Genomic DNA, 71,257 nt, shown 5'->3' with positions numbered 1-71,257 from the left:
GCGCCCCCCCATATCCAGAAGCCCCCCGCCTGTGCTCCCCCATACCCAGACCCCCCACCCTCCCTGCACCCCCACCCCATATCCAGACCCCCATCCTGCCTGTGCGCCCCCACCCCTAGTTCCAGACCCCCCACCCTGCCTGCGCCCCCTCCCCCCTTCCTCCCGTCCCCGTCGCGCCCCCCCCCACCCCGCCCCACAACACGGCAGGGTTTTCTGGCGCCTTTGTGGCCGCCCCGAAGTGCGCGGCGACAATGGCGGGGTGACGGGGTTAATTCGCGCGCGGAGGTGGGACGCGCGGGCGCCGGGCCGAACAATGCCTGCGGCGCGCCTTTGAGCGCGGCCATTGTGCGCTGTGTGAACGGGAAATCTGGTCCCCGCGCCCCAGATGCGGGCCGCTCCGGTTTAACCCCCTGTCGCCCTCTCCGCATCCTTGAACTCCGAGCTGCAGAGGGCCCGGGGCGGGGGAGGTCACGGCGCGCCCCCGCCCCGCCCCCGACGTGCTGTGCATCCTGGGGCGCGCCCGTATCCCTCTCTGAGCCTCGCCTCCGGGCCCAAAACCTCAGAGGGTGGCTCTCGCCGCCGGACCAGGAGCCGGGAACGGGGCGCAGGCGAGGCAGGGGGGGCAGGCCTTGAGCTCCCCCGGGCCTAGCAGCGGCCCAGGGGGTCTCCGGGTTCCCAGGGAGGCGGGCTCTGATCTCCACTCCGCCTCCACCCCGTGAGACAGCCCAGCTCGGCCAGAATTAGCTGTGCCACCTTGGGGGAGTCACCCCTGCTCTCTGCGCCTCCATTTCTTCTCCCGGGCCCTGGGGAGCGTTATACTACCCCCCTTACTTCCTTACACACACAAATACATATAATATATATGTGCATATGCATATATATATATGTGTGTGTGTGTGTGTGTGTGTGTAAAACATTTACTGAGCCTCATTATTCACTAGCATTGTTACTTGTTGTCCTAATGCCTGTCTGCTCACCTACGAAATGGGGACAGTGGTCCCTACCGCACAGAGTACCATGAATTCCCTGCCTCTTCTTCCGGAAGCCTCTATGCTGGGCATACAGGCACGGATCCCTTTCTTCTCTTTCCATGCCCCACGTTCCCCGGGGCCTCAAGGCCCCCGTGATGTATTCCATCCCCTTGGAGAAAGGACGCCTCAGGGTGACATGAGTCAGCCTGGGCTTCCCTCCTCCTGGACAGCGAGCTCCTGGATGGAGAAGTGGGGTCCCTGGTCGAGTATGGAGGCGCTGGTGAGAGAGGAAAGGTGCAGGAGACGGAAGGAGCCCTCTGGGGGGTCTCCTGCCTGGCGTGTTGGAGAGCATTTGGCGATTTGCTCACACTTGCCCCTGGTGTGAGGAACTGAGATGGTTTTTCTAGAATCACGGATAAGGAAGTTGAAGCTCAGAGGCGCTAATTTGGAAATGCTGAACCTCCTTTGGGGGTCACGAACCATGCTGAGATTCCACGGGCACCCCCCAGACCCTCTCACCAGAAAAAATGTCCATCCGTCTGCGTGCAGAACGTTTGACTTGCAACCTCAGGGGCCCCCAAGTCCTCCTCTGCACCCCAGAGGCCTGCTTCAGAATCTTCGTGGTAGCAAAACGGACCCAAAGCTGGGGTGCGAGGCTCAGCTTTGCCCTGTGCCCGTGGAGGGGACCACATCTGGGGTTCTCCTTTAGTAGATTTGTAAGTCAGGCCCTTGAGCTCTTGCGGGACTCGGGATTAGGGAGTTCAAAGCGCGTCCGCCTGGACCCCTCATCCGGGTTTGACGTTGGGTTGATACTGGCTCTGTGCTGGCCAAGCCTTCGCGTTTGAACTTGGCACCACGCGTGAGGCTGCCACAGGCGGCCCGCGGGCTGTGTTTGCAGAAAGTGGTCCAGGACGTCCCCGAGGGCCTTGAGCCCTGTCCTCAGTTCCATTTCTTCCTTCCCCTCCCCGCTGCCTCTGCTTCTGCACGCTGCCCTTTCTCCCTCACCTACCTTAAGTCCTCTGAAGAACCCCTCCACGAGAGAAAGTCAAAGCCAAGTCTCTGGGCTCCCTCTTTTCCACGCGGGGGGTAGATGGGCTCTGAAAAGCTCGGACCTTCTGGGACCCCGGGAGCAGCCTTACCCAGCGGGTGCCTACGGGGCCCTGCGTGCCGGGACGGGCACAGATGGAGTGGCTCTGGGCTGGGGGCAAGGGGCAGATGTAGCCACCCCTGGAGCCTCAGCTGCCTTGTTATCTCTTCATTGTCTCCCTGTCGCCCCAGCCCACCCCCTCCCTGGCCGCCCTTCTGTCATCTCTCCGTGGCACCCCTCGGCCAAGCAGCCCAACCTCAAACTCCAGAGGGAGCTCCGGAGAGGGTCCCCCACCCCACCCCACCACCCCCTCCCGCCAGGTTTCACTGCTCTGGGGGCAAGCAGGAGGGTGGGGGCCGTGGGGTGGCGGGGAGGGAGGGAAGGCGGCTGGAGAGGCCGGGGATGGGGGTGTCAGAGTCTATAAATCACGCCCCGCTGCGCTCCTGTTTAACACACACGTCTCCGACGAGTTGTCAGTGAAACCGTTAATTAATTAGCTAATCCCGCAATGAAGTAGATTCTAAATGGTTCTCCCCCTCCCAGCCTCCCATTTAGATAATTGCTGTTGAGGGATCTTTTGTGAGAGTCATTTTTTTTTTCCAACAGGGATGGCCCCCTGCAACACTGAGGGAGAGGGATTTAAAGAAAGGGTCAGTGTGCCACCCCCCCCCCCCCCCCCCCCCCCGCCAAGCTACTAGTAGGGAGGGACCCTTCTCTTAGCCCAAGCAAAAGCCGGAAAAGGGGGCTGGTTATTGGGGACAGGACCGGGGGCAGGCAGGGGAAACTGAGCTTTGGCGTTGGAGGGTTGTTTTTCCTCCTATGATGCTTTGTGGGTCTATGGGACCCTTCCCGGGGCAGGGTCCCAGGGCAGGTAATCGTATTAATAACGAGATCGATGAGGATTGTCACCATGGAGGAAATACTAACCAGGAGCCAGGCACCCAGCTACACACTTTACATGCACGATCTGGCTCATCCTCTGCGAGTTTCCTCTGTGAACACGTGGGATTGTAGACACACCCGAGACACGGAAGTTCCAAATGGGGAAGTGACTTGCCCAAGGTCACAGAGCTGCTGAGCAGCAGAGCCTGGGAGGTCTGGCCTCAGAGCGCCCACTCTTAAAGATTATGGGATTTTCTGGAAGTCCGTCCCTTTTCCAGAAGGGATTCCGAGGTCTTTCAAAAAGCCACGTGGGGGCACCTGGGTGGCTCAGTTGGTTAAGCGGCCGACTCCTGATTTAGGCTCAGGTCACGATCTCACGGTGCAGGGGACTGAGCCTCGAGTCAGGCTTCACGCGGACAGTGCGGAACCTGCCTGGGATTCTCTCTCTCCCTCTCTCCCTGCCCCTCCCGACTCTCCCCGCCCCCTCTCTCTCAAAATGAACTTTAAAAAAGAAATACATCAATAAATAAGCAATGTGATTAGTTTTACATCACACAGGAATTGTTAAAAAAAAAAAAAAGAATCTGATGAATGAATGAATGAATGAATGAATGAAGCCCAAATCTTGTGACTTACGATTCGGGATTCAGTAACATGGCTGACCCCCTGTTGACGCTGGATGGAGGAAGCACACTCCCGTCCTAGAGTGTAAACAGGTAGCTTTACCTTCGTGCCTGCCCCCTGTCACCGTCTCCATCCATGTGGTTCCAGTGAGGCTGGCCCCACCCGCCCCGCAGCTCCAGGACAGGGGCACTCCCAGCGGGGCAGTGAGACTATATTTTCCACCACAAGCCCCGTCCTCAGCCATATTGGAGTAGCCAGAGATAGACATATGACCCCATCACTGTCAGGATTGTCAGGAAAGACGCGTCCACCCTTCCTGGGGGTACTCCCTTCATGGGATGTCAGTTCTCAGTTGCCGGAAGCCATTTCACCACCAGGCGCGGAGCCACACAGAGTCACCGCCACCTCTGACGACATTCTTTGAGCCCCTTGATCCAGCTATGCCTGAAGCCTGCTACACCTGGGTTCGGCAGCCGCTGCTGGTCACTTATCCGCTGGGTATCCATTTTTCCTGTCTTCCTTATCAACAGGATCCTGATTCTTTTTTTTTTTTTTTTTTTTGAGGCAGCCATACGCACAGCTAGCGGAAATACTCGTCCAGACTTTTTGCAGCTTTAAGTGGCCCAGTGACCCAGTTTCAGGCGACGAGATGAGTGGCAGTCCTTGGGGGACATGTCATTCCCAAAGAAACAGGCAACGCCCTGGGAGAAGGCCCTCCCCCCCTCCCCACTTTTTCCTGTCTGGATGGCAAACGCAGTGTTCCTCATCGGATTTCTGGTCACCTGTGAAAAATAAACCCCTCGCTTGCTTAAGTTCTTGCACTTACATTTCTGTTACATCCAACCAAACACAGTCCTCACTGGCAGACTGCACTGTAGCTGAAAAACCCCTCCCGGGGCTATAAGGGGTGCGAGCAGAAACCAGAAGGATTGGGGGAGGCGGCTTCGCCTTCTCTCCTTGCCCTCAGGTGATCAACCACTTTGTTCTCTCATCTCTATTTCCTGGCAAAGATAGCAATCTGGAAGGGCCATAAATTGTCAGTAGATGGGGAAGAAAATTGGCCTTTAACAAGGACCAGTTCCAGGCAAACTCTCAAAATAGGGAAGGTGGGAGAAGCCGCGAGGAACCGGCTCTCTGTCTCCACCAGGGGCAAGGGCCTGCCAGCTAAGCCACCTTCAGCACGCGGCTCTCGGGATCCTGTGCCCCATTCTCTCAAGGACCAGTCCTCTACCAGATGTTGGCCGCATCATTTAATCAGTCACTGCCTCCATGCCCGTGGGGGCACACGAGCCCGGGAGTGCCGAGCCTCGATGCTTCGGAGGGGCCTCTGACGGCCCGGCGTCAGGGTGGCAGAGATACTCTCTAGAGCCGATGACCCTCAAGCTCTTTCAGAGGCCAGAGCCTGGCCCGAATGCAGAACTGTACTGGCCAGTCCCAGGAGGCTGGGGTGGAACCGGCCGTCCTGGGAACCAAGTGCCAGGAAAGTGAGCCGTCGTCTTCAGAGATGTCTTTCCAGCTGCATATTCTGCAAGAGGCCTGAGCTCGGGTCTTAGAACCTCAAATTGGCTCGAGAGAGACTCAGGACCACGCTATTTTAGAATTGTAATAGCACCTTAGGATTGCAGGACTCTATACTATTAGAACAAAAGAATCTAAAACTCTAGCTTTAGAGGAACTTAAGAGCTGTAGAGTTTTGGAGTTGGAGAAATCTTTAAAAAGTGAGCCCCATAAGGTCTTATAGTCTGCCATTTGTCAAGTCTTAGGACCATAAAGTTCTAGAAAATTTAATGAGTAGAGTCTTAGAACTACAAATTTCTAGAATATCAAGCTAGTTAACTTTATAAATACTAGCTTCATGGTGCCTTATATCCTTGAAGCTTTAGAATTGGATAAGATGGGGGGAAGCACAGAGTTTCAGAACGTTGAAATAGACCCTTAGGACAAAATCTCTGACGTGAGAATTGTTGAATTTTTAAATCTTCGGATGACAGGCATTTAGGACCGTAAGCCATCAGAGTCACCAGGATGTGGCCTTCCTCCTGGCTAACCTTGTACGAGGGGTATCGCTCACTTCTCCAGTAACCACGACAGGAGCTCCCAACCCACCCGTCGTGACACTGAGGCCTGGCACAGAACGGGCGCTCGATACACGGAAGCAAATGAAATGTTGTCTTTTGCGTAGAATCATTAACACTCAGGATGACGAATGCAGTGTGTGGAGACCCAGCCACAGCCCGGGAGAAAACGTTTGCGGAAGACACCTCCGATGAAGGACCGTGAGCCAACGTGTGCCAAGAGCTCGGAACTCCACAGGAAGAAAACAAGCAAGGGAATTTCGAAAAACGGGCCAAAGACCTTAACAGACACTCCGCAAAGCAGACATACAGCTGGCGAATAAGGACGCGAAAAGACGCCCGGCACCCTAGGTCATCGGGGAGGTGCGAATCCGAACAACGAGCTGGGACGACGACACGCCTCCCAGAACGGCTAAAATCCAAAACACCGGTGATGCCAACGGCTGGCGAGAAAGCAGAGCGACGGAAATTGTCATCCACCGCCGGCGGGGGCGCGAAATGGCACGGCCGCCTCGGAAGTCGGTTCAGCGGTTGCGACAAAGAGAAGCGTCGCCTCGTGTCCGCACAAAAGCTGCACGAGAATGTTTCGGGCGGCTTGGCTCATAATGGCGAAAACTTGGAGGCCACCGACGTGTCCTTCAACAGGTGAACGGACGAACAGCGGCCCAGCTACGCGATGGAATGGTATTCCGCGACCAAAAGAAATGAGCCGCCAACCCACAGGAAGACGCGGAGGAGACTTACTTAAATGCATAAGCCGGCCTGAGAAGGATTATATGCTATCGGATTCCATTGACATGACACTCTGGAAGAGGCAAAACCATAGGGACAGCCGATCAGTGGTTGCCGGTGCTCAGGGCTTGGGTGCGGGTTAAATACATGTCAGCACAGGAAATGTTTTTAGGGCAACGAGACTATTGTTGGAGGATGTACGACTCTGTCATTTGTCAAAACCTTCAGAACTTTACAACACAAAGAACGAACCTTTTTTTAAAAAAACTCATTTAAGAAACTGAGGACCCCAGGGTGCCTGGGTGGCTCAGTGGGTTGAGCGTCCGACTTTGGCTCAGGTCACGATCTCACGGTCCATGAGTTCGAGCCCCGCGTCGGGCTCTGTGCTCACAGCTCGGAGCCTGGAGCCTGTTTCAGATTCTGTCTCCCTCTCTCTCTGCCCCTCCCCCGCTCGTGCCCTGTCTCTCTCTCTCTCTCTCTCCCTCTCAAAAATAAACAGATGTTAAAAAAAAATTAAAAAAGAAACTGAGGACCCCAGGGTGGAATGCAGAATGTGACAAGAATAGTCTCACCATGTTATAAATGCACGGAACAAAGTCACCGTAGGAGATCGGGGGTGGGAGGAGGGGCTGACCTCAGAGACTCTGGAAATGAATGGAGTCTTGTAAGACGAAGGGCGACAGGAAGTGCACGTAAGCACGGTTCTCTCGTTGATAAAACTGTTCCCCACGGGAATACAGGCTAACAGTTCTGAAGCCACGATACGCGTTTACGGGAGCTGCACCTTTCGGTACATGGATGGCGGGTGGTGGGAACCGGGCTTCTCACCGCTGGGAGTGAGAGGTTTCAGATAAGGAAGAGGAGGCAAGAGTGATAAGCGTCGTGATCTAAGGAAATTTAAAGTATGGACTTAATTCATGATAAAGGATTGGCGGGGCTTCTGGGTGGCTCAGTTAAGCCTCTGACAGGGCGCCTGAGTGGCTCAGTCGGTTGAGCGTCCGACTTCGGCTCAGGTCATGATCTCACGGTCTGTGAGTTCGAGCCCCACATCGGGCTCTGTGCGGACGACGCGGAAGCTGCTTGGAATCCTCTCTCTCTGTCTCTGTCTCTCTCTCTCTGCCCCTCCCCCACCCGTGCTCGGGCTCTCTCTCAAAACGAATAAGTAAAACTTTAAAACCAAATAATAAGGGGGCGCCCGGGTGGCTCAGTTGGTTAAGCGTTTGACTGCATCTCAGGTCGAAGTCTCGCGACCTGCGAGTTCGAGCCCCACGTCAGGCTCCGTGCCCATTGATCGGAGCCTGTTTCGGATTCCGTGCCTGCCGCTCTGTCTGACTCTGTCCCATCCATTGCCTGTGCAAAGAAAGTAAATAAAGGTTAAAAAAAAAAAAAAAAAAACAAATAATAAGGCATCAGTATGGGCTCATGAATTGTGACGATGTATCGTCCTCACGCATGATGTTAGTCACAGGAGAAACGGAACAGGGGGTCTTTGGGAACTACCTTTGCAATTTTCCTGTAAATTTAAGCCTCTTCTAAAATCATAAGTTTATTTTCTAAAAGAGACAGAGAGAGAGAGAGAGAGAGGGAGGGAGACCCAGAATCCGAAGCAGGCTCCAGGCTCCGAGCCGTCAGCACAGCGCCCGACGCGGGGCTCGAACCCACGGACCGCGAGATCATGACCTGAGCCGAAGTCGGACACTCAGCCGACTGAGCCACCCGGGCGCCCCAATGGGTCTGTTTATTATCTTGCTCGTGGCGACGGCTTTACAAGTGTGTGATATAGCAAAACTTATTATGCTGTGCATTTTAAATATATGCAATTGATTGTATTTCAATTACACTTCGCTAAAGTTGTTTTGTGGGTTTTTTCTTTAAGTGAAGGTCTCTAAAGAGACATGTTAAAGGAATAATGGTATTTATGGCCTGAGTCTGAGGCGGAACAGACGGGGGGCCCCCACCCGGACAGTGAGGCTGGGAACCAGCGCCCCCCCCCCCCCCCCCCGCCCACTTCCTTCAGGGAACCAACCCCCTGCTCACAGGACCTCTGGTGGTTAATTCCTCTTTCCCCCCCGGGGGAGTCCTGGGAAACCAGGCCTCATTAGTTGAGGGCCCCGCCTCATGGAACTTCGTGTTTGTTAAAGATTAATGGGGTGTCTCCGGTGTGAGAACTGAGGGGTCTTCTGGCCTCGCTTCTTCCAAATCAACCCCCTGCCATGACTCATCATCAGTCACGGGGGAGACGGCCACCGCCTGGGAGCCGAGGGAAGGGGGTCGGTAAGAACTAATGGACCTTCCCTACAAGCCTCACGCACGATTCCCTCCAAAGGCCACCAGCTTGGAGTCTTGGTTCTTTTTTAACCCACCGAGAACTCAACCACCCGAAGGGTGAGTTTCCCTTCAAAGCAGTCACTCGGGAGGCCACACGCGGCCCCCAGGGCCCTGTGCCATATTGCGGGGCGGTGGGGACCACTTCTCCATTGGAGTCATCCTCCGAGAGCAGAATTTTCCTTGTCGCGTCTCCGTCTCCCGCGTAGGTAGCAGGACCTCCTCTGCCCGACGGACTCCATTTCTGGAAGCAGCCACAGGTCAGCGGCGGTCAGGATGGCCGCGCCCATTCCTTCACACCTGATCACGTCTGTCATTCCTCGTTTCACGTCTCTGAGCTCCGTGACGGCGGGGGCCTTGCCCGGCGTCGTCACCCTCTGCATTCTCACCATCTAGCACAGCCTGGCATACAGTCGGTGCTCAGCAATTCTGTAGCAAATGAGTAAATAAACGGGTCATCTCTCTGCACTGTAGAAGAATATCCGATGGCAATTCCCTCCGTGTCCATTTTTGCCATCACCGTGGTTCACGCCCCAAAGTGTCTCCCCTGGACGCCTAAGACGGCCCCTCAGAGACCCCCTGCTTCCTGTTTTGCTTCCAACACCTGCACACGGCAGCCAGTGAGCTTTTATCTGATGTTTTTGAGAAAAAGAAAGAGCATGTGTGAGCAGGGGAAGAGAAGAGGGAGAGGGAGAGAGAGAGAATCCTAAGCAGGCTTCACGCTCAGTGTGGAGCCCAACACCAGGCTCGATCTCAAGAACCGTGAGATCGTGACCGCAGCTGAAATCAAGAGTCAGGCGCTCAACCAACTAAGCCACCCAGGCGCCCCAGTCAGTGAGCTTTTAAAACTGAAACCAGCTGGTAAAACTTCACTAACGCCAAACCAACCAATGGCCTCCATCAAGCTCAGGATAAAACCCACACTCGTCTCCCTGGCTCATGGGGGCGGGGGTGGGGGGTGGGCAGGGATGTGGCCGTGCACCGGCCACCATCCCTCCTGCCGGCTCCCTCCCCTGCAGCCAGTCTGAGCCCCACCCTGCTCCCCAACCTGTCCAGCTAATTGGTGCCTCAGGGTATCTGGCCTTCCTGTTGCCTCCACTGGGAGTTTCCTCCCCACTGACGTCCTGCTTCTAGCTCATTCCCAACTCAGGGCCTTCCTTGTCTCTGAAACCCTCCCCCGCTAGATCGGACACAAGGGTGGGTGCCTCAGGTGCAGATTTAGGGGGCTGCCGAGAAACTCAGGACCCGCGATAAATAAAATTTTGAAAAATCAAAATTAACACAGCAATCCATGACGATCCAAGGGCCCATCGACGGGCGATGGTTAAACGGAACGCGGTGTATCCAATTACAGGGAGTGTGACTTAGCCATAAGGATGGATGAAACACTGGCACCTGCTACCATGTGGATGAGCCTAGAACATTTTGCCAAGTGAGAGAAGCCAGCTCCAGAAAGCCCGCATGCTGAATTTGTGTGCTCTAGAACAGGCACGAGTCCACAGAGACAGAAAGGAAATTTGTGGCTGTGACTGTTTCCTGGCTATGGGATTTCTTTGGGGGGGGGGGGGGGGGGGAGGGGGAGGAAAACGTTCTGGAATTAGTGGCGATGGTTGCACAAGACTTCGAATGTACCGAAACCCACTGAATCTTACCGTTCAGAACGGTTAAAAGGGTGAGTCTTAGGTGATGGGAGTCCTGTGTCAATTTTTAAATTTTTTTTTTTTAACGTTTATTTATTTTTGAGACAGAGAGAGACAGAGCATGAACGGGGGAGGGTCAGAGAGAGAGGGAACTGTGTCAATTTTTAAAAATCTATGACAAACACAGTAACATTTTATCTTATTTTTGTAAATGGTTATTTTTTAGAGACAGAGCACAAGCAGGGGAGGAGCAGAAAGAGAGGGGGACACGGGATCTGAAGCAGGATCTCTGAGCTGTCAGCACAGAGAGCCCGACGCGGGGCTCGAACTCACGAACCACGAGATCACGACCTGAGCCGAAGTCGGACGCTCAACCGACTGAGCCACCCGGGCGCCCCTCACAGTAAGTAACATTTTAAACATAGGCTCTGGGGTGCCCGGGTGGCTCAGTCGGTTGAGCGTCCGACCTCGGCTCAGGTCATGATCTCTCGGTTCGTGGGTTTGAGCCCCGCGTCGGGCTCTCTGTGCTGACAGCTCAGAGCCTGGAGCCTGCTTCGGAGTCTGTGTGTGTGTGTGTGTGTGTGTGTGTCCCTCTCTCTGTCCCTCTCCTGCTTGCGCTCTCTCTCTCTCTCTCTCTCTCAAAAATAAATCAACATTTTTAAAAAAAATTTTTAATAATAAATCAATAAATAAACGCAGGATCCACATCAGCGCCTCGCTGAGCCACACTGAGCCTGAGGCAAAAAGAAAAACCAGGCATCCTGATCTGGGTCCCTTCACCTTCCTCAGGCCTGAGCTCAGACAGCCTCTCCTCAAGGGGGTCTTTCGCGAACACCCCTGCTAGGGGAGCCCCCTGTCAAGCCCTGTTTTCTTTTCTTCCTGTCCACTTATCTGCTGACTGCTTTATCAGATCAGCCCCAAGGGGCCAAGAATCTTTGCCGGTCGGGTTGGTCTTAGGCACTGCGGGGTCCCCAGCACCCAGCCCTGCCCGGCACACCGCGGGCCCTCAGAGAATACTTGAGCGAGTGGATGAGTGAATCTATGAATGAATGCCACTGCCCTCCCCGACATCCCAGGTCCCAGAGCAGGAGGGATCCCGGTTGCAGATGCTGCCACAGATCTTCTCGGGACCTACGTGGTGCTGGGAGGAGGGCTGTCGGTGGGGCCGGTGAGGAACACGCTTTGCTCTGGGGGCCCCAGCCCCGGCAAAGAAATGGGGGAATTAGCGGTGTTTGCTGAGCAAACATTGCCGGGTGGGGAGAAGCTGCCGGCAGGGTGTTTAACACACATCTCGTATTTGCTGGCAAATATCCCCAGCCTGCCAGGCCCCTCTGCTGGGGATGCTGGTGGGAAAAGAATGGGGGCAGGAGGGACGGAAGGGGTCCCCAGGGAGGCTCCTGCAGGGGCAGGGAGGGAGGGAGGAAAGGGGGCTCCACAAAGGCTCACCCTGGAGCCACGAGGACACCAGGGCCTGCCTTGAAGACCCACTGGAGAGAGAGCCGTCTCTCTTCACCTCTGCTCCAGCCAGGTCCACACGGCATCAGAGGGTGATACGGATGGGGTCCTTCGCAGCTCAACTTTATTGTCGTGCTGTGTGATGATGAACAGGTTACATGATGTCTCTGAGCCTCCACAGCATCACATACATAATCCAAAAGCTATTATTTCTCGAGTGGGTCCTACAAGGTCTAGCTTCCCCGTGCCTCAGTTTCCCCATCTGTAAAATAATGACCGTAAGCATGTTCCCCTAATTGGGTTTTTTTGTTTAATTTTTAAAAAGTTTCAAACTTACTGAAAAGTTGCAAGACTAATAAATCCATGGACGTTTACACAGTCGTTACATCCCCCAAATGTTAACATTTTAACATGTTTGCTTTCTCTGTATCCAGCCAGCCAGCCGTCGCCTGTCTACCTCTCTCTTCTCGGTTGAACCACTTAACATTTCACCCCTTAGTACTTCGGCACGGACTTTCCAAGAACACGGACCACAACCTAGCCGCCACATAATTATCAAATTCAAGACCTCTGGCACTGCCACAGTTCTGCGATCGGACACGCCTTGTACGTGTTTGTGCGAAATAACCGAGCTAATATTTGTAAGCACTTGGAACAGGGCTAGGCACACAGTAAGTGCTCAGTAAATAGCATCGATCTTTCAGTTGATGATGTTTTGTCGGTTGCAATCGTGGCTGCTGTCATTTTGAGCAGAGGGGTCGTTGCCGTCACCTCCTGTGACACAGGGCTGCCCAGAGACCCCTCCCCCTCAGGCCCCAGCTTTTTTGCTGTGCCCTGGGGCCTAGATCCCAGTCAGGGCTCCAGGGGGCTGAGGGCAGCATGCCAGGCCGGGCTGGCACATGGAGTCCCGACCAGGAGAGGGGATTTCAGGAGCCCACGATTTCGTTCTTCGGGGTCCGTGGGGCTTCCTATGCCTGAGGCACGAAGACATAGGAACAGAGAACTCCACAGTCCCACCGAAAACCCTGCTAAATCTACATCACAACCACCCCTGTCCCTGGGGCTCCTCCTCCTCCAGCCCCTTCCCCCGAAAGAAGGGCCCAGCCCAGGGCAGCAGGTGCCTAGAATTGCCCCCCCTGTACCCCTTCACCGTGGCCACCCCCACACATGCGCCCAGCTCCACCTTTGTGAATGCCCGGTGGCCACTTCCGTGAAGCCTCTGACCTACTTTCTTCCAGAACCTTTATTCATTCATCCATCCCGTCAACAAAACATTTCTCGAGCACCTACTGTGTGCCGCGCCCGGTGGCCGCCATTCAGATGCCAGACAGACCAGGCACCTGCCCCGATGAAGGGGACACTCTAATTGGGAGGGGCGGGGAGAGGAAAACCAATGATCAAACAGGACAGCAGTAAATCGTCACGGTCATAATAATCAGGATCGCTGCAAATACTTCCATAGTGCTCACTCGGTGCCGGGAGGTGCTCCAAGCCCTTTACCAGTCACATCTGCCTCAATCATCACTGCAACTCCCTGGGGTGGGGACTATTAGCCCCCCTTTACAGAGGAGTAACACAGGGCACAGAGAGGGTAAGGAACTCGCCCAAGGTCACACAGCAAAAAGCGGGGGCCTCACGGATAGCCCTGAGAGCTACAAAGGAAATTTAAAGGGCTCCGTGCTAGGGAGTGGCTGGGGATTGATGAGAAAAGGGCTCTTGGAGGACATGGCATTCGAGCATCGTGGCATCATGACCCACACGATGTCAGAACAGCCTTGCAGGCACAGGGAACCCTGCGGGGCAAAGGCTCCCAGGTTAGAGCATTCCAGGACCGGAAGGAAGGCACAGACAGGAAGGGGAACCAGCTTTCCGAATCCCCCTCCGGCCCCACCCGGCCCCTCCGGGCCCCAGCTTAGGGGACCAGCTCCAAGCCCAGCCTCCCTCCCCAGGGACCAGCCCCACAGCCATGCGGGACCTGGGTGTGAGTGACAGGCTGTGACTGTGGTGTGCATCCTTCGTCACCAACATGCTCCGGGGCTCTGCCCAGAGCCTAGTTCTCCACCCCGGAGGTGACCTCAGAGGAAGCAGGGCCAGCTGCAGAAGACAGCCTGTCCCCTGAGCCCCACGGGGCTCACACGGAGACAGCTAGTTTCCAGAGGACTCTGGACTCCCTTCTTTCCTGGGGAGACAGCCGATCAGTGGTTGCTAGGGGCTCGGGGCTTGGGTGCGGGTGAAATACGTGTCAGCACAGGAAATGTTTTTAGGGCGATGAAACAATGCTCAAGTCGATGTGGGGGCCTCAGCAGGCTCTCCCCAGCTCTTGGAAGGAAAGGAGAGAAGGAAGTTAGGGTAAAATCCCACAGAGCCCAGGCTCGTCAGTAAGCCTCTGACCCTGGAGAGGAAGAAGGCTCATGGGACATCCAGGTGGCGGCAGGGAGTGACCCAACAGCCAAGACATCCGGGTACCCGACCTGTTCCCTGAGCCTCAGTTTCCCTATCTGTCAATGTGAGGCCGGGCTGGGATCGCCCCAGGCCTGACCTTCTTGTGTTGGCCCCTGAGCTCAACAACTGGCTGAAGATTTCCTCCCACCATATCCTGTGCCACTTCCCGTTTGCAGGCTTGAGACTTTTCCAGAAAGTCTGGTTATTTGTGAGGCCGCAGGAGCAAGGCCCTCGTCCAGACTAATAAAAACAAAAAGCACATTCGGGGCACCTGGGTGGCTCAGTCGGTTGAGCATCCAACTTCAGCTCAAGTCATGATCTCGTAGTACGTGAGTTCGAGCCCCGAGCCCAGCTCTCTGCTGTCAGTGCAGAGCCCGGAGCCCGCTTCGGATCCTCTGTCCTTTCGCTCTCTGCCCCTCCCCCGCTCACGCTCCCTCCACCCCTCCCTCAAAAATAAATAAAACATTTGTTAAAAAAATCACATTCGTGGAGCAGCTGTGTGAAGCCTTCTGTTTGCACGCTTTTTTTTCATCCCCCCAACAACAGAAGGAAAACTTTCTCCCTCAACCCTTCCCTGACTCAACGAACGTTCGCGGAGCCCCTACGGTGTGCCGGGCCCGAGCTAGGCAGTGACCCCGTCCGTCCCTGCCCTCAAGGACTTTACAGGCCAGCGGGGAAGCGGACCCGCCAACAGAGAATCGTAACTAAATCTGACAAGTCGTGGGGGAAGGCAGAGCCGTGTGGGCTGTGGGTTCACAGACGGGGGCTCCAAGCAGGCTCCAGGGTGACCCCAGCGACAATGTGTCAGGGATCAGACACATTTAAATATGACCCCCCCCCCACTCTTTTGGGGCAGTTGTGAACATTCCCCAGGATAACACCTGTCACGTAGGAAGTACTCAGTTCGTGCTCTCACTGTCTGCAAAAAAGGAACTAAAACAGTACTTTTTTTCTCCCAGTGACTGGGCTTTATTCAGGGAGCACAGAATCGGGATGAAAGAAAAGAAGGCCTTCAGCACTGTCCCCTGCCCACCCCTAGATGCAATGTGGAGGAAAGCGACAGTATGGGTCCCGTGCTGGCAGAGCGGGGCGGGGCCTGTGCCAGCAGCCAGCAGGTCCCCCGGGGACAGGACTTGCCTTACCCACTGGGTCCTGACAGGCGCAGCCCCTCTGGGGCAGGGAAAGAGGCAGGACAGAGGTGGCCCCAGGCCGGCCCGGGGAGGGCCCCTTGGAGCTTTCTTCCAGGGTGCTCAGGGGGCTGTGGTCGCGGCTTCCTTCCCCAGACCGACCTGGCACTCAGGGATCAGACCTGCCTCACAGACAGCGAGAAGCCCATCGTGCATTATAATCTTTGTTCCTTTTTCCAATCCGCGTTAAGACTCTTCTTCTGTTTCTTCCTTTCTTTTTCCTCTCTGTCGCTCTTGGCCGATTACCTCACTCCCCCTGTCTCTCTACCAGCATTTTAATGATTGCTCGGGATGTGTTCTTGCAAAGTGCATAGCTGTTGGTGCAGGTGCGTCTGTCTCGCCCGTGAGAATATCGCGTGCTGCCCCCTTCTCCTCTGCCCTTCTCCCCCCACCCGGCGCTCTTTTTCTGGGTTCCCTCCGAGTTGCTCTGGGGGCATCTCACTGGTGGCTTCCCAGCACTAGGTAACACTCCACGGTGTTTGCTTAGCCTGGGTCTCCCCGCGACCACCGCCCCGCTCCCGGAGTCACAAAGTCTGAGACTAAGACTGGGGTACTTTTTGGTCATTGGCTGGACGATCCCAGGAAGAGGAGGGAGGATGTCAGGAAGGAGGTGAGGGGTGGAGGTCACTGCAATAGGCTACTGGACCTCAATTCTGCTAGGACCTCCTGAGTGTATAGAATGCCCCCCAGGACTGTCCGCTTGAATAATGGGGAGTGGGGACGCTGGAGTATTTCTCCCCAAGTCTCCACCGGGCTCCATGGCTGAGAGGTCCCCAGGGGATATGAAATGCGCCCATCTGGGAGAAGGACCAAACATGCCTATATCAGACAAGGCCAAGAAAGACAGCATATGCTGGAGGTGGGGTCTCTTGGTGTGGGATGACAATTGAAGGGGTGCAAAGGGGATGTGGGGTGGGGGCCCAGAGGCGCCTGCTAGAGTCTGTCTCCCACGTGGACCTGTGTGCAACTCCTCCCACCATAAACACTGCTGGGATGAATATCCTCCGGGGTGTCCCTTTCCGGACCTTCTGCGGGGTCTCCCTGGCCTCTATGCCCAGGAGTGGAATCCCTGCGTCGTGGGCTATTTGTACATTTAATTCGGCTAAGTCACGCCCAAGGTTGTCCGCAGGTGGGTCCCCCACATCCTCACCAACGCTCTATATCCCTCAGTTTTCTCTCGTGTGCCAGTGCAGCAGGTGATATGCACAAACTCTACAATCGAATTTTTATATTGCACTGTATCAATGAATTAAGCAACGATCTAGGCAGATTCAAGGGCAGAAATCTACAGGAGAGAGGAACCCAGTGCCCACCGTGCGCGGTGCGAGGCTTTCCAGAGGACCCCCAGAAGTAGAAAAGTGCAGGGACCCAGCAGGTGTGAATCGCCATCTTGCCCCCCATCTGCACTTGGGCTTGGCGGGGCGGGGGGGGGTGGGGGTGGTGGCCTCCACTTTGCCTGCAGAAGGAAGAAGGCCTGTGATCGAGCCCGTATCATTTGGGGTTTGCTGTTGAATGAGTCCATGGACACGTGATGAGGCCATAGGCTTGTGGTCTAAAACACACACACACACACACACACACACACACACGCACGCACGCACAGCTCCAGACAAGGGAGTGAAGACACCGTCACTTTCCTGATCTGAAAATCGTCTCTCGGTATTCCCTGGGAGGCTGTTTTTCAGGGAGAGGATGGAAAACTGCCTATTGATTCCCTTTGATCACGAACTGATAGATTTGCTGACCGACACCATGAAGCACAGGCAAGCACACGGGAGCCCGAGGGCTCCCGGCAAACAGAGCACCGTCTCCAGGCAGGAGGGCGCTCCAGCTGGCTCCCCCTCGTTCCCAGATTTGCGGGAATTTGGCAAGCCAGGTGCTGGACACAGCCACCATCAAATGGCCCTTTAAGTTAACTTACAATTACAGAAATGGTCTTACAAACAAAAGGTCAGGCGGACTCAAAACTCACGCTCCCTGGTTATTTTGTTACATTTTACTATCATGTAGGATCTTGGGGTTGTTTACCCGGATTGGATCTGTGTGGGGGACATACCCGACTCCAGTGGGAGTCTTTCCCCCGTGGAAATTGACAGGCTCTACAAATCAGGGGGAGAATTTTTCTTTTTTTCTGTTTGAGAGCGGGTCTTGAAGCGTTCACCAGCACAGGGCTGCCTAAAACCCACATGGTGGCTAGAGACACAGGGTCCTTGCTGTGTGCGTGCCTGGCAGCAGGAAGCGCAAAGATTCCTTGCTTTCTCTGGGGACGTGGGCAGGGCATGATACACCTCACTCAGGTGCCATGTCAACCAGGGGAGAGAAGCGATCCCTCCCGGCTCCCAGGCCATCTATCCATCCGTCTTCCTCCTCCCCCGGCGCGGCCTCTGGGCAAAGAAAGGCCAGACATTATCCCGGCTGAATGTCCTCTCCTATAACCACATCTAACTGCCCTGTCTCGCTGGCCGCAGTCAGCAGCACAAGAATGAGGCGGCGTGTTTCCGTCCTGAGAATGACTCCCGATAATTGGGACTCCTACTCGCTATTTCTCTGCCCCCCTATTTTGCCCGAAAAATGCCTGGCGGTAATTGCCCATCCTGTGGCATGGAAAGGGAGCCTGTCCTTCTGCCGCTTGGACTCCCAATTGGGCTATTACGCCCGGCCCACTTTCTCTTAAATGGCCCTGTGTCGCTATGTTCGACATTTCGAAGAGGGACTCATCTTTCTCACCTCTCAGACAGAAAGAAGAGAAGAGAGGAAAGCCCACGTTCTCTCTCTAGCAGGGGAGGCGGTGAGATCACTTCTCAGCCAGGCCCCCGGTTTTCTTCTCCTCAGTGAAAAGCCCAGCTTCCTCGTTGTCCCCATTTCATGGATGTGGAAACCAAGGCTGGTAACCGATGGCACGGCTCAATCCCATGATAAAGGTGGGAGGCGAGGCAGAACCATGTTCGGATATTAACGGGCACTTAGACACTCTGACCCTGAAGCCCTTCCCACGTTATAAAACAAAACAAAACAACAAGTCAAAAACGAAATGCCCCTGGAGCTGGTTTTGCTGCAAAAAAAATTTTTTTTAAGTTTATTTATTTATTTATGGGGTGCCTGGGTGGCTCAACAGGTTAAGAGTCCAACCTCGGCTCAGGTCATGATCTCAAGGTGCATGAGTTCGAGCCCCCCCGTCGGGCTCTCTGCTGTCACACAGAGCCTGCTTCGGATCCTCTGTCCCCCTCTCTCTCTCTGCTTCTCCCCGCTCATTTTCTCTCTCTCAAAAATAAACTTTTTTTTAAAAAAAAGAACATTGTAAGACAATTTTTAAATAAAGCTTATTTATTTTTGAAAGAGAAAGAGGGCGTGCCAGAGCGAGGCAGAGAGGGAGAGAATCCCAAGCAGGCTCCACGCAGAACCCAGTGTGGGGCTCAAACTCAGGAACCGTGAGATCACAGTCCTGAGCCGAAATCAAGAGTTGGCTGCTCAACCCACCGAGCCACCTGGGCGCCCCTTGCTGTGAAAATTCTCGAAAGGATTTTTCACATGTTCCTTTTGCAGTTTGGCTGTAAGGAACTCACCCAATTGACAGCTGGCTAGGATTGCCCGGGGCCATCCTCCTCGAGTTTGGGAATACCTTGCCACGTGAGAAAAATCTGGACTAAAACCGAAGGGGATGTTTGAAAACAGAACTACGTGGTCACAACAATTTTTGAAAGAGAAAGACAAAACTTGGGCGGGTGGTTAGTCTTGCTGGGAGGAAAGGGACTGGAATCAGGAAGGGAGCACCAGGTCAGTGAGCATTGCCAGTATTGTTCCAGACCTGGGGCGGTCCTCAGGTGTTCATTATATTACTGCAAAGGAGGGAAGCACGGGGGCGGGTAGGAGAGGCAGGTCATGCACAGAAAGAACTAGAAAGCCTGGCCCCCTCACAAAACGATCTTCATATGCGATGAAATTTCTTAGGAACGTCCAACTGAGCCATTAAGTACAGCTGACTTAAGCTCCATTGTGGGGACTTGAAATTCTGCTTTGATTCAATTTTGAATTGGGTGTTTCCTTTCCTTATCTTGCAGCCCGCCCTTTTCCTCCGGTCTCCAACATTTTTCGGGAAAGCTCCAAAGCTCCAGCAAGGGCCCAGGGTCTGCCTCCGCCGGGATGCCCGGCCGGGATCCGCTGGGGTGCCCTGGAGAGTTGACGCAGAGCTGGAGGCAGAGGTTCGGTGCCCTCTCCCCGTCTCCCGGCAGCCTCCGGCTGCTTTCAGAAATGCTGACCAAGCCCATACCAGACCTCAGATGTCTCCATTGCCCCTGTCACGCTCACACAGACACGCGCTCGCACACGCTCTCTCCTTCCAGACACACGTGCCGGCACCCACGCCTGGCCTTTCCATCCGAGGAGGCCCAGGGTGCAGTCCGAAGCAGGGGGGGGGGGGGGTGGGGGTGGGGGGGGGGGCGGCTCCCCGGGCCTGGTTTCGGGGGTGGGGGTGGAGGAGTGGGGTCTAGTCCCAGAGGAGTCCCCCTCTTCCCCTCCTCCTTCTCTCCCCCCCCTCCCGCTCCCCCCCCCCTCCCCCTCCCCTCCCCCCCCCCCCCCCTCCCCCTCCCCCAGGGTCCCTGCAGGCCTCACTTGATGGTGAAAGAAATAGTTGGCTAGGATGTTAGGTCTTTGTTGGGGCGGACGAGGACGCAACATGAAAGGTCTGAGAAAGTGGAATGGGGTGTGTGGGGTGGGGGGTGTGCAGCGAGGGGAAGAGGACGGATTCTCCGTATCTAAAAGGGAATTAAAGTGCTTTTACTGGAGTGAAGAAATCAGCTGAAGAATGGCCGGGGAACAAAAGTAGAAAACCTGCGGACAAGCCCCGCTGAATAGGGCCCGATCCCCTTAAGTTTGTAAGCCCCCCTCCCCGCCCCTTAAGCCTTCCTTCCTTGCTTCTGCCGAGAACAAACGCCGAAGGAGGAGAACACGGCGGGGGGAGGGGAGGGGGGGGCAAAACCAGGGGAGAAAAACCCTAAAATAAAAGGTAATCCCTCGGGCACTTTGCCCTCCTAGTGCCTACCAGGGATCTGATTAAAGGTCCCAGATGAAGCCATTCGGCTATTCACATGCAAGGAGCAGGATTTACAAGAAAAGAGAGAGGAAAGAATAGGCGGAGAGGAGAAAAGGGGAATTATTTGTGTCCCTTAATGCTTGTTAAGTACTCCTCTTTGCTGCACACCAGACAAGACAAGGCTCAGAACTCGCAGAGAAATCTTGTGCAACCCACCCCCCTGCCCCTGCGGCCTCCCTTGAGCCTCCCTTGAGCCTGAGGCCAGACTGCGCTACACACGTAAGTACACACACGCACACGCACGCACGCGCACGCACGCACACGTACACGTCGCCGTGAGCGCAGCCGCCAGGCCAAGACAGCCTGGCTAAAAGAAGGGCAATTAACCTCCTGTCCCTCGCTGACAGTGATCTAATCAAACCAGCCCTCCCTGACTCCTGCTCTGTGCCCCAGAGCCAGGACGCCGCCTGGGACGGGGTGGGAAAATGAGAACCGGGGGTGAGGAGACACGAGTCCCGAGGGGCAGTTGAGGCTTCCTAGTGAGACTCAAGAAGCTGGTTGAGGTTCCTGCCCTCACCCCTCCTTCTCCCCACAACCCCTGGTCTCCCCAGAGTTGCTCAGAGATCCCGCCCAGGACCTTTGCTCGTACCTGGAGTGCCATTTCCTCCCCTCGTGGCGGAGCCACCTTGCAGCTCAGGCTGGGGGAACTATCCCTAACTGACCCACCCTGTTTCCAGAACGCCTCACGTTTCTTTGTCCTTGGCTCTCAAAAGACCTTGTGACCAGGTAATGAATGACACATTTATTTCTCGGTGCGTTTGATCAACATCCGTCTCCCCTACTAGAGTATCAGCCATGTGAAGGTAAGAACTGTGGCCGCTTCTGCCCCCTGCGTGGGACCCCAGGGCCTGGTCCGGGTCTCGGCCCTGAGAAACTGCTCTTAGGTTCTCGCTGAATGACTGACGGACGGACTGAATGAACGAATGGGTGAACAGGGAAGAGGCCAAGCACAGGCCTGACTTCTCCACCAGGCACCGTAGACACAGTCCTCGGGGCCCACACAACTTTTCACGTTAATTTTTTTTACATCAAAAGGAAAAACGAATGTAATCATATTGTGCGTGTGATACAAAATCCAGCCCGGGTTATATGCCTTTATACCAACATAGTCAGAAGATGTAGTTTTAATTTTTTTTTTTTTTTTAAATGGATGAAAGTTCATAACGCAGCTCTGGGCCACAGGAGACCAATGAAGCAAAGGCAAGGGCACTGGAACTCTGGGGTCCTCTTTCCACCGTGGTGGAGGGCGTGGACGGTTCAAGGTCACATGGGTATCTTCCACTCATGTATTTATTCAACAAACATTAGGTGCCCACCGTGTGCCAGGCACTGTCCTGGGCTCTGGGGACACAGCAGTGAGCAAATGGGATGAGTATCTATGCCCTGCCGGAGCTCATAGTCTGGTGACAGGGGCGGGTATTGGACAGATGAGCACAAAGAAAGATGTAGTCACAGGCCGGGGTAAGTGCACCGAAGGTTCTGTGACCCAAAGGAAGCCCAGGGATTTGCCAGAAGGAGACAGAGAAAACTGTTCAGGGTGGAGGAAAACGGATGTAGGAAGGGCTTCGGATTGGAAGGAATGGGATCCACAGATGGGGCTGGGAGCCACCTGAGAGAGAGGTTGAGGGACAGGGACAAGGACAGGGGCTGGAGCATGAAGTCGGGCCACAAGTTGGCCAGGCCACCTTCTGAGTGCCTGAAGGACCCTCCCTCGCTGGGCCAGCAAAGGTAGGCAAGGAGACCCCCATCGTCTTCGACTTCCTCTCTCGGCCAAGGAAGGCCACCCAGATGATCACATCTCTGAGAAAAATTGGCATCTTTGAAAGAAATGTGCCAAAGAAATAGGGTTGGCTCTGGCTAATTCCTAGAAGATGCGTACGTGTTATTATTGCTGGGTCAGTGACCGTTCTCCGTGTTCAAGTGGGTTTGTGTGTCTGTGTTATGTTACGAATTCTTTTTGGGTGAAAACAATATGGTTCCCATTAATGATTTATTTCAGGGAGCATGGCACCATTTTTTTCGGAACCCAGTCAAGACAGAGCCACTAAAAATCAGGATTCCATTTTAGAGCCACTCAATTTATGACAAAGGCAAGTTTATATGGTAATAAAATAGATGAGGGGGCAGAAGAGAGAGAGAGAGAAAGGTGGGAGGGTGGGAAATCGGGGGGTACAAGAGGCACTTCACAGTGTTTCAGGATGTCAGTCCTGGCAGTGTTTTTTTTGTTTTTGTTTTTGTTTTAAATATTTATTTGGGGGAGTTGGGCAAGGGCAGAGAGCGAGGAGAGAGAGAATCCCAAACAGGCTCTGAGCTGTCAGTGCAGAGCCCGACACGGGGCTCAGTCTCATGAACCCTGATCCTGAACTGAGCCAAGATCAAGAGTTGGGCGCTCTGGACGCCTGGGGGGCTCAGTCGGTTGAGCATCCGACTTCGGCTCAGGTCATGATCTCACAGTTCGTGAGTTCGAGCCCCACGTCGGGCTCTGTGCTGACAGCTCAGAGCCTGGAGCCTGTTTCGGATTCTGTGTCTCCCTCTCTCTGACCCTCCCCCGTTCATGCTCTGTCTCTCTCTGTCTCAAAAATAAATAAACGTGAAAAAAAAAATTTTAAATGGCTGACACAGGGGTGCCTGGGTGGCTCAGTCGGTTGGGCGTCTGACTTCGGCTCAGGTCATGATCTCACGGTCCGTGAGTTCGAGCCCCACGTCGGGCTCTGTGCTGACAGCTCGGAGCCTGGAGCCTGCTTCGGATTCTCTGTCTCCCTCTCTCTACGCCTTCCTCTGCTCCTGCTCTCTCTCTCTTCTCTAAAAAATATATAATAAACATTAAAAAAAATTACGAAGAGCCGGGCGCTCAACCAGCTGAGCCTCCCAGGCGCCCCTGGCACCAGTTTTCAACATATTATATTTCTTATTACAAAACCAATGGTCATTATAGAAAACGAGACTATCCAGGGGAATGGGGGAGGGGAGGAAGTCTCTAGAAAGCTTTCTAAATCACACTACCCAGAGAAGCCAGGTATATTTCCTTCCGTCTTTTCTTCCATGCAGACATATCCAGGTTTTACCTTATTCTTATAAAATCTTGGACCCTGCTTTCATCACTTCATATAAAAAAAGCCTTTATGTCAAACTTATTTTGTCTTATTTCAAAACTCTTCTTAAATTATATTTTTGAATTTGTAGTGAAGTATTTTACTGATTCTAAGTACAGAAAAGCACCAAAAAATTTACTTCCGATCCCGTTCACTAGAGTGAATCATTAGTGACCATGTATTGTAATGCTTATGTTTTGCCTGTGTGTGTATATACATTTTTATAAATCCTTATTCATATGTAAAGTGCTGTATCTTTTTCTCTTTTGCATTCAGTGGCTGTAAAGCAGTCCATCCTAACCAGACCTCCGCTGAAAACTGTTTAGATCATTCCTGGTGTTTTAAATATCATGAATAATAAAATGAAAGTCTTCCTATGTATGGTATTGTCTGCATTTCAAATTATTTCCTTGGGGTCGATTCCTAAACAATAACAAAGCAGTCCACACCCCAAGACTCCCCTTGGCAGGGGCGGCCGGGTGGCTCAGTCGGCGAAGCGTCCGACTTCGGCTCAGATCATGATCTCGCGGTTCGTGGGTTCGAGCCCCGAGTTGGGCTCTGTGCTGACGGCTCGGAGCCTGGAGCCTGCTTCGGATTCTGTGTCTCCCTCTCTCTCTCTCTCTGCCCCTCCCCTACTCATGCTCTGTCTCTGTCTCTCAAAAATAATTTTAAAAGTTGAAAAAAAAAATTCTCCAACTATCAAAATACCAGAAGAACTGGTCTGAGTGTCCTCCTACTGGGTTTCTTAATCCTCAAACAGCTTTTATTTCTTGTACTTTTCCATATTTCTAATGATTAAAGCCGCATCTTCTTTTAAGTGCTTTTTCCTTTTTTTCCATTTCTTTTCATTTCTGCTTCCCTATTAGAAATAGTAAGTCTCATTTACTTATATTTTCTATGTGTTCGCTCATTTGTCACTATTGTACATTTATTGCAGAGTCCGTACTTAGCTTAGCACACTCATGGTAAGTGTGCTCATGAATTCTAATACATACACACCCACATCACCACCACCGGATGCAGATGTAAAATCTTCCAGTTCCCATAAGGCCTCCTGCGCTTCTTGGCTGTCGATACCTCTGCACCCAGAGGCACCCCGGTTGATATGGCCACTGTTCTGACTTCTGTTTCCATCTAGTTGTTTGGTCTATTTTTTTTTAACTTTAAAAAAATGCTTATTTATTTTTTGAGAGAGCGTGCAAGCTGGGGAGGGGCAGAGAGAGAGGGAGACACAGAATCCGAAGCAGGCTCCAGGCTCTGAGCCATCAGCACAGAGCCCGATGCAGAGCTCGAACCCACGAACCACGAGGTCATGACCTGAGCCGAAGTCGGATGCTCAACCGACTGAGCCGCCCAGGCGCCCCTGGTCTATTCTTGAACTTCATGCGAGTGGGCTCACGCAGTACATACTCATTTGAGTTTCTGGCTTCCTTCCCCCCGCCCCTCCCCACCCCCACCCCCTAGAATAATGTCTGCAAGATTCTTTAATGGTCTGGTTATGCATATAAATGCAGTTACTCTCTTCAAACTTATTCAAACCTGAATCCTTTGCCTTGACCCAGCATCCAATGGGTTTACCTCTATACCTTCTCCTGGCCTCCCCTGACACCCCACCCACCCCCCCAGGCTAAGCGGCCATCATTGCTCACCTGGATGGTTGCAGGTGCTTCCTCTCTGGTCGGACCACCTCCACTCTGCCCTCCCACCCTCACTCTCTTTTCCACAAGGCAGCCAGATCAACCTCTCAAACACAAATCCAATCAAGCCATCCCCTGGCCTGCAGATTTTCGTTGGCTCCCCACCCCCCCCCACCACATCCTGGCCCCAAGTCCCCGTGAATCCGGCCCCTGCTCTCTCAATCCCATCACACCCACTTTTCTGTGTCCTCTGCGAGTCACCCAGTGAACTCCTTCTACTCATCACAGCTGCCACGTTACCTGGCAAAGCCTTCCAGAACACACACACACACACGTGCATACACACCCCAGCCCTCACCAGTATTCTGTTTCCCAATTTACCACCTCTGTATATTCCCCGCCTACGTTTATCAGAGTCCATAATTACATACCTGTGTGTATATTTTATTAAATCTGTCTTCCCCCGCTCCATCGTAAACTCCTAAAGGCAGAGTCTGGCTTTTTTGGTCCCAGCCACATTCCAGAGCATCCCGTAGGCCTTTGGGCACCAAATATTTTGCTCAAAAAACACTCCCTTTCCCCCCAAACCTGGTGCTTAACCCCTCTCTCGTTCTGTAGTCCCAGCTGAGCCTCTCACTGACGGTGCCGTGCCGCCTTTCTGGTCTCTGTGTCTGCCTCCACGGGAGCATGACGGCCCCGTGCGTGTGACAGGTGACGCCTTGTCACCTGCAGGCAAGTCATGAGACTTCTCTCTCTCTCGGTCTCATTTTCCTCACCTGGAAAATGGGGCCCAAATCCTTACTTTGGCTTACTCGGGAAAAAAATAAGTCGGATCACAAGGCAGAGAAGAAAAGTAACAAAACAGGCCACGAGCCTTAGGAGTCTAGCAGACGTGAGTTCAAATCTCAGCCCCGTCCCTTAACAGCTGTGTGATCTGGGCCAGGTGAACTCCTCTCTCTGAGCCCCTCTGTTCACTTGTCTGTAAAACAGAGGAAGAGTGCCAGAAGTAGCAACGATATATACGTAGCAAAGACTTGATAAACCAGTGACTGTGAGTGTTAAAATATAATTTAAGGAGGAAACGTAGTCTCAGGAAGGGCCATCTGAGCTTGGGTATCTGTGATAAAAATATCAGGAGCTGTGTTTTATCGAGCATGACCTCGATACACAACACGCTTCGTGTTTGTATACTGGGCACTTTGTACACATCCTCCTAGGCACGTGCTTGGGTTAAATCCATTAATATTTAATGAGAACTGACCAGGTGCCAGGCACCGCTGCGGGTTCTGAGGAGACGGCAGTGAACAAGACACACGAGGCCCTCTGTCGTTGTGAGTTCGCAACCAGTCATCCCCACGCTCAGGATTCCCACCGTGTTGACTTCAGGTCACCGCAGCCACCCCCAGGTCAATCAAAGCACACACCTCCGTGCAACACACAGCACCTTGGGCTTTGAAATGCATGTTTTGGGGATCAGAGGATGGGGACAGGGATTGATATCCAAGACCCCTCAACTCTACTGCCCTGTAAGGTCTTCTGTAAAGAGGAAGGAAAAATGAAACAGGAGTCTGGAAGAGACAATCAGGCGCATGAAACGGAGGTAGGTGCCCTCCCCACAAACCAAGGACACACACACACACACACACACACACACACACACACACACCTACCTCAATTATACCTCAGGAAGCAGAGCTAATGGAAGCTAGATTGATTCAAAGATAACAATTAGGGAACAATTTTAATCCCCGCTGTGATTGAGACACACAGTTTATTTTTAATTTGTATCCATAATAAAAAATAATAATTAAAAGGGCCGGCAAATTGCAGCTTTTGCCGCAAAATTAGATTGACAATGCCCACCTTCACCCCTGCAGGAACGAGGCCGGCTCTCCCGCCTCCCCTCCCTTCTGCGGGCACATTCCCAGCATGACTTGCTCCAGCGTGGAAGCCACGGACCCCGTTTTAAATATAGAGATTCGTTAATTACAGGAGGTGGGACGTGAACTTTCTTTAGCATCTACTATGTGCCAGGAGCGATGCCAAATACATTACACGGATTATTTCACTTAACCCTCACAGCATCCTGCGAACGGGGAACCCCGGTTTCCTCTCCTTTCACTGGGGAAGATTTGCAGAGACCCCCAGCCACTTGCTGGAGGTCACACAGGTCACACAGGACAAGGCTGGGTCTGATCCAAAATCCGCTTGGCCAGACTCACCGCTCCCGTGCCCTTCCTGGGGGTGGGTGTCACGCGCTTGCCTTCCTCCACCAAGGCGCTGCCTCACCCACGACAGAATTTGTTCCCATAGTCCAACTCCAAGCGTGGAATCTGACATCAAAGGGCCGACTCTGAGTCTCTGGCCGGTGCCCTGATACGGGGCGGGGCGAGTGAGTCAAGTATCATGAAATAATTTAGGGGAGAAGAAAGGGAGGAAGAAGACGGGGAAGAGGAGCAAGGAGGAGAAAGATGAACAGAAGGAAGAGAAAGAAGAAGAAAAAAAGAATTGGGAAGAGAAGGGAGATGGGGAGGGGCGGAGGGGAGAGGAAGGGGAAAGGGAAAGGGAGCGCGAGGGAGGAGGTAAGGGGAAGGGGAGAGAGACGGAGGGGAGAAAGAAGGGGTGAGGGAGGGGAGAAGGAAGCCCCTCTTCTTTGGCACACTCCCCTAATCCTGCAAGTCCTGCATGCCTGGCTCAGAGGCTCCCTCCTCCACGAAGTCCTCCATAACCTTACTCCCTAACTGAAAATAGCTCCTGTCCCCGATTTCCCATGCAGTTGGTGTCTTACTTCCGGCCACATCTGTCTTGTGGTTATTCGTGCACCTGTCCACCCCCCCCCCCCCCACACACACACACACTAGTCTGGGAGCTCCCGAAAGCTACAGACCCATCTGTACACCCTCCTGGGGTGCCCAGCACTCTTGGGGCCCTTTTCTTTCTTCCGCCCACCTTCCTCCTTAGCCCCATCTCCCCTCTGATCAAACTGCTTTCTTGGAAGGGACCGGAGATGGCAGTGAACTACTTAACAACCGCGGCAGAGAAATCTTGCCGATACCTCTGCAATTATAAAAATGGTTCCCAGGCGGGGAGCAGCGCTCCTAGCAGAGCTGTGAGAAGCCACGTGACGTCGTGGCACAGCTCTGTCACTTGCCAGCCCTGGGACCTCAGCCCATCCCGTACCCTTCCGCTGCCTCAACTTCTCCTCCGTCACAGGGCTGTCGAGAGTATTGAGCGAGATGATGCATTTCTGGCATTTAAGACAGAGCCTGGCACATAGCGAGCACTCAGTAAAAGGCAGGTCACTCCCATCGTTATTAGGAACAAGGGCTGTTAACTCGGTTTCCAGAACGAAAGCGGCGATCGTCTCTTCTCGAGTGTTTCCTGGGCCAAGTTCTGTGCGACGTTGCTTTCAACTTCGGAACCTGATTATTAGTAATCCGTTCGACAAATTTTCCCAGCCGGTCAGCCCCAGAGGGAGACTAGATCCCAGCCACCGTAACAGGACCAGGGTTCTTGTCCCGAGAGACAAGAAAGAGAAATGCCGGCTGGGATGACCCCAGGAGAGCCCCAGAAACCCTAGGACTTCCCCAAGAAGGGCTCCTTGTCCTGGCCTGTTGGGAGGTGTCCCGTTTGACCTCTCTCCTTGCTATTGGAGAATCCGAAGTCCCTCCCAGATCCTCAGAAGCAGACGGGGGTGGGGCCAGAGGGCCCACAGCATCCCTTAGAAAGCACCAACTTCATCAGGGCTCCTGCCAACTAATTAATTCAGACCCAAGGTACTGGCTGTAGCACCTTTCCAGGATTCCTCAAGTCCTGGTCCCAGATCCAAGCCCTGCCCCGGCCTCCATCAGCACGGAAGTGTCTGCTCTGAATTCCATCCCCCTTCCCGAGGCTCCCCGGGCAACGGAGGACATCAGCCACTGTGTGTTCCCCAGGACCCCAGCTTAGAAGGGGCACCAGATCGCTCCCAAAACAAGGCAAAAGTCTCCCCTTTCACACCAGCGTGAAGAAGTCTCCGGGTATAAACGAAGCAGACGTCCGCCTCCTACATCTGATTCTAGGAGCACAGGATTGAGGTTCACCAAGCTAACGTCCCTTTACTAGGAAGCCAAGGTCAAGTTTGGGAGGCAAAAGATCAGGCCGGTCTCGGGTCTGGTAGGAGGAGCCCAAGGAAGTGCAGGCGTTTGGTGGTTTGAGAGACCAGAGTGGAATCACTCAGCCCCTTGGGCAGGTGACTTCACATCTGCACGGAAGGGGCCTGGCCGATGCTTGGTTGGTACCTGCAAAGGTCAGTCCGCGTAGCCCCCCTCCTTTCCTCACACCCGCCCCTATAGACACCCTTCTTCCTCATCCAGTCGCCTAAAAACTAATGGCCTTGCTCTCCCTCGCAATCATCATCTTCGGGGAGGAGTCATTTCATTGATTACCACTGCAGTGGGTAGATTCATCTGAGCCATTAAATCGCCATTTTTGCAGGTCAAAAGCAGTCAAATACAGGCGATTTCATACCACAACAGTAAATGCCCTGAGACTTTTCACTCAGCCTTTCGAGAAACAAGATGTAGATCCGTATTTTTGCAAAGGCCGCCTCGGCCAATTATCGGATGAGGGGGAGCGGGAGAAGGACTCCCCACCCACGATACGATTTGCAGACCACATAACCCCAAGCCCCCCACCCCCACCCCGACGCCCACGTCCTCGAAGACAGAGGCTGGCTATTCAGCCATTTTTGAAGGAGAAAAAACATATTCTTCTCACACTTGGCAACAAATTGGCTTAAATAATCTGCGTCACCGTCCCTTGTCTCCTCTGCTAATCATGTTGGTAAATGGTTGGGGGTTTTTTTCTCCCCTGTGGCCGCTGCTGCTCGGGAGGAGGGGGATGATGGGAGCAGGGTGGGGGACGGAAGGAGGAGAATGTTTCGTGATAGATGACCGATTCAAGAATGCCTTTGATATTCTTGGTTAACTCCCTCGCAGACACGGAGAATTGGATTGGTCAGACAGCTCCCCCTGCGTGGCACAAACAAGAAACATTAATTAAAAATAATTGCTACCCCCTCCCCAGAATTAAGAGTGTGATGTTCAGATTCGTTTTAAGAAAGGTAATTTGATGCCAATAAATGACAATTATAAAAACTTCATTACAGTCAAGAGCAATCTATCTACCATTGTCCTAATTACACATTGTAGGAATAATGAATGCTAATGATTTAATGTACCATAATTACCACGATTGAAAAATAAAATATAATAATCGCCATCGTTATTGTTATCGATAATACAGATATTTTGGCACTGCCGATCTCCACTTGAGGCTGAGATAAAGTTTTGGGGGTTTTTTTTGCCCCCCAACTAGAAACACTCCCTTCTCCCCGCCCCACCCCCCGACATACCCCCATCCCCATACCCCCCATCATTATTAAGACAAGAAATCTACAGCTCACAATGGAAATGCTTTGCTTCTCCCGGAGGGTCAGAGTTGATGGGTTAAATCCAATCTCCTGTCCCGTGGCCAATAGATCACCTTTGGTTTCTTCCTGAGTATCTTTTGAGGTAGGAAGGAAGGAAAAAGCAATTATTCTCACGTGGAGCCAGGATTGCGTTTTGGCTGGTCACTCTCCATTTCTTTTATGAAAGCAGCCGTGGCTTCTGATTGCAAAGAGAAAATAGCCAAATTTTCCAGCCAGATACTCACAGTGTCGTGTTGTGGCCGGGATTATGGGCTCTGCAGCCAGGCTGCCCAGGGTACGAGTCCTGGCCCCACCACCCACCAACTGTGGGGACTTTAATTAAGCCTTTCAACATGTCTGCGCCTGGGTTTTCTCCTTAGAAAATGACACTTAAAATAGTTCCTACCTGAGGCTTTCGTGGCTCTACGTTTGTTAAGACATTTAAGACATTTCCCGTCTTTCTTTCCCGCCACTCTCCATCATGCACATCCCCACTAGTCAATTCGTCATTCTCTAAAGATGGTCCCCACACCCCTTTCTCCCCATCTTTGCTCCCCCAGGAGTTGCCTTCCCCGGCTCAGCCTGGGGAGGGTCCGCTGCCCTTGGACCCCCTGACTTTTGCCACACCTCTCGCGTGCCTGTCAATCTAATCTCTTGTCCTTTCCGCTCCGTGTCAAAACTCTCCATTTCTAATCTCGGCATTGCCTTCCCATCACCCCGAGATAACCAAGTACGTTCACGTACTTCTGTTTTGTCTCTCACATAGAATTTTAAACCTAACTCTCCCACTGTATATAGACTTGGGGAACAGCAAATGACCTCAGCGAGTAATTATCATCTGCTTGTGACATGCCAGAGGTTAAGCATTTTACTAGTGTTATTTTATCTAATCCTGGCAACATCCTCCACAGTACGTGTTATCGGCAGCTGTGTTGTGTAGATGAGAAAATTGAGGCTCACGGAGTCTAAGACTTTCCAAACACCACACAGCCCGTGTGTGGGCAAAGCCAGGGTTCAAGCGAGGCATCTGGGCTCTGGAGCCCACATCCCACTCCTTGCCTTTCAGTGGGTATTTTATCAAGGGGCGGGGGTTTCGACGTTTTTAAATTATTTTAATAAGGGACACAGCAATCCATCCTATTGCATATACCACCGTTTATTTTTATCCTGCGATTGGACATTTTGTTTGCATCTGATTTTTCACCCCAATAAACAATTCTTTGGGGTCCATCCTTGTCCATAAAGCCTTGCCCACATTCTGAATTTTTCCTTACGCGACCTTCGTGACCGGGTGCTGTGTGTCGTGACTTTTCCTTGTCGGTGGCTCAGTTTTGCTAAATTCCTGTAAATAGTGCCGAGTTGGGTTCCCGGCACAGAGCTAAGTCACTGGGAGTCAGAGGTGCCTTTTTGAATCTTACCTTTGAGCTGCCTTAGGGCAATTCTGGAGCAGCCTTTAATCTAGGGATAATTTATCACCACTTTTAAGGCTATACTCTTTCTGAGGCTCGTACCTCATGCCCTATTGTGGGGTCTTTTCACTCTGGCCAAAGGGAAGAGAACTATTCTCCCCCTACGTAAGACCCAGACATTGTTCTCTGCTCCGTTTAAGGGTTCTTCCTTCCCTTGGCCTCCAAAAGTTTCCTCTCTCACGTGCACAGACCTAAAGACCTGAGGGCAGGCCTCTGCAGGTTTCTGGAAGTTTCTCTCCATGAAGATCTCTCTTCTCAAGCACTCTGTCCCACAGATGCCAGCCATCTTGGAATCCCCGAACTCTGGTCTCTGCCTTGAGTTGGGCTGAAGAAACCACCCAATTCTTTGGCTTTGCCTTCCCCTGCGGCCCAGCAACTCTCATCAGGCTTATCTCGGTTGCTTTTTTCTCTTGGGGAGCAGAGACCGGGGCTGCCTAGTGCCCAACATCTGAAACTGTTGTTATATGTTATCTGGTTTGCCATTTGCTTAAGGCAGGACAGTCATTCTTGTCTCTAATGAGTCTCCCTTTCTTTTTTTTTTTTTTTCTTTTTTTAGTGTTTATTTTTGAGACACAGAGAGCGAGTGGGGGAGGGGCAGAGAGAGGGAGACACAGAATCCGAAGCAGGCTCCAGGCTCTGAGCTGTCAGCACAGAGCCCGACGCGGGGCTCGAACCCACAAGCCGCGAGATCATGACCTGAGCCGAAGTCAGACATTTAATTAACTGAGCCACCCCGGTGCCCCTCTAACGTGTCTCCCTTCCTTGAAACAGAAGCTTAGTTCCAGCATTTCTGAGAGTTTGGGTAAGAGTAATTATATATAGTGGGTGCCTTCTCCCTCAAACCACCCCTCCAAAACTTATCTTCCTCAACTAATATTTAAAAATTATTTATCACGGAGGGACTCTTGCGCTCTCCCTCTCTCTCTGCCCCTCCCCCACTCACACTTTTTCTCTCTCTCTCGAAGTACATAAACTTTAAAACAATACAAATAAAAATTATTTATCATGGAACATAAACATAGAGGAATTTAAAAAAAAAAAACACTCAAAAGAGGGGGCCAGGGCTAAGTTAGGCGAGGGGATATGACACAAAGGAGACAACCACAGTTGGGATGTAGGATTCAAGCAGGTCAACTTGTCTGCTCTGACGGGTCTTAAGATTGCTCAAAGCTTGAGGCTTTATGGTAAAGTTCATGTGCTGGCTTTTTTTTTTTTTTTTTAATGCATATTCTCAGGTCCTGCCTCAACCCTACGTAGGGATCAAATGCCAGGACTCAGGTCCCACGTAGAATCTGCCTTTTCTTCATGTTCTCCCCCAATGCCTCAGACGTACGATAAACCGAAAGAATATGGCCACCGGTAGGGTCACACGTTTGGCCCCAACTGGTGAGTTAGTGGCAGGACTGACCTTGGAAACAAGACCACTGACTTCCCATTCTGGTCTCCTTCCCACTGGTGGTTGCTGTCAGCCCTCCCTCCCTGAACATCGGAATCGCCTGGCAGCTTTGAAAAGGTTGATGCTCAGGACCCTCTCCTAGAAACTCAGATTGGATCTGTCCGCGATGGGACCTGGGCACCTGGACCTTCTCAACGTCATTCAGAAGATTCCAGGGTGAGCCTGGACTAAGGCCCGGGCTCTAACCCAGGCAGTGGCCAAGGCCTGAGACCCCAAAATGCTGAGGTCTCAGCCCAAGTGCAATCTCAACCCCTCTCATCCGGATCGTCTTTAAATTTTTTTTTTAACGCTTTATTTATTATTGAGAGACAGAGAGAGACAGAGTATGAACAGGGGAGGGGCAGAGAGAGGAGACACAGAATCCAAAGCAGGCTCCAGGCTCCGAGCTGTCAGCACAGAGCCCGACGTGGGGCTTGAACCCACAAACCGCGAGATCATGACCCGAGCCAAGTCAGATGCTTAACCGACTGAGCCACCCAGGTGCCCCACATCAGGATGGTCTTTAAAAGGCAATGAACAAAGAAACTCTGCTTCGGTGATGACAGTCCTTTTCCAACTTTAGTGAGCATAGAGATCTCCTGGGGAGCTTGTGAAGATACAGATTCCTTGGCCTGGACCCCAGAGATTCCGATTTGGTAAGTCTCAGGGTAGGCCCCGAAAATTCGCATTTCTTTTTTTTTTTTTTTAAGTTTATTTATTTATTTTGGGGGGGGGGAGGGGCAGAGAGAGAGAGAGAGAGAGGGAGAAAGAGAGGGAGAGAGGAGAACCCCAAGCAGGCTCCACACTGTCAGCGCAGAGCCTGATGGGGGGCTTGAACTCACGAGCCGTGAGACGGTCACCCAAGCCGAAATCAAGAGTCGCACGGACTGAGCCACCGAACCCTGTGCGTCCGGGAGGATCACCCACCACCATCACACTACCACCCTCGTCATCATCATCACCATCGTCGTCATCCTCATCAATAGGCACACACTGTTTTGTTCACCTCTGTGTCTGCAGAGACTTCTGGAACGCTTCATCCATAGTAGGTACTCAAAACCCACTCGTTAAGCGCATCAATGCACAATAGCTAACAGCCTGAGAGCACTCTGGGACTAAGCGCTTCCGCTTTCCTCCGTTAAGCCTCCCGGTCCAGACAAAGGGGCGCTACTTTCCTTTCCATGTGACCGACGACGGGGAAACCGAGGGTCTGAGAGGTGGAGGCGCTCCATCCAGCAAAGGCCTGGTTTGGAGATTTCAGGTCTGGCTGCCCAGCGCCCCGACCCTGCGCCTGGGACGGGTCTCGGGTCTCCCCCGGTTGGGGAGATGAGGCGGGGTGGGGGAGGCGAGGCCACTGGCGAAGCTCCTCGAAGGTGCCCCGCGAGGTTAAAACAGCCGGTGGGCGGGGCGCGGGGGCGCGGGGGGCGCGGGGGGCGCGGGGACCACCAGGGCGCGCGGGCGGGCGGCGTCCTAATTTATGGCACCGGGGGAGGGGATCCGGGAAGCGGCTTTGCGCGCGCCTCTCGGAGGCGGGTTGAGCTGCAGGTGAGGACAATGTAATTAAGAAATTAAAAGGTAATTTCCACAGACGCTGCCGCTCGCCAGGCCCGGCGACCGCCTAATTGATGGCGCGGCCGGCCGAGCCCACGCGACCGCGGTTCCCGAGCGCCCCGCGCCGCGTCCTCCCCGCGTGGGGGTGGCTTCCCGGGGCCGCGGGGACTTCCGGGGAGCCCGGTGCCCAGCGAGGGGCCCGGGGCCGTGACACTGGGACCTCTCGCCTCCGCTTTCCCCTGCCCTCCGACCTCTCTCCCTCCCCCTCCTTCCCCCACCAAAGGTAAGATAGGCTATTCCAAGCTGTCTCTTCATTCTTCTCCCCCCCCCCCCCCCCCCCCCCCCGCCTTAGGTCTCTCCGTGTCGTCTCTATCCCACTTCCAATTTCTCTATAAATTTCCCTCTTTCTCTCCCCCTCTCTAGTTTGCTCACCAAGTTTCTTTTCCTCTCTCTTCTCTCCCCCCCCCCCCCCCCCCAGGTTTCTGTCTCTCCATCTCTCCCACTTTCTTCAGTCCCAAAATTCTTACCGCTGGGCCCAGAAGAAAGAGTGCGTGGGTGACCTTTACACCCCAGAAGAGATTGCATTTAAGTTACTGCCACCCCCACCGTCTCCACCTCGCATCCCCGCGGGGGCCTCGGCGTGTGGGTTGGTCTTTAGAATATCCCAGCCTGAGTCCCGGAAGCCCACAGCGATGGCTGGGTTAGACCCACTTGGATCATCTTGCCGAGTCTGAACCCAGGAATATTGAGTGGGTGGGTGGGTAGGTGGGTGGATGAGTGACTTAGTGCCAAGGTTGTCAGTTGAATGTTTGGATGGATGGGTGATTGGTTGGACAAACAGATGGGTGGATAGTACAGGGGTGATTGGTAATTGGACGGATGTGTAGACGAATGGATAAATGGGTAGGTGAATGGATAGGAACGCATTGACAGAGAAGCGTATGGATGGACGGGCAGACAGAAGATGAATAGGCAGATTATGAATGGGTGGATAGTAGGTAGGGAGACGAATGGGTGACGGTATGTGTGGGTGGGCGGTTGGGTGGGTAGATGGATGGGTGGGCAGGTGGGTGAAAAGGTGAGTGGATAGATGAGTGGATGTATAGTAATGGTGGATAGGAAGATGGATAGTGGGGTGGATGGATGGGTGACCAGATAAATGGGGGAGCCAGGAACATAAGTGTGTCCCTAGTGGTAACATTTATTTGATGATAAAGTCAAAACATAAGCATTTATAGACAAAGCAGGAACCTGCCATCCCCAGAGATACCTTCCAGCCTTGGGGTCTCGAGGTATACCAAGTGTTTCCCCACACAGGGGCGCCAAGGCTGGGCTCATCCCAGTTGCGTTACCACTTTTTCCCGTTTCTTCCTTCTCTTCGTTCGCCAGATGGGCACACGCCTCACTGGGTCAAGGAAAAGGTGAAGTAACAGGGGTGAAGTCACGTTGTCAACTGGAACATCCCCCACCCGGGCACGGATATCAATACATGGGATCTGTCACCAGGCCAACCCCGTCTCTTGTGGACCAGCCAGACTGCAAGGTCCGGCAGCCACACTCTTTTCTTAAGCCGCGATCTGTCTTCCAGAAGGCCCCTCCTTCCCTCTCCACTTACCCAAATACCTGTTTGTCACGGTCCAATTCTCTCTCACACACCTGCGCCTCCAGAAAGCCTCCCCAGTTGTGCCTCCCTCCATCATAAGGGGCCTCGAATGACAGGCTAAGAAACGTTGACTTTAATCAGGCAGGTAAGCTGGAGCTGTGGCAAGGTGTTTAATCCTCCACCTGCCTCCTGGTAACATGTCCAATCTAGGATTCTAGTGACCTGTTTCTCGGTGGTTCCCTCTCTCTTCCAACGCCATCATGGACTCCCCGAGATGGAGAAATGCCTTTCGTTCATCTCAGGTTTTCAGTCCCTAGTGGAGAAGCTGGCACAGAGTAGGTTCTCGGTAAACATATCCTGAGTTGGCCAAAGGAGGAGGTTGATAAAACGTAACCACAATGGCAATATAGGTTTGCCTGCTGATTTTTCTGCAGTGTCTTCCCCCATTTCTCAGGGGAGGAAACCAAGACTAATAGAGATTGCCCAACTGTCCCCCCCCCCAGAAACGTCGCTGCCTCCCCCCACCCCATTCTGAGTCAAGCTGTGAGGAATGTGACCATCCGTGAATACAGAACCAAAAGGGTCCTTTGTCCTGGGAGATGTGGAGAGGTGAGTGGGGGAGGGACCCAGTGGGGGATTAAGGAAGAGCCTGCAGGGAATTCCTTTCTGGCCGGGGCTCAGTAGGGGCTGGAGAGGGATATTTCACCTGCTAGGAGTCTGTCCAGAGCTGCCTCCCACCTGCTGGGAGTACCCAAAGCCGGGGAAGCAGGGAGGCCCCGCCATTCCTAGGCCTGGACACCTGAGCAAAAGGGAGATGGAGAGAGGTGGAAGAAAGGGAGAGAGGGAGGAAGACTGAGACACCTATCTGTAGAAGAATACAGACATTTATATGCACACAATCACAAATACGTATACACTGGTCCACATTCACATGCACACACGTGTATCTGATGAGGAGTTGTACACAAACGTGTATGCACTCATCCACCCACTTACATTTCCACGCACAGAACCACGCACAACACATGCGTACACAATCACACACCAAAGATGCGTGCACATCCACTCACACACACACACACACACACAGCACACACCGTCATCAGATGATCATGCAGACACCTACGTGCACATAGACCGCACACAAGCTCCCATGCACCCTCGCACACATGCCTAGACCCAGGCGCACACACACGTGGTCCCTGATAGTCACACATACACACGCGCACATCCTCACACGCACATATAAATGCTCAGCCCTGGGGCGCCCGGGTGGCTCAGTTGGTTAAGCGTCCGACTTCAGCTTGGGTCATGATCTCGTGGTTTGTGGGTTCGAGCTGTGCTGACAGCTCCGAGCCTGGACCCTGCTTCGGATCTGTGTCTCCCTCTCTCTCTGCCCCTAACTCACTCACGCTCTGTCTCTCTCAAAAAATAAATAAACATTTAAATAGATAGATAGATAGATAGATAGATAGATAGATAGATAGATAGATAGATAGAGAATGATAGATAAATAAATGCTCAGCCTTGCTTGCCTCTAACCCTCTCCCCCACTGCTGGCTGCCTTCTGTCCAAAATTCAGAAAAATTCCTCCTTAACAGTTTTTTGAGCCCATTCACATGCGTGTGGTGTCTGTCCATGCACCTGCTAGGACTCCACTGAAGATTCAGTGCTGACTCTCTCCAAAGAGCTAGAGCTGGTGGGGGAGGGGGATTGTGTGTGCAAGAGAGACCTCCTTCCCAGACCTTGCCAAGTGTTTTTCCAGCTGGCATCTCCTTGGGGCTGCGCTGTGTCCCTGAGTGGTAAATACAGGAGGTAGGACCTCAGCTTGCAGATCAGGAAATTTAGACCCCAAACAAGCAGCGTGCCCGTGTCATAAAGCTAGTGAGTGTGAGAGCCCAGATCTGAGATGAGTTTGTCCTTAAAGGCAGGCAGGACACACTGTTTCTTTGGGTCCCCACAGGGGACTTTTTTATTATGAAATATTTAGAACTTAGTAAAAAAAAAAAATCCCCATCCCACCCTGAAATATCACTGCCCTAAAATTAGTGTTCATTGCTCATTATTTCATGCATGTAACATAATTATGAAGCATCTAACACTGTGGAGATCCCTCTCCCCCAAAACCTTGTTCTCATGGAAAATCCAATCTGGTGGAATGCATTTATTTCCTTATGCTTTTGCTAAAAATGTATAGATCCCTAAACAGCCTATAGTTTATTTAATGTACGCTTGAGCCTTCTAGAAGTGGCATTATCCGCTGCAGGGTCTCTCAGCTTTGGCTCTACTGGCATTTGGGGCCAGATCGTTCTTTGAGTGAGGACGGCTGTCCTGTAAATGGGAGGATGTTGAATTGCTTCCCTGGCTTCTGCCCGCTAAATACGAATAGCGCCCCCCCCAAGTGGTGACAACCAAAAATGTCCCCAGACATTGTGCAATGTGCCCGTGGGGGGTGGAGAGGCAAAATTGCCCCCCCCATGGGGAACCACTGACCACTGCACATGTCCTTCTGGAACTTGCCCTTCTTACGTAGGCCAAGTTTGTGTGACCCTCTAGGTCTGTGCGGAGCCCTCATTCATTCAGATTTGCAGGGTCTTTAGAGGGTGTCCTGTTTGTCTTACAGAGTTGCTATGAGCGGTCCCTGCCCCTGCTTCCTGGAGCACAGGTGTGAGTTCCTTGAGGGGCACACCCATCCATCTGCCAGATCCTACTGAATCGAGTTCCAACTCCTCAAGAAAGCGATGCCAGGAGTCAGGCTGTTTAAGCTGCAATCCCACTGGTGCACTTTGGGACCCAGGACCAGCCACCCTTCTCCGGGCCCTACTCTCCTCCTTGGTAAGGTAGTTAATGGATGATCAGCGGAATGTATGGGGCGCTCTACATTGTCTCGTGGAACGCGCCCAGCAGCCTCATGAAGAAGGGACTGCTGTCACCCCCTTTTTAAAAGTAGGGAAACTGAGGCACGGGGGTGTTAAGTAACTTGCCCAAGATCATGTAGCTAATACGTAGCAGATCTGGGATTTGACTCCAGAGTCTACTGGCTCCAGAGCCCGTGTGTGTCTCCATTCGTTAATTCAATGAGTCACTTATTCAACAGATACTTTTGTTGTGCACCTGCTGTGTGTCAAGCCCCCACCTTGGCAATGATCAAGGCAAGCAAGGTCTCAGCTCTTGTGAAATCTACCACATAATGGCAGGGAAAGGGAGGAGGAGGAGGCGAAAATCATTGTGCTTATTTTTTGTCAACTTGTTTACAGAGTTTAGCAATAAATGCTGTGGAGGAAGAAAGGGTAATAGAAGGCTACTTTGGTCAGGGAGGTGCTTTTTGAGAGGGTGATATTTGACCTGGGAACTCGTGGAAGAGAAAACAGACAAGGAAAGATTTAAAACTAATAGCGTTCTAGGAGGAGGGAACAGCAGGAACCCAGGCGCCAAGTCGGGAGACATTCTAGAATGTTCTGGGAACAGAGTGAACAGGGGGAAGAGTGCTCGGAGAGGAGATCGGAGAGAGGCTGGGAGCCCTCCGGGTGTCGACCCCACCGACCCAGTTTTCGCCTCCTTACCGACCCCCAGCGTCCACTCCAGGGAGGAGGCGGGCCTGAGGAGAAAATGATAGTCCAAACCTGATTCACCCACGGGGGCCGTGTGCCAGGGCCAGTGAAGTTTGCTCCCTTGGGCCACCTTGCCAGGTGCGATGACCAGAGAAAGAGCAAACATCCCTAGTTCTGGAATTCCCACGGACCCAAAGTCACTGACCCAAAAAGATTTCTCTCTCGGACATCCTCGGCAGAGCCAAAGCTAGCCCAGGGGGTGCCAAGGGTGGGGACAGAGGTCATAATCCTCTATCTCTTTTGGAACCCGAAGGGCAATTTGCCCATCTCCCTGCCTCTGACACCCCCATGCCTCCAAGAACCTATCCCATATCGACAGGGCTCCTCCTTCCATTCCAGGGGAGCAGGCGGAGGGTGTGGTGGAGGCTAGGACTTCCTAAGTAGGCAGGTCTCACTCCCGCCGCTTGGTAGCTGTGTGTCCTTGGGCCAAGGCCTCAGCCTCTCTGAGCCTCCATTTCTTCATCAAGCAAATGGCAGGACCGTTGAGAAATAACACATACGCGGGCGTCTTGCCGCCGATGTTAATTCCCACTTTCCTTGGGGACCAATTTTTCAAGTGTGGGAAGCACGCCTTGCCACCTCTGACGGGGGGCAGTCTGTGCTTGTTGAGGGCTTGCGAAGATCCGCCTGGCCTTGATTGGATGCCATGATGAAGGCTCTCCTCACCTTCCTTCTCCGGGGCACAGCCTCCCAAGACCTCTCCCTCGTCTTGCAGGGCCCTCCGCTGCCCCCTCCATACCTTTGAATCACAGCTCCCTGACCCGGGTCGGGGCTGAGGGAGGGGGAGTGTGAAGGTGACGTCATGGCTGTCTTGGTGGGTGTGCTGGGGGGCGGGGCTGTCATCCGGCTGCCCGGTCCGCGTCTCTCCTTTCCTCCTTCTTCCTAGGGATGGAGTGAAGGGCTTTCACACTTGTCTGGGCTGACTCCGAGTGTGTGATCACTCTCCCTGGGTGTCAGCGCGGCTGGGAGATTTGTGATACCGCCTGGTTCCTAATTACCTCCCTCTCTGCACTCTCTCCCCTCCCAGCTCCCCTCAGACCCGCTGCCAGCACCTCCATCATCTCTGCCTGCCAGCCTGCCTGCCTTCATCCGCGGAGGAGAGACACGGCTGGAGGCTGAGAGAGGCGGCTTCGCGGGGCCCGGCCGCAAGAGGCCACGTTACCTGTATACCCAGGTGTGCACACGCAGCCACGCGCAAGGTACACAGCAGCGTGGAGGGGAAACCCTCACACACCTACCAAAAGACCCAGCTGCCCAGTAGGGTTTATGCCAGGGATGCAAACATGTTTCAGACAAAGTAGCCACGGGATTCATGCCGTTAACCGGTTGACGGAACGTGGCGCAGGTGTCTCCGTAAATGCTGAAACGGTGTACGAAACATGCCCTCACCCAGGCTCCAGAAAAGAGAAAGGAGCTAGATAGAAGGTGCAAAGCCAGGGCAGGGAGCGTGAGGGAAGAGGGGACTGAGGCAGGAGAGGACGAGGACGAGGCGCGGTGGGTTGTTGTCACGCGGCTCGCTGTTTCTTGGAAAAGCACAGCAAGTGATTGGCCAACGGGGCTGCTCAGCCCTCAGGGAGCCTCCAGATGGACATGCCTCCGGGCAGTCTATCAGAGGAGGAAAGATGGGATCCATCAGCCCACCTCCCTCCTCAGCTTCCGTTTCCCATTGGCCAAAGTTCCCCTCCCGGATTCATTCTCCTGCATTTCCAGTTGCCTCGTGAAAGCCATTGGCAGCTTCTTAGGAACCCATGCCTTATCGTGTGGTCTTTGTCCTAAGTCCAGAAATGGCCAGAGAAGCCAGAGACTCTGGGCTTGTAGCTGATTGGCGTTGGGCAGCAGAATCGCACGGGCCCACATGGAGTCTCTTGGCCGCCGTGGTGGCTGGAGCAGAGCAAACAGCTGAAGTCTGGGAAGCAGGGGAGTCCAAGAGAATCTGTAGGCATTCCTAAAAGCGTCACATACGATTGATCTCAACTTCCATTTCTGATAAAAAAAAAAACTCATCAAGCCACATCCTTATTGATGAAATATTAAAAAGACCCCCCTTTCAATTCGGGACTGAGATAAAGTTATCTAGGGTCGTCACCGCTACCCAACCTTAGACCTCAGGTGTAGCCAACGTAATAAGACAAGAAAAAAAATTAAAGTTTAATGTCGGGGGAGGAAGAGACAAGTTTGTCATTATGTATGTACGTAATATGACTGTCTCCCTTAAAAATGCAAAAGAAGCAGCCGACGAACTAATTAACAAGACACGTTATGTGCAAATCATGATGGCTTCTTCTCCCCTCCCCTTTTACATCCGATGTTCCAAGAAAACTCACCTGTTCTGTTCCTTGCACCTGCGCTCTGTGGTTTCCCGACTCTGGACCTTTACCTCACCTTGATCTTCTTGCATTTTCTGCAGAGACAAATCCCACCTAGTTCCCAATGCCCAGTGCAAGTGCCACTGTGTTTCTATAAAACCCCTCTTGTTCCCCCAACCACAAATAGGCCCTCTCTCCATCCTCTAAAGGTCACACAAGTTGTATCATCCACTCGTTCACTGTAGTTCTCCAAAGGTAACTACCCCCTCCTACCTTTTATTCTAGTTATTTGCACACATATCCTATCTACTGTGCGAGCACCTTGAGGTCAGAGACTGGAGGGAAAGACTACAGTTTAGTGACAAAACGCACCTTGGAACTTGACAGACCCATCTTCAAAGCCCAGCGCCACTATTTCTAAGCTGTGTGCCCTTAGGCGAGCTCTTGACTTCTCTGAGCTCTTCTTTCCTATAGAAATTGGGACTATATTAGTGTTGCTTTGAAGTTGGTACCGAACAGGTTGACATTATATGTGTATGTACCCCTACTCTTAGCAAACTACCCAGCCCATGACAGAGGATACCAGTCAGTATTATTCCTTATCTCCTTGTCCCTAACACCTAGGACAGTGCCCAAAATATAACCGGAGTTCAAAAGTTGCTTGATGAATGACTTCCATTTAAAACCATTCAGCAAATATTTCTTGAGAGCTTCCGTGTGCAGAACGATGTCCCAGGTGCTAGGGACGCAAGGACGAGCAAGATTCAAACCCAGTCTCCTCCAGCGCAAGGGTGTCAGAGGAATATAAAGAAAGACAAGAAGCCCAAATGTAGAGAAAGTCAGACCCAAGCCCACTGAAGTCACCCTCACAATCCCCCGGGGTTGTCCTTGTAGAGAAGTCAGCATAAGGCATAGAATCTTAGGCCATCGGGTCCTTAGAGAGGCGAGGTCAAGAGTCGACAGCCCTGAGTTCGGATCCTGGCTCCTGCCTTCATCATTTGGGTGAACTCAGGGACATTGTCTCCTCTCGTTAAGTTTTGGTTCTTCTTCTGTAGGATGGGGGTAATAGCACTTACCATGCAGGGTTTCTCTGGGGTAAGTTGAGGTCACCAAATGAAAAGAATATGGCACATCACCCGGTGTCTACTGAGCTAACATCCACCCCACCCTCAACTCCTGCTGATGGGGAACGGGAGGCATCACGAGTCCCACCAGGCCGTAACCAGGTCAGACCTCCTGGCTCCAAGGCTGTGTTCATCTTGGGACTTCCCGGCTCCCGGCCAGCTCTGACATCTTGAGAGCCTACAGAAAGTTCAGGAAGGTGAGCCAAGTGGTTTCCGCAGGCCCTCGCCAGCTAATACTGAGCCAGCGCAAGCCTGGATCACAGGTGCCATGGGTTAGATCAAGGCAGCCCTTCGTCATTTCTGCTCCACTCTAGGAACCTCTGCATCTCCTTCCTTCCAGGCAAAGCGTCAGGTACCTTGAGTCCCCTTGCTTGGCTGACATCCCCCACCTAGACTTCATGAGTCCCAGCCCCCTTGAAAATAAGGGACATCAGAGCACACAGGGTTTTCCTTCTCTTACCCCAAAGCACCTCCCCAAAACAGATATTCTTACTGAGGAATATCTCTCTGTACTGGCATGGGCAGACACATTAAGTGAAGATAAATTAAGTGAAAAATTGGAAAATGCCACAACGCTGCTCGGTCCAACCCTACTTTTTAAAAATAGACACCTGAAAAAGAAAACGCTGCAGAAATATTAACCCACAGATTCCCACTGGTTATGTCTGAGGGGGGGGCATTAGAGTGGATGTTCTATATTACATGTTCCCATAACGTTTTCATTTGCATTGCATTGCTAATCAGGAATAATAGATTGTTTGAAAAGGGAAAGGGGTTCTTGAGACCTTGGCCAGCATGAGAGGTCAGGAGGGCTGCCAGGGAAAAGTTCTAGAGCATTCCATTCTAGAGTCAAGAGAGACCACCTGCCCCAGGCTGGGAAAATGCCAGCCTTTGGTTGAGGACTGAGTCGGCCTGGAGCAGAAAAGAAAATTGATCATCTCTTTCCTTAAAAATATATGTCTGTTTCCTGGGGCACCTGGGTGGTTCGGTCGGTTAAGCATCTGACTTCGGCTCCGGTCTGATCTCACTCGTTCGTGAGTTCGAGGCCCACATCAGGCTCTGTGCTGAGGGCTTGGAACCTGGAGCCTGCTTCAGATTCTGTCTCCCTCTCTCTCTGACCCTCCCCCGCTCACACTCTGTGTGTGTGTGTGTGTGTGTGTGTGTGTCTCAAAAATAAATAAACACTAAAAATTTTTTAGTATGTGTCTGTTTCCCAGTTTTCTAACAAGATGCTGTGTCTAGAAGCACACGTGAGAACAGGGGCTACCTTTTCTCTCCAAAAGGGGAGCCAGGTGGCTGGGGACGATGGGGACAGGGGTAGCAGTTCCACTTCATACCTTTTTGGGGTACCTTTTGAATTCTAAGCCGTGTGAATGTATTACCTGCTCAAAAACTAAATAAAATTTAAATGTGAAAATACAGCACTTTCCAAATAGCACTATTAAATCAGCGAATGATAGGTTAAATGCATACGCAGACGCCTGGACAAACACAGCCATTTGAAAACAACGAGATGATGTAACGATGCTCATTAAGAAACATGTGGAAAACACCGAAAAGGAGGCAAAAATATATGTTTTACCCAGAGGCCCACCACTGAAAGACAGCCAGTATTAATATCAGAGTTTATTTCTTTCCCTTCTGTTTTCTACCTGTGGGTGTTGTGGTCTGGATCCTTCTGTGTTAGAGTTTTAGAAATTGCTTTGTAAAGATCTTAACATGGATAAACCCTTAGCATGCAGTATCATGGCATAACTTCGAGCATCATTCCTAAAGGCGAGTGTTGGGTCCTCCCTTGTGACGGGAGATCTCAGGAGAACACGCTTCTCCCTCCCTGCATCCTGGGCCGAGTGGCTGGAGGTGGGGGAGAGGAGGGCCAGGTGAGCGGGTGTTTGTGTGGCTTCTGGGCTATTAACTGAGCTCTAAGCACGTCCCGCAATCGCCACCCATCTCAGGTCTCTGCGGCCTCCCTCCCCATCAGGGGGACTCGCCCAGGAGTGCCGGGAGCAGGGCCGTTTGCTTTGGGGACCGTTGGAGCTGGGGGGGGGGGGAGCTCCGCCTGAGCAAGAGTGATGGGGGTGTGGGACTGGAGGAGGGAGCGAAAAAGAGGAAATGATGGATGGGAAGGAAGACAGCCCGCGACAGGAAAACTGTCAGGAAGGGGGGAGGGGAGGGGGGAGGCGTGGAGGGCCCAGAGTGTGGTTTGCCTCTCTCTCTCCCGTCCACACCGGGCAGGGCGCCCTTCTTGGAGGGGGAACCGCGCAGCAGCAGCAGGAAAGAGCCAGGGCACAGACCCGTCCAACCACTCCTGAAGACCCACTGTGTGCGGTGCCCTGGGCTCCCAGCAACCGGTGGAGGGGACCTGCAGAGGCAGGGCTGGGAGGGAGCCGCAGAACTCGGTCCGGGTCCTGGGGTGCAGCCTGCCTGGTGGGGGAGGGGCCAGGCAGGCACTAGAACCCAGAGGGGAAATGACAGATTTAAAAAGAGACAGACGAAATGGCCTTTGAAAGGGAAAGGGCACAGCCGGTGGCAGAAACAGAATGCGAGAGGGTGGTGACGGCAGTGACAGTGGGTAGAGAGGACTGACAGGTGTGCAGGGCGGGCCCCCATGAGACCTGCCACCCCGGACATGCTTCGGTGTGCCTCTCCCAACCTTCTCTGGCTCCCTATTGCCTCCCACACAGAGCCCGCCCTTCTCCCCCAGCATTCACAGCGCCCTCAGATCTGCCTGCCTCCTTCCGCGTGTCCCGCCTCCCTGCCTTGGCCCAGGCCCCCATCTGGGGCCCCCAGGGCTCCTGTCCCTCTTGTCCTGTGCCAAGATGATTATACTGTGATGCACGTTTTTTTTTCCTAAATGCACTTGTTTAAACGCAAAGAGTAAGCTGATTCGAAGAACAGTGTTAAGTAAATGGAGTCACGACCACATGGGACACAAACTCCCATAGTGGCACCTGACTCAAGGACAGGAGCGAAGACCTCACTGGGAACTCACTTCCAGACCTCACCTCCTCTGGGAAGCCTTCCAGGATGCCCTCTTCCTTTCCTCTGGCTGCTCCCCGGGCTCTGAGGAGGGGGGGACGGGAGGTGGTGCACAGAAGGAGGTGTCCTGGAGCTTGTGGGGGGACGGGCGAGAGGGTGTTCCCCACAGAGAGAACAGGACCAGGGGACAAGAGGACGGAAGGAGACGGGAAAGGCAGGATGTGCCTGTGTCCCCCTCTCGGTCCTCCATCCACCTTCTCGCCTCAACACCACTTCCTCTGCTCCAGACCCTGCACTCGCGCTGGTTCCTGTCCTTGGAGGGCCACCACGCGGGGCTACCAGGGCCAGGCTGCACCTGGGAGGCTGGCGTCCCATTTTCTCTTCTGGTCCCGGCCTTAGAAGAGGGACCGTCACCCCTGCGTGTGACCCCTTCCTCTCCCGCCTCAGCCCTTCTCATCCAGCAGTAGGGAAGGAAGGACCTCTGTACCAGGGGTCAAGTTCAACCCCTCATCATCCATGGGGCAGCTGGGGGAAAACAAGGCCAGAGGGGGCAGACGCCCAGCCCAGGTCACATGGTGGCATGTGCTCCAGCAGCCATCCGGGAACCCAGAGCTCGAGCTCCTGTGCTTTCGACGGCCACCCGCCCACCTCCCCTCCTCCCCCCACACACTCTCCCCACTCCTCGTGTCTCCTTCCCCCCTCCCTCCTAGATTCCTTCCCCCTCCCCCGCTTGCCCTGCCTTCAGGACAGTTGCCAGTGCTAGGCTCCCTCCTGTGTGTGTCCATCTCTGAGATTCTAAATCTCTCCCGCCCTCCCCCCCCTCCTCCCCCCCCTCCTCCCCCCCTCCTCCCCCCCCTCCTCCCCCCTGTTCCAGTCTGGCTGCTACCTCTTCTTTCTCTCTGTGAGGGGCCCCCCTCCGCCTTCCTGTGTGTTTACTCCTCTGTCTCTCCCCCTCCGATCTCCCACCCCCAGCCCTCCCTCCCCTCCCCTGCCCACCCTCCTCATCAATCGCCGGCTCTTCTGCCCTCTCCCTCCGGTTCTTCCTCCCCTTTCTTCCTCCCGTTTGACGAGCCTCTCCCGCTCAGCCCCCCACACGCAGTCACACCCGCCCTCACACACCCCCACGCACGCTCGCACACCCGGCCATCCGTCAGCCCCGTCGCCCCGCTGCCCCCCTCCCCCGCCTCCCGCAGGAGCGGGCACCCTAGCCAGGGTCCGCTCTGGCACAGCCAGCCGGGATTGGGGCTAGGCGCCTTCCGGAAGCTGGGAGGGGACAGGGGCGAGCGTGGCTTGGGGAGCAGCAGAGGGTGGAGGAGAGAAAAGCGAGTCGCGCCTCCAGCCCGGACCCTGAGCCCCGAGCATGTGGCCAGATATTATTTTAATAAACTCGGCACATCTTGCCCTCACGCCAGCTGCCGCACACCCTCTCTCATCCTGTGGATCTCATTTATTCCTCATTAGCAAAATCACCTGTTTGTCAAATAGGGACAGCTCGGTGAGACATTAAATTGCGCCGAAGCTGGAGGGGGGCTTGGGGACCACGGGGAGGGGGAGGGGGGGCGGAAGTGACTTCGGCTCTAACTTTGCTCTGGCCGCAGAGACCAGTCCCCTCCCCGGTGCTGGCGGGGCCACTCCCACTCCAAGAACCAGCATCCACAGGGGCCGTGAGGGCGCCATTGGGGCTGAAGATGAAGGATGGGAAAGCATCGAATTTTCCAGCAACACCAGCTGGGGAGGGCGGCAGCCAAGGTGCCCCGGGGAGGAGGAATAGCAGAGCCCCCTTCCGCTCGCTGGAGGGCTGGCGTGGGCGACAGTCCTGCAGCCACGGCCTGCAGGCCACAGAGCAGTAACTCTGCTCTCCAGCGAGGCCACGCAGGCGGAGCTGGGTTCAAATCCCCGTTCAGACACTCTGTGGCCGTGCAGCCTCAGGGAGCCCCCTTCACCTCTCTGGGCCTCTCTCTTGCAGCTGTAACATGGGGCTCGTGTCACTACCTACCCCGTGGCCTCGCCTGGCTGGTTCTTCAGTGGTACAGGCAGTCAGCCCGATGGCCAGCCCAGAGGAGACGATCGGCCCTGCCAAGGCCCTGCCAAGACGATCGGCAGGGGTAATATCGGCACAGCTCCTGACTCCTCGTCGCCCTGTGCTTCCTCCTTGAAAGCCCCTCTCCCCGGCTTTCAGGACCTCACACAACGGCCAGTTTTTCCTTTCTAAGCCACGAGTTCCACGAGGTCATGGTCCACGGCCACTTGGCTCACCTCCTCCCACGGCGTCCGTCCAGCGTGTGTTTGTTGACTGCCTCACGTGACCACTTCCCTGGATGCCACCCTCCTCCCACCCACGGGCCCAGAGCTGTGCCCAAGAGCAATATAATGCAAGCCACAGACATCATTCAAAATTTTCCAAGAGTCTCATCCTTAACAAGTAGAAAGGAACAGGTAAAACTCAATTGAATCGTCCACTCTATTCAATCCAACGGCTCCAAAATGCTGTCTCAACATACAACAAATTCTTCAGGCTCCTAATGAAATATTTGACCTCCTCTTCTTCACACCGTCTTCGAAACCCACTCTTTCGAACATACAGTGCCCCTCGAGCCAGATGGGCCACATTTCGGGGGCTGGATAACGACCTACGACCACGGGCCACCATAGCGAGCGGCGTAGCATCAGGCTCTGTGCGGTCGTGGCCAGCAGCACCCCTTGCAAACGCCTTAGGAATGCAGGGCCTCAGTTTACCCCAGACCTCCTAGCTCAGGACAGGGGACTTTTTTTTCAAACTTCTTATCTTGAGGGACGTTAGATTCGCACGCGGTTGTAGAAAGAACACAGGGAGACCCCGCTCACCCTTCATCCAGGTCCCCCCGGGGGGGCAGCGTCTTGGAGAACAATGGTACAAATCACAGCCAGGGCACGGATCGGCCCACCTGATTCGGATTTCAGCAGGTTTGTTTCCTCCGTGTTCTGTCTTCTCGTTTCTGCTCATTTGTCGGTGTATTTTTCTGTCAAGGGACAGAACACCCGTCACAAGTATCCCTGGTCCCGTCCCATGGGAGCGAACGCCACCTCCCTCCTTGCCGCCTCTCTCTAACCTCCACAGGAGCTGCCTTCCGCCATCCCCACGTGATTCTGGCGCCACGTTAACTTCGAAAATCCAACCCACAGAGGGTTATCGCCTCTTCTATTTGCTTCCAAGCCCTTGACTCACGTAAGGGAGAAAGTCTTCATCGAGAGCTAGTGTTTCTTCAATGCTTCGCTAATCCTTGCTCCCTCCCTGCGGGACCTGGAGCAGGTCACCGGGCCTCTTGGTGTCCCATGTTCCGCACTGCACAATGGGAACCATGATAATGTCCCCCCGAGGGTGTTGCTAAGAAGATCCAACGCGATGAAGCTATCAAGTGCTCCCCGTGGGGCTGAGTCAAGGGGAAACCCTAGGAGTCTATGCCCCAGGCTCGCGTTCTGAGGCACTGGCTTGAGGTGTTCATCACAGGGTTGCGTACAGTTGGGGTGCCTGGAAACCACCGCCAACCTGCAACCAGAGGACACGGTGAGATTCGTGAAAGCACATCCGTGCAAAGGAGCATCTTGCGGTATTTAAAAGTTCAACTTCTAGGTGTCTGTTCACGGTCAAAGAGGGGATCTTCGTGTCATTTTAGCGATCCTTAGAATTAGAAAGAACGATGCGGTCCATGCAAAGTTCCAAACGGTCCAGAAGGGTCTAGTGGAAACGTAACGTCTTCCGTTCCCTGCTCCCATCTCTTCAACCTCAGAGAAGACTGTTGATCACAACTCTGTGCGTATCTTTCTGGACAGTTAGTTTCTCTGCAGACACAAATATACCTGCGTGTATTTGTGTGTGTGTGTGTGTGTGTGTGTGTGTTTACACAAAGGGTGTCATGCTATATATACTGATCGGCAACTTGTTCTTCTCACCCAACCTTCCATGTGCTAGGCTGTTAACGGAGACGAGCAGGCACATCACGGCACATTCAGCCTGATCCCAATTTTGTCAATACGTGCATGGAAAAAGCCTGGAACTCTGAAAAATAACTAACGAATCCTAGTACCCGGCTGGGCGGTGGGGAAGGGCGAGTGAAGCCAAAAGCTGGCACTGACACCCAGGCCTGGAGGGACACGTCCTGCCTAACTCAGCTTCCCCGTCTGTAAAGCAGGACACAGTCAGGGGTTCTCCACCAGGGGCACTTCCGCCCCACTCCAGGGGGTATCTGGCGATCTCGAAGACCTTTGTTGTCGCGATTGGCCGGGGCGGGAGAGCACGAGGCCAGGGGTGCTGCTCAGCATCCTGTAGCCCATAAGCCCGCCCCCCACAACCAGGAAGCATCCAGTCAATTAAGTCTTTGTCGAAGAGGATGAAAACGCTTGATGTGGGAGCCCCCGTGCACCTCCCAGGGCGGCTCGGGGACCCCAGGACACAACAGGAAGCTGTTGTTACCACAGCTATTATTTTCATCGTGGTGGGTGTTATAATCACCAACAATGACGAGGAGCTCAATATTTTTTAAAGCTCCAAGACGCACAACTATGCTCAGATTTTAAAATTATAAAAAAATAAAATAAAATCTCAAAGACGCGAGCTTGTGGAAGCCACTGGACTGATTCACCACCCAGGTGAGCGCACGACTGTCATGTAACGTTGGCTCCAGGGACCAGACCACAGGGTGATCCCTCCTTCCCCTGCCCAAGGCTGGAGGCAGCGGGGCTCGAGGTGGGCGAGCAGCCGCGGGCCTGGCTCGAAGCCCCAGCCGGCGGCTGACCAGCTGGCCGAGCCCCTGAGTGGGGCCCAGCTGCCCAGCCCGGCCCGGCCCCCTCTCCCTTCCCCGGCTGCTCCCAGGGAGCAGGAATTAACGCGAAGGCGTCCTTTGCACCTCCCGAGCTCATTAGCTCCCCAGGCTCATTCTCCTCGGAAAGCTGCATTTCTGCTTGTGGGATCACGAGCTGCTGCTGGGTCTGTGATTGTGGCCGGTGCCTCCCCGCGATCCCACCCGGGGGCCACTCCTTCCCATCTGCCTCCCCGGCCCAGGACCCTTCCCCTTTGTCTTCTCCCCGCCACTCCCTCTTGACTCCGGTCCTCGTTGGTGCCTCCTCCTTTTCCTCTCTTGACTCCCCTGGCCGCACCAAGCTGCCTGCTCCCCCTGGCTCCTGAATCAGACCCTGAACCCCGAGCCCCACCCGCCCCTCCCCACTCAGAGGACTCCCAGGCACGGGACCCGGAAAACGGATCTTGACCATGGTCCTTCTACAGATGTGAAAACCGAGGCCCAGAGGGGCTGAGACCCACCCAAGGTCGAAGGATGACTCCGGCAGAATCATCATGCGTTCATTTGTCAAAGATGCACGGGGTCGTCTCTACACTGTGAGACGCTGGCTAGACCCCGGCAACACCGCGGTGAGCAAGAGAGCTTCGGGGAGGCGGGGAGGGCAGGTTGGGGGACAGAAGGCACGAGAGCCAGAGGGCCTGGTTTGGGCAAAGACCTACCTGTGGGGCAGGGCAAGTCTTGCTTCTCGGGTTCTCGAGCCTCAGCCGTGGCGAAGCACCTTGTTCCCTGTTTCAGCCCAACTCATGCCTCTGCCGCAGACCCTGTCCTTGGAAAGCTTTCCGGCCAGACCAGGGATCGGCACGCTTCTTCTGCAAAGGGCCAGATGGCAGATATTTTTGCTTTGCAGCCCATACAGTCTCCGAGGCAACTACTCAACTCCGCGGCCCTGATGTGGAAGACCCAAACAAGTGGGCATCGCTGTGTTCCAATAAAACTTTATTTACAAAAACAGGCCGTGGGCCGAATTTGCTGACTTCTGGTCTAGGGGTTTCCTAATTCTCAGATGTCTCCTGGCCCAAAGCCCTACTGATTTCCTTTCGGTTAATTTCCGGACTCGTATGTACAGGGATGTCAACTTGGCCTTCGCCACCAGGGATTCCCAGGATTGTCCGCTCACTCCCAAAGGGAGGTGGGCAACCCTACCCTTCACACTCGCATCGTACCACCCTCTGAACCCAAGCCGTCTATGCTGGGTGAGGGGTGCAGGGTAGTGCACTGGTTGAGGAGGCGGTCTCTGCAGCCCAGCTGGACCCCCTCGTGGCCGAGAGCCCGCAGACAGACTATTCCAGCTCTCCGGGCTCTGTTCCTCCTCTGTGAGACGGGCAGCATTGTGGCTCCCACTTCCCAGGGCTGGAAGGAGGCCCGGAAAGGCTCGCTGTGTCACCGGTGACTGCATGGGGAAGTCTCGAAGCTCAGCCTGACGCGTAGCACAGCCAGCAAATGACGGTGCTGTCACCATACCGTTGTCACTCGATCAAAACACTCCAGGGGGCAGGCTGAAAAGAGACGTGCCATCGTCCCCATTCTACAGATGAAGGGACGGAGGCAGAGTCATACGTCCTGTGCAGCGGATGCCGCCCAGACTCTAGATGGACCCTCGTTCCCTGGATGCTGGAGTGGTGGCTTCTTTTTTTTTAAAAGTTTATTTATTTTGAGGGGGGGGGGGTGGTGCATGCACAAGTGGGGGAGGGGCAGAAAGAGAAGTGGGGACAGAGAGACTCTCCAGCGGGGTCTGCACGGTCAGCACGGACCCCGACGCGGGGCTCGAACTCACGAACCGTGAGATCATGACCTGAGCCGAAACCAAGAGTCTGAGCTGAAGGGAGGCAGCTCGCCCAGGGTTCAGCGCGCCTCCCCCCTCCCAGCCCCCAGAGCAAGGCAACGACCCGTCGATGCAGGGGTACGAAGGCCCAGCCCCTTTTGCCCCCATTTGGGCCCCTCTGAAAGGCCACCTCCGCTCCAGAGCTCCCCTGGGATGGGCCGAGGCCACCGTGGCAACCGCAGCCCAGCCCGGCTTCTCCCTCTGCCCGCCCTGCTCCCCTCACTTAGTCACACGTGCTTGTCCGGAGACGGCCCCCCAGTTAACCACCTGCACGCTCGCTCAGCTGCCTCTCAGGGTCCGTTTCCAGAAAACCTGCCTCGAGACGCCCGGCTAGTAAGCGGCGGAGCCCAGAGCACAGCCTTTCCTTTGGCGAGGACAGAGATCTGAGCCCAAGGAAGGCAAGGGCGGCTGGGTGTGCTGCCCTTGTCGGCCCGATCTTCGGCAGACGGACGGAAATAACCTGTGCAAAAAAATCGTGACGACTGCACCGGGGGCGTGATGTCTCCCCACTTCTGGGCTAGCCTGGTGCAGGGGCTCCCGCACTCGGGCATTTAGCGGGATCACCTGCAGCAGGGAGGGTCGCTAAAACAAAGGGAGCGTCCAGGAAACCCGCTTTCAGAATCACGAGCTGAATGGACAGAGGCACGAGGCGTAGATTCAGAGAGACGTGCATTGAAACCCTGACATCCCTGTCTGCATGCTGTGTGACCTTGGGCAAGTTACCTAACCTCTCTGAACCTCCGTCTTATTCCGTGGGAGACGGATGTGGAGGGACCTACTTGGCAGGGCTGACTGGAAGTTCCAAAAGGCCACGAACCTACAAACATCCAGCACAAGGCAAGTGTGCAGAACATGAAATCTACAGCTATTAATACCCCCCAGCCACTAGGCAAGCGACTGCACACGCATGAGCTCATTAGTCTCGTGACTGGTAACGGTCAGCCCGTTATCTTCAACCCCCAAGGCCGCCTCGTGCTGTCTGCCTCCCTCTCTCTTGCCGGGGGAGGGGGGTGGGAGGTTCTCCCCACTTTTGAGAAGGGCAGACTGAGGCAGTGACTTGCCCCGGGTCAGACGTCCAGCCAGGGCTCCGTGGTTCTTGCTGTCCGTCCACCCCGGTCCGCTCCCAGGGCCCCGGGCTGGGCTCCTCTGGCGTGAAGTCTTCCCAAACAAGGAGAGAATAAAGAGCTTTCTGTCCACACTAGAAGAAAAACAAACCCCCACCGTCCTCGATTCCCCGCTACGGAAATGATGGATTTCTGTTATTGTTGTTGTTGAAATCACTACCAGGGGAAATAGATCAAGGGACATTTTGCCGGCAAGAGAGCTCGCTGTGTCACCGAGGAGAATACACGTCTCCGCCACACTGCCTTGCCTTTCCCCCCAACCCCGCACGCTCCTTTTCCTCTCCACCGACCTCGGGGTGGGGGCAGGACTGGACTCACGGGGGCCAGCGGCTGGTGGCCCTGGACGGAGGAGAGCTGACGAGGCCGCGGCTAGAGGGTGCGAGGACATCTTAACTTGCTCTCCTTTCTCCTCCCCTGCATCCCCCCTTCCCTCCCTCCTGTGCAGATCTGGGCTGGGGGGTGGGGAGGGGGGGGGGAGGTGGTCAACCAGTTACAGATTTAATCTGATTTTCCCCTTCGTGTAGGTGGTGATGGAGCGGAAGTGAACGGTGACTACAGATGAGGGGGACACAAGGAAATATTGTCGACAGGAACGACGCCTCTGGAAAGAGACCTGTGTTCTGCCTGAAAAGCAACCGCACATCCCACATCCTCTGGCATCATTTTGGTTTCGCAGTTTCTCTATTTCTGTCTCCCTATAAGAGACGTACAATCAGTTGTCCATAGAGAATACCTAGAGCTTACAATCCAGGAAGGGAGATAAAATGGGGGTGGGGGGGGGTCTTTCGTACCCTGGTTCTTCTTTAGTGTAGACAGATCTACAGTGGATGGTCTGTTTTGCCTATTTTCTTTTTAAAGTTGATTGATTTATTTTGAGAGACAGACAGAGAGAGAGAGAGACAGGGAGGGAGGGAGAGCAGGAGCGGGGGAAGGGCAGAGAGAGAGAATCCCAAGCAGGTTCTATGCGGTCATGGCAGAGCCTGACACGGGGCTCGATCCCACAATCCCATGAACCGTGAGAGCATGAGCTGAGCCGAAATCGAGACTCCGATGCTTAACCGACTGAGCCACCCAGGCACCCCTTGCCCATTTCTGTCTTTGCAAGCCTTCTCCATTTCACCAAAAGAGCCACATGCCTCTGGTCTCTGTGGATACTCTCACCACCTTCCCTCTCTCATCTCCTCCAGCCTCAAGCCAGAGAGTGGAAAGAACAAGGGTTTTGCACTCTGTTTGAACACCAGCATGCGGGGGCGCCTGGGTGGCTCAGTCGGTTAAGCGTCCGACTTCAGCTCAGGTCACGATCTCGCGGTCCATGGGTTCGAGCCCCGCGTCGGGCTCTGGGCTGACAGCTCGGAGCCTGGAGCCTGCTTCCGATTCTGTGTCTCCCTCTCTCTCTGCCCCTCCCCCGTTCATGCTGTCTCTCCCTGTCTCAAAAATAAATAAACATTAAAAAAAATTAAAAATAAATTAAAAATAAAAAAAATAAACACCAGCATGCAGAATTACCCACTGTGTGACTTTGGGAAAGGTTTTGAAGCCTCAGTTTTTCCATCTGTAAAACCCGATCATCTACCCCCAAGACTTAGAGGGCTAAATGAGAATAATCGTGTAGATTAGACACCCAGAAAATAATAATAGTTAACATTTACTGAAGTGCCCCAACCATCGTGCTGAATATTTTTATGTGGGTTCATTCATTTAATCTTCGCAAGAACCCTACGAAGAAGGTACTAGTAACATCTGGTTTGTCCAGAATTGAGGTGCAGAAAGATAAAGCTGCTTGCCAAGGTCATGCAGCTGAAGGATGCAGGGTTAGGACTCAAACCCAGTAGCCTGGTTGCAGACGGACAGCTCTCAACCAGTACGCCCTGGGTGCATACAGCAGGCACTCAATAAATGCTGGTTTCTTTCTTCCTTCTTTTTGCTTTTTTCTCCTCTTGCTCTCTGATCCCTGCCTGCGTCCACTTGGGACCTGCCCAGACCCCAGTCCTAAATCCAAATGTTCTAAGACCCAAAGGTTTCACCTGGTGCGGACCAGCACCCAGATGCTTGACCGAGTTGTTTCCCCCCCCCCCCCCCACTATTCCATCGACCCAGCCATTTCTGGTCATTGACATGGGGCTGGCGTGTTCAGTTTTACCCTCCAGGGTCCCATGGGTCCCGATACCTTGGGGAATGATGACCCTGTCATGGGTCAAGGTTACAAGCAGCACATCCTGTCATTAAAGGCACGGGAGGGCACAGGTTCCAGGGTGTCACCCCCATTCAAAACCTTTGCTTTGGGGCAACGTTCCCCGGGGGCTCTCCAAAACCTCTCCGGCGCCGATCCTTCTCTAGGCTCTCAGCAGAGGACTTTGCTGGCTCAGCATCGACACCCTGGAGATGAGAAATGGCCTCATCATTAAACCTCAGCAATTTCTTCTCCGGGCTACGTTTTCATTCCTAATAAATCACCGATGCCCCACAACCAGGCCACCAGCGGGTCCCCACATTCTCCACCCTGCGTCTCTCGGTGGGCCAGACATAGGTACGCGTTTGGGGGTTGTTATCTACCACTGGGAGGAACGTGAGCGACCTTTACACGTGGTCCCTGGCAAGGGAGAGCAACTTGGCAGGCGAAGAGGTTTGGGTGTTGATCCGAAGCTGGGGGACCTGCTTCAGAGCAGGAAATAATCCAGCCCGAGCAGGGGGCGGGGCGGGGGGGACGCGGCTGGATGGACGTCTGGAGAGACCCTTGCAGGTATGTGGGTTTGCTAGAAGCAAGGAGACGTTGCAGGATCTGAGCAGAGACCTCAGGGCTTCCCTTAAGGATGACGGAAAAGCATGCCAGGCACCCGGCTCAGGGTGGGTCCCCGGGGTTCAGGGACTCAAATGCCATGCCGGTGGCTTATTTGGGAGGTGGTTCCAACTGGGAGGGTGAGAAAGTGAGAAGGGATGAGACGGGAGGCAATCAAAGATATTACCAAAGCAGCTGGCATCGTGTCCAACCGGACTCAGTCCAACCGGACCCAGTCCAACCGGAGCTCATCACCTGGGGCGCCCCGGTCTACGCAGACCATGCAGAATCCTCAGGGCGAGTCCAGGGGAGAGAGGCTCGAGTGTTTGTATGCCACTGGCTGAGGGCTGCCTGCCTCCTTCTAGGGCCAGGGAGAAAGTAAACATGCTTCCACAAGTAGAGGAAAAGGCTCAGTGGGGGCTGGACCGGACCCTGACTGTGGGAGACATTCACCCACTTTTAGTCGCAACCTCTTGGTGGGGGGTTAGTGTTATCACTGTGTTTCCCAAAGTGCATTCCAGGGAACCCTACTCCTGTGAGAGGCTCTGGTGGGGAGAAACGGGATGTTGTGGTTGGAGCACATGGGAAATACCGATACACTCGATTCACTATACCCAGGACATCGTAAGGACCTGATAAGTCCTGCAGGAAAGAAATTGGTTTCATTTTGTTTGACCCGGGGTTTTGTCAGGGTTCCTCCAAGGTTCGAATCCAGTCCAGCAAAACTGGGCCACGCAGGTCACTGGAATCTTAACCCTTCTGAGGTGTAGGAAGATCACGTAGGACACCGTCCAATCGAACTTTCCGCAGTGATGGAAACGTTCTGTGTCTGGCCTATCCAATATGGTAGCCACATGGAGCTTTTGAGGACTTGGGATGTGGCTACTGTCACTAAGGAACTGGTTTTTTACATTTTACTTAATTTAACCTTAAACAATCCACATGTGGCTCGTAGCTAACTTATCAGACAGCCTAACTACACCATCTGATTTTTGCCTGATGCCTGAGTTCACTGTGGAGATTGAACCAACTGGACACAGTGACTGGTGTAGAAGGAGCCCTCCATAAACCATGGTCTGCCTCCATTTATTGAGCGCCTACTGTGTGCCAGGCATCACACCAATCGTTCGATTTAATCCTCCAACAACCCAGGGAGGTGGGTACTCTTGTTATCAAACCCATTTTTCAGATGAAGAAACGGAGACGGGGGAGCCCTCAATGATTTGCTCAAAGTCCCACAACAAGAAGCAATCCTGGGTCCCGGATTTAGCCTGCGTCTGTCTGACTCTCAAGTCCCATAGGTGTTTGCACAGCCCAGACTGGCTTCTAGAACAACCCTCAGCACCAGCTCGAGGGCCCAGCCGTGAGATCCTTCCACCTCTCCTTCCTCCAAGGGGGCATGTCCAGGCTGAGAAGGCACTCGCTGCACCATTTTTAAATGCCCGCCGACCACGCGGTGAGCATTGGACCGGACCCTGCATAGTCAGGGAGGTAGGGAGCCACAGAGGTCACAGGGGCACCCCTTGGGGAGACCCCCATCTACTGGGGGGCAGCAGGCGAGTAAACAGTTACCCACAACACAGCAAGATAAGACCCCCGAGAAGAACAACCTTCTCATCTCCTTCCCACCACCCCTGCCCGGCCCGCCCGGCACCGCCCCCAACCTCACAAAGCCACCGGGAGGCCCCCTCCCCCTGACGGCCAGCCAGCGTCTTGTGCCCAGCAAGCCAGGGTACATGATCTCATACCTTTCATCCCTTGCCGAGTTCAGATAGATCTCCCCCGCCTCCTCTCCCTCTACAGCTGAAAGTCGGCAGGTCTAGCTAGGGTTTCTACCACTTATGCAGCTCATGAATATTTAACAGCATCTGCCGTGGAGGCGATAAAGCCCTACCAATCCTTGACAAATATGGCCTAATCTTTTCAATTTCGGGGTGCAAATATGCCTTCTGAGTCCTGTTTGTCACCTAGATTAATGGCCCAGGGTCCCATAATCCTTTGGTGCTAATTCAAGTGGTGGCTGGCCGGCGTGTGCCTGCCAGGGGGATGCTGGGATACACACACACACATACACACGCTCACACACACTCACCCACACACACGGAGTGATTAGTCATCTGAGGATTACTTGTAGCCTGTGCGCGTGTGTGGCTATCGTGTGTGAGGCTTGTGCCTTTGTGTGTCACGACCGTTTACAAATGTTTGGGTGTGTGTTTCCAGAGAGAGTCGTCTCTGTGCCTGTGTGTATACTCCGTCGGTAGGAGTGCCCGCGTGTGCCCGCGTGTCCTTACGCTGTGGATACTGTGTGGGCGTGCCTGCGCATCTCTGGGCAGGGGGCTGAGGCACGTCAACCAGCTGAACTTTTGATCTGATTTCTTTCCCCCTCGTGCAGGTGGTGACAGAGAGGAAGGAGATGTTTTCCAGCGATGAGGAAACCACAAGGAAATATCGTCGACAGGGACAACTCCTCTGCAAACATATCTGCGTTCTGTCTGAAAAGCAACCACACATCCCACATCCTCCAGGACCATCTTGGTTTCGAAGGTTCTGTATTGCCATCCCTATGAGATGCGCGATCAGATGTCCATAGAGAATATCTGGACCCTACAGTCTAGGAGAAGAGATAAAATGGGCATGTGTGTGTGTGTGTGTGCAAACCTCAACATTTCACCAAAAGGTTGCACTGAGACCACGTGGGTCTGGCCTCTGTTGATATTCTCACCACCTCCATAGTCGTTTTCCCCAAGTCTCTTCTCAGCCCAGCAGGAAGGAGCTGGGGAGGGAGAGGTATGAGCCCCCTTCCAAGAGCCCAGCTGAGCCACCAAGAAAGACCCTATCTTCCACCCTTGGGTCATTGGCATCAGTGCCACTCACTTACGAGGGCAGCGTGGCAGGTGGACGGGGGCAGTCTGGTCCGGGGTGGGGCCGGGAAGGAGGGAGTGATGTGCAAGGGACAGGAGCTTGGACCCAAACTGGAGACCAATGTAGGATGTCCACCCTCACAGCACGACAAGACTCCTTCGCGTGAAACAAGCCCATGTTCAAACATAAGGACAAAAATGCCCCAGTCCCAAGACAGAAGCAATATTTTCGTTAGCACCGAATAGAGAGTCTGTGCACAGCACGGTGTTTGTGCCTGACCTTGTTCTGTGCTGAGGATGTTGACTTCAAAACAGGGCCCCTCACCCCCGAATGGGGAAGACACCCTAGAACCTGGAGACCAGAGACGCAAGGTTCTAGCTGCGGTGGCAGGAACAGCGGGGGTTTCGTGGGAGCTCCCGGCCCTTAGCAGACACAGCAAGGGCTGAGTATACGTTTCTGCAAAATAAGAGAGCTTTGTAGGCAAACTGACCAATCTCACCAAAACGGGTCCAAGAGAGGAATGAGACCCAGGAAATGCGCCCAGTGGTTAGCGGCCTTGGCGCTGGAAGGAGATGGGCCACGTTTCCATGTTTGAATTCTTGCTCAGACACTTCAAAGTTGTGTGATTCCAAGCAAATCATTGCCCTTTTCTGTAGCTCAGTTTCCCTAGACATAAATGGGGATACTAAGCCATATGCTTGCTCCCAGGGAAAGATTGTGAGAATTACATGCCCGACACATGGTTTGTACTCATTAGCTGTTGTTGTTACATTATTATTATTACCTGCAGGCCGTGCTGGTGGTGTTCCGTCCCCCGCTTCATCCTGTCCTCCTTTGAGGCTAGAGAAATTCAGAGTGTTAGGGATGGTTAAGGAACTTGGCCCACAAAACTCCATCCTCTGTCCTAGGCAGTGGGGCAGAGGGTACCATGTCCAGATCCTTCTCCCATTTGTAAGAAAAGTTTGGATCAGGAAGCCCCTGAGCCTTTGCAACAACCAGCATCCCCACCTTCTAGAGAAAACCGCCCCCCCCACCGCCGCCGGGGAATGGCTTCCTCCAGTCATCTCAGCACATTCCCTCCGAATAAACGGGTCCTTTCCTCCATTGCTGTCCAGTTGGTCCCACGAGGAGGCTCAGACTCCGAGGATGCAAGGACTCAGGGGGCTCAGGAGGTGGTCACAGAAAGGGCTGCCCCTGTGTGAGCTGGGAACAATCACCCTGTCCCAAAGCAAGAGGCATCGACAATAACACTTCGAAGAACCGGGGGCTGGACGTGTGTTTCTCAGCTTTTTGATAAATATAAAAATCTCCTTCCTCCCCACCCCAAGAATATGTGACAGCCTGCTCACAAACAGGTGAGAATTGCCTCCCTGCTGCCCATGCACCCCCAAAAACCAAGGAGATTCTCTTCACCCTTATATCTGGTAGTCTGTGCCAAGAAGGCAAAAGACCCAGTTCTCTTCCCAGCTGCTACTGGTTTTTCAAACCGCACCCACCCTTCTCGAGGACATTCTCCCCAGCAACCAATCCACCCACAACCTGAATCAACAAGCTCTATATTTGCTTCTTATGTCCTGGAGCACAGAGACCAAGGCTAGAGGAGCTCTGGGGGACCCTCTGGGTATCTGCCCCAGCCTTTGAAAATGTCTAAATGTGAATATACTAAATGCGGATATACTAAAGAAAGCCAGACTATGTAAGCAATCATTGTTTATTATTGAAGGAAACTTGGATGTTGCATGATTAGAGCACGGTGGTTATGATGGGCCGCCCCCAAGATGGCCACCCCCAAGATGGCCGCCCCCAAGATGGCCACCCCCAAGATGGCCCTGATGTTCCCTGCGTCCTGGTGTTTATGGTTTGTGCACTTCCCACCTCTTAAGAGTGGGCTGAATCTACTGACTCACTTGTAATGAATAGAATTGGCAAGAGAGATGTCATTCCCAAGATTAAGTTGGAAAAAGACTATGATTTCTGTCTGCTCCTCCTCTTAGATCCCTAGCTTTGGGAGAAGCAAGCTGCCACATTTTGAGCAGCCCTATGGAGAGGCCCATGTGACAAAAAAAGCCTCCAGCCAACAGCCAGAGGGAACCTGCCAGTAGCCACATGAGCAAGCTTAGAAGTGGAGTCTCCCCCAGTCAACCCTTGAAATGACCATGGTGCAGAACAACACCTTGATTTCAGCTCGCAAGGGCCCCTGAGCCAGAGGTCCCAGCTAAGCCTACTCCCAGATTCCTGACCCCCAGAAACTGCAGGGTAATAAATGTTCATTATTCTAAGCCATTAACTTTGCAGGAATCTATTATACAGAAAGAGATAACTAATACAGTAGTTGGGCATAGACCATAGAACCAGCCTACCTAGGTTCAGATCCTGGCTCTGCCATTTTCCTGCTGTGTAAACTTAGACAAGTCTTTTAATCTCTTGGTGACTCAGTTTCCTTGTCTGTAAAGAGGCCATCATGGGCGCCTGGGTGGCTCAAATGGGTAAGCATCCGACTCTTGATTTTGGCTCAGGTCACAATCTCACGGTTTGTGAGAGTGAGCCTGCATTGGGGTCTGTGTTGACAGCATGGAGCCTGCTCCGGGTCTCTCTCTCCCTCTCTCTCTGTTCCTCCCCCATGCGCTCTCTCTCTCTCTCTCTCTCTCTCTTTCTCTCTCTCAAAATAAATAAATAAACTGAAAAAATTTCTTAAAAACAAAAAGAGGACATCATAATATTACCTACCTCAGAGGGCTATTGCAAGGATTCAATATACTAATTTACATAAAGCACTTGATACACAGAATGCATTCTATGACGATTGGCGTTACTAATATTGTTACCTCTGAAGGCCTAAGTCTCGGATAGTGCAGGTGGCATATGGAGACGGGGGAGACACTCAGTTCACCTGGGGAAGGTCCCATCCAAACCAACAGGCTTCAATGCATAGGACAACTTACTACCTGCACTACATCTGATACACTGTCCAATAACAACCAACTTACAGTTCCGGATTTAGACATGGACACTGTATGTATCACAGCATCAGTCCTGATAACAGTCCTAAGAGACAGGGCCTGTGGCAGATTATTTCCAAAGATGGCCAGCCACCAATCCCTTCCCTCCCTGTGCTTCCATGCTGTCCCTCCCATCAGGAGGTGAGGAGTCTCGTTCCTGGTCTTGCCTCTTGACTTGCTTTGACTTGTGGAATGACTCATGGAAAGGTTGTTTTGAGAGTTTCAAGCCCGGGTCTTAAGAACACTGAGAGCTTCTACTTTTTCCTCTTTGAAGCCAGACTCCATGTAAGAAGTCTGACCACCCTGAGACGACCATGTTGTGAGAGAACCCCAGCCAGCCATGGTGAGCCAGAGGTCACATGAAGGGACGCTAAGGCACTGGACATATAAGTGAAAGCTTCTTAGACCTTCTAAGGTTTGCAGGCCCAGCTTCCCTACAAACACAGCCACATACGTGACCCTAGCAGATGCCACATTGGACGGAAGAACCGCCCCGCTGAGCCTGGTTAATCTACAGAATTATGATAAATAATAAATTGTTGTTTTCAGCCACTAAGTCTTGGGGCGGTTTCTCTTATGGCAATACATAACTGAAACAGCAACTAAAATTTTATTTTCTGTTCTACAAATGAGAAAACCGAGGCTCAGAGGAATGAGGTCACTTGACCAAAGCAACATAGCTACTGGGGGTGGTACCAGGGTCTGACCCCAGAAAGTCCGACTCTCACAAATCTAAACACACTATATTATACAGCCCCAAGGCCAAGCATGAATTGTTCCTCCTTCAGGAGGCCTTTCTAGCCTACTCTGAGGATGCTTATCATGGATAGAAGCCTTTGGTCATGTGTCCAGTGGTCCCTCCTGGATTACATGTATATCTGTCACACTTTTCCAGGACAGTGAATTCTTGATCTGAACCCCCAGCACATGGCAGGTGCTCAGAAAGTATAGATTGGGTTGATTTGTAAGGCATTTTATAATTTTCAAACCCACTCCTCCATTTGTCCATTTGGCTATCACCAAAACTCAATGGAGACACAGGACATGGAGAGATGGCCTTTTTGAGTTGATGAGAAACATTAACTGAGATCACAGAACAAGTTAGTGTCCGAGCTGGGCCCAGAGTCTGGATTTGCCAAATCCCAAGCCACTGGCCAAAGGATGCAAACAGATGATTCCAACAAAGAAAAGACAAATGACCTGGCACGTGGTCTGTGGGCAATGTGTAGCCCATGGTTTCTCAATCTTGGCACATTTGGGACCAGCTCATTTTGTTGTTGTTGTTGTTGTTGTTGTTGTTGTTATGGGAGGCTATACTATGAATTGTAGGATATTTAGCAGCATCCCTGGGTTCTACCCACTATATTTCAATAGTACCATGCCTCCCTATTTTGGAGACAATCAAAAATGTCCCCAGATATTGCCAAATGTCCCCTGGGGCCCAAATTATCACTAGTTAAGAACCACTGGTGCAGTCTTACTAATAATCAAGGAAGAGCAATTAAAACTTTGAGATGACATATAAAACTATCACTATTTTAAAAAATCATAACCACCAATGCTTGCAGTGTTGCTGGTAAGTGGTGCAAGCAAGCTTCATTTACAGTAGGGTCAGTTGGTATAAGCTTATGGAAATCCATTTGTAGCAACAGTCGTGGAAACGTTTATGTCATTCCATGTAGTAAATCCATGTATCAGTCAGGGTCTTAAAAATCGAATTCTTCCCAAGATCATTCAATTAAAAGGAATCTAATGGCGGAACTGCTTATGGAGCTGCAAGCAGGATAAAGAGAACCAACAAGAAAGGTTGAGGAACCCAGAGGCTGGTAACAGTGGGGCGTTGTCCCTCCCCCAGTGCTGAAGGGGAGGAAATGGTGTTAGGCAAGCTCAGGGAGGGTTAAAGAGGGACCGTGGAACCTGTCGTCTGGAGAGACAATCATGGCCCAAGACACAGTGCAGAAGCAGGGAGGAAGCGGGAAGAAGTACCCCAACCTCTCTCCTACCTCCAGTCTCCTGCAGGAGACTTCCGTTGGCCAAACCCAATGTAAGACCAAACCAAGGGAGCCTAGGAAGTCGATTCAGCAGGGGTCAGCCTCCCAAGGCACAGAGCATGGCAGAGAAAGATAGAGAATAAATGGGTCAACAGGTAATAACTAGCACCCCCTCAATGCATTACACCCTCCTTTGCAAATTCATTCTAAGAAAAACAATTCCTCGGAAGTCAAAAGATAGATACACAAAGATGTTTGTGCGGTGTTATCTATAACGCCCCAAACTTACATGGGAAACAAAAAGCTCACAATTCAGTGCTTTTTCTATCACGTAACACCTCCCCCCCCCACCCCCCTGGACATCCCTGCTCCAGAAAGAGGCTTCGTCCCTTGCCCCGCCTACCCCCTGGGATTTCTCAGACCTGGGAGAGGAATGGAGACGTATTTTACTTTGATTCCAGAGCTTTGTCCACGGGATGTTTTCCCAAGGCCGCTGCGCGGAGACTAAGGTCACATGTGCTTCTGGAGGGCTGGGAAACTTTCCGAAGAATGAGCTCCTGTTGAATGGCTGCCAGCACAGGGCAAGGTGAAGGTGGCAACAAAAGCTGGGGTCCCCGCTTCCCTCCATTCTCTCCAGGACATCCATTGAACGGAGACAAAGCAGACCAACTGTTCCAGCTCCGCAGTGCCAAACATGCCTTAGCTTTGGGAGGCAGAAGCACATCCATGTTGGGGAGGCTCCTCTCTCCCGCCTGCAGGATGCCGCGTCTCCTGGCTGCAAAACCAGGGCAGGCAGACTCCTAACAGGAAGCGAGCAGGGACTCTGCCCACATCACATGCACTGTCTCTTTAAGCTTCATCCTGGCCTTAAGAGGTTTGTTGTAACACCTGCCTTATGGATGAGGGGGTGAGGCTGAGAGAGGTTAAGTCACGGCCCGAGGACACGCAGCTAGAAAGTGGCAGGGCTGGGGCTGCATCTCCAGGCCATATGCTCTTAACCTTGGAGGTCTCCATACCCAAGAAATAAATCATTATGGAATACGTATACTAATAGAAGAGGCTTGTTTAGGTTTTTTAAAATGTTTATTTATTTGAGAGAGAGAGAGTGCACAAGCGTGAGGAGGGGAGGGGCAGAGAGAGGGGGAGACACAGAATCCGAAGCAGGCTCCAGGCTCCGAGCCGTCAGAATAGAGCCTGGCACGGGGCTCAAACTCATAAACCGTGAGATCATGACCTGAGCTGAAGTCAGATGCTTAACCAACTGAGCCACCCAGGCGCCCCAAAAGAGGCTTGTTGAGAGACAGAGGTCAGGGAGGACTCCCTGAGAATTATTCAGCTTTTTCAAGAACCATGGGAGGAGCATTCACAGGCAAGGGAACAGCAGGTGCAAAGGCTCTGAGGCAGGAGACATGTTAATACGCTTAGAGGAATTGAGAGAAGGCCAGCGTAACTGGAGCGATCAAGTTTACACCTCTTTTCTTTGCTCAGATCCTGTGATCAGTTGCAAAGATGGCCACAAAATCTTTGCTGCCCTCCCACCAAGAGATGGAGTCTATTTCTCCCCACTCCCTCTCGCATCTAGACTTGGCAGTGTGACTTGCTTTGGCCAATGGGACCTTAGTAAATATGCCGCACGCAGAGGTTTTTAAAAGTGCTTGTGAACGAGGGCTTGCTGTATCGTGCTATTCTTGGGAATCCTGAGATCAGATCACCAGGCAAAAGATCCTAGGCAGGCCTGCCAGAAAATGAGAGACCACATGGGGCAGGAATGAACAGCCCTCGCTGAGATGCCCTGTATCAAACAACCTATCGGCTGCCAGACATGTGAGTGAGACCATCCTAGACCATGCAGCCCCAGGTGAGCTAGAACAAACCAGAAAAGCCATGGCAGCCACCCAGCCAACCCAGCCAACCCACAGAATCAAGAGCCAAATGCAACCGGTGTTGTTTTAAGCCACTATGTTTTGGGTCAGCTTGTTACACAGCAAGCACTAACTGATACACCCATCTCACCAGTTCCCAGGGTTAGATTTTTCTTTTCCTTTTTTTTTTTTTTCGGAGTAATTTTTCACAAAGGAACTTTTCACCCCCTAACCAGATTCTCTAAGCAGGAAATCGAGGTAATGAAATGAGTGCTTGGTGGTTGCCGGGCTCACTCAGCAGCTGAGTGATGCTCACCTATATGCGTGTGAGATTTAAATCCCTGCCTCAATTAAATTACAAGTCACTACTTGTGTTGCACAAGGGCCCCAGATCACTCTGTTGGATCTGCTAATACATCTCCCGATTCCAGGGATTCCAGTCTTTTAAGCACCTACGATGTAAGTGCTTACAGTAAGCCCATTACTGTAAGGTATTCTAGGGGTACAGAAAAAGCAAACGACACTCAATTTTGGCTTTCAAGGATCGGAGACTCATTCATGGGGCGGGGGTGAAGGGATTAGGGAAGAGTGCAGAGCCCTTTAAAAAAAATCTCAAACTGCTGAGTCAAGGGCTGAACTTTATATTATGCTCAGATGATGCAGTATTTAAAATATAATAAATGTTAACACCTTCGGTGGGCCACATTATCCCAGATATATTCCATTTGTCCCCTCAGATCCATTCCCCACTTTTTTTTCTATCCTGTCCTGGTCCCAGGAAGTTGACCTGTGTGGACTCTGATGGGCTCCCTTCCCTCTGGTTCACAGAACCAGTCTGCCAAGGCGAGGCTCCAGCAGGAGACTGGAGGATGAGAAAAGTGGAACATTTCCTCTGGAGCTCTGCTCCCTGCGGTCTCCCTGCCCACCCCTGGGCCTGGAAGTGACCGTGGCTCTCCTGCTGCTCCTGTTAGGTTTCTCCTCTCTCCTTTTGGCCCCTCTCTACCCTCCCACACCTTCATAATTCGCTCCTTGTAAAGAAACAACGTTGGATCGTCCTCATTTGAGGATGCCATCTATTTCCTCCTGCGTGTTGTTGGGACCTTGTCGGGATTCTCAAACACTCTCCGGTTTGCTACAGTCCCCACCATTCCCTATTGTCCCCAAAGGAACCTGACTGGCCACCTCCGTGTCTATTACCAGCCTGGCTGCTCCATTCATTTCAGTCTGAGACCCCCCCCCGCCATTGCTAAGTCCTGAGGCAAGAGGGATTCCACTTGAAGAGACCTGAATAGGGAGAGGATAGGGGATGAGTAGGATCTGGAAAGGGGAGGAAGAGAGTGTCATGCCACACGAAGGCCTCAATCTCCCTTCCCCAGGATCAATGTCCTCCTGAAGCCCCAAGACCAGTGAGGGCTGCAGGGCTCTCTCCTTCACAAGGGGCCCCCTCCGGGTCTGGGACGAATCCGGTCCTGGAGGTGCACCTGCTGGGAGCCACGTGCTCCCCCAGCCAGCCCACGGAGTCATTTGCACCAGTGCACACCCAGAGTAGAGGCAAGGCCTCTGTGATTGCGGAAACAAGTCAACAAAAGGGCTGGCGGCCCTGCAGCCCTCCTCCTCCCTCCCTGCTTCTCATCTCACTCTCTCACTCTCTGGGGTCTCCCCTTCCCGGACTCCCCTCTGATGCTTATAGTTCCCTTACACCCTTTCTGGCCTTCTTTCTCCCCATTCCTTTCCTCGCCCTGCCCCCACCCCAATCCCCCCTTGGGCGCCTCTGCCTTCTCTGTCACTCACCCCTTCCTTCCCCATCCTGCCCATCCCCCCCACCGCAGTTACCTCCCCGGGACCTCTCCTCCCTGTTTTCCTTCTCTCTCCTATTTTCTCCCCTCTTCCTCTCCCTGTCTGCCCTCCCCCTCCCTGCTCCCATCCAGGCCTCTGAGCCTCCCCCCACCACCCCATCCATCTTTCCCCCTTCCTCCCCCCCACCTTCCCCCCCCCCCCCAGCCTGGCCTCCCTTGCTTCCTGACAGGGAGCGGTTGGAGAAAGATGGATGGAAACGACACACAGGCTCCTGCGTGACTGCCACCCGGTGATGCATTGGGAGCCGTCCTGGCTCTCTGTGGGAGTCATACAGATGAGATGGTGACCCCTTGCCGTGCGGGGTCAAGGACATCAAGGGCAGAGGGCTGGGGCCTGGGGAGGGATGCTGGGCCAGCACGGGCTGGGCTCTCTCTAGACCTCCTCTTCCAGGGGCCCAGCAGCGCGCAAAGGACCCACCATTCCCCTCTGGGGGCTGTGTCCCTAAAAGCGTAGAGGGACAGCCAGGAGCACGCGCGCTGGGCCCAGCCTTAGACAAACCATCGAAACGCTCTGTGCCTCCATTTCTCCATTTGTAAAATGGGACTCATGGCACCCACCGCCCTGGGTTGTTGGAGGACAAAATGAATCCGTCGCTGTCCAGAGCTGAGCCCCACACAGCTGGCACGGGAGAGCACTCCTAATCGCATCAGAATTCTCCTGCAAAGTCTCACTCTACACGTCATCTGCAGAAGGACAGCTCATGGCCCGTCAAGTTGCAGGGCAGGTGCAACGGGAAACGCACAGCTCAGTGCCCGGGACAGAGGGTGATGGGCACTGAGGTGGCTGGGTCCCCCGCCCCCGAGTTCCAGCCCATGCTATGAGGTGGGTACTTTTATCCCCATTGCAGGGAGAAGGGACCTGAGCCCAGAATGGTTCATCTTATGCACTAACGGAGACAGCCCCTCCGCCAGGATGTTGTAAGGGATAAGACGCGAAGATTCTCCTCACCAGAGATCTAGGAACACTGATTCCAGGTATAAAGGGCCTGGTGCAAAGAACTTGAAGTATTGTTCCTGCAGAGCGACCTGGGGAGACCCAACTCGAACTTCTTGGCTCAAGCCAGGTGAGGAGAAAGACCTCCGCCAAGGGCATTATCCCAGGAACTCGCTGAGCCTTGGTTTCCTCATCTGTGAAATGGGGTTGGTAATAATGCCAACCTGGTGGGGTATGTGAGAATTTCATTCACTCGCTCACTCACTCACACGTTCGTTCATTCAACATATATTTACGGAACATTCTACCCTAAGCCAGGCACTGTTCTGGGCACCGGGGATACAGCGATGGACAAAATATCAGAAATCCCTGCCCCCTGATGCTTACAAACTAATGAGAGGAGACAGACAATAAGAATACACACACACACACACACACACACACACACACTGCCAGGTCACATGGTCCCTTTCCCAGCCCCCAGCCTGACTGTCCTAAGCCAGCCCACAGAGTCAGCGACGTTCCCAGAACTCCCCAGCGAGGAGGAAGGTCATGTCCCCACACGACCCCCTCAGTGACCTTCACTCTCTGAAGACGCCTCACCTGTTTCCACCTCCTCTCTCGCATTCCTGTCATTGCCACGAGAAGGACATGCCCGCTGGTCCACGAAGGAGGTGGGAGATACGTGGGCATGCTGTCCCTGGCTCAGGTGCCTGGACACCCAAACTAGCGTAGCCCCTTTAAGTCAACCAACCCACAGCACCGCGAGCAAGCCCAGCTGGGGTGAACTAAATCCCAGCCACCCACAGCGAAGTGAGATAAACAGGCAATCGGTGTCGAAGCCACCGCACCTTGCAATGGTTTGTTACACAGCATTAGCTGACTGATACAGGAGTCCTGGAAAGGGCATGGGCTTTGGACTCATTAGACTCTCACGAAAGCCCTGCCACAGACTCACCGTGTGCAGTTTGGCAAATTGCTTAACCTCGGGGGCCTCGTTGTCCTCATCTGTAAAGGGGGCGTGACCATAGCTGCCTCACAGGGTTGTCATGACAACCAACCGAAGAGCACAGCTCCTGAATCTAAGGAGGTACCCGCTGGATGGTGGCATTAGTATCGTCAGCAGAGTCATTAGCAGGGGCTTGGACGGGACCACGCGGCTTCGCTTCTCCGCGCTCAGGAAATATCCACGGGTCAGTTCGGGAAAGTGGCCCCCATCCTGGAGCTGGGGGTCAACGGAAAGAGCGTTGGATCACGTCGGAAATTTGGGGGTGAATCCCAGTCTCCCACCACCTCTAAATTAGCCTCTTCCGAAAAATCCCGCTGTGTGACCCAGACAAGGGATTTAACTTCTAAGAGCCTCGCATTCTCCCTCTGTGAAATGGGAGTGAAAGGACCCACCAGGGCCCCGGGGGGGTCTTCTTTGCT

General features: G+C 53.3%; 1 long non-coding RNA gene across 1 annotated transcript; it reads right to left on the bottom strand.

Annotated features, from left to right (window-relative positions):
* Positions 1 to 29,931: 29,931 nt before the first annotated feature.
* On the bottom strand, positions 29,932 to 34,941 carry LOC122203770. Its single transcript, XR_006195329.1, has 3 exons — positions 34,601 to 34,941; positions 30,685 to 30,785; positions 29,932 to 30,250 (listed from the first exon to the last, which is right to left on the bottom strand). It is a non-coding gene; the product is annotated as an uncharacterized LOC122203770 (long non-coding RNA).
* Between the last annotated feature and the right edge of the window lie 36,316 nt (positions 34,942 to 71,257).

The sequence above is a fragment of the Panthera leo genome, chromosome D3, assembly GCF_018350215.1.
Source record: "Panthera leo isolate Ple1 chromosome D3, P.leo_Ple1_pat1.1, whole genome shotgun sequence".
NCBI lineage: Eukaryota > Metazoa > Chordata > Mammalia > Carnivora > Felidae > Panthera > Panthera leo.
Note: the sequence above shows the minus strand (reverse complement) of the source record. Positions and strands in the feature narration are given on the sequence as shown.